A 72089-nucleotide genomic window follows, 5' to 3' on the forward strand; every position below is an offset into this window, starting at 1 on the left:
TCTTCAGTACTTCATTAGGGGTCACTCCCTCTGAAAACACTGTTGCCAGCAAACTTGTTCACTATAACACTGACAGGAAGAAAACACCGAAAAGGTGAAAACATAATTGAATCCAATTTCTTTAAAACTGGAATGAATGAATGAATATTACTGTAAGGTATTTGCAGTAACCTCCCAGATGTCTCTCTTAGACTTTGGATGAACTTGGCTCAGAAGTACCTTTTATTTAGATTTTGCTTTTTATTAAGTTTTTTAAAAACATTTTACAACCAATAATAAAAAGGAATATTAAATCTCATACAATGTTTCATAGCTAATAAAGAAAAAAGTGTGCTGTATCCTACTAATATATCATGCTCTCCAGGAAAGTGTTGGTACCTTAGAACTGGCAATGGGCCTGACCCCCCCAAATCCAGTACTTCCCTCCATTCTGTAGAGTAGGAGGTTTAGGTTTGTAGATGTGTATTCCTACAGCTTTAAGTGAGACAAACAGAATCCTCTGTGCTCTGTCATGTATTTATATGGGATAAATCATCAGGATGTGTCTTAGGAGATTTCCACCATTACAGACCTCAGAAACCTCATGAGAGAAGCTCATCTCCCAGAGTTCTTGTCTTGCTGAGGTCAAAATCTTGTAAGAACATGGCTATTCTAAAGGATTAAATGTGAACCCGATGTTAGCACTGATTTAATCTTGCTCATAAACTTCAAACTCGAGCCAAAACCTCTCTACATGCAGATAGCAGGAATGACAGCTTGATGGATCTGAAACTTTAAGCATTGTGTACAGTTGAGATTGCTAAGCAGGATGAGAGATATGTAGAACCTTGGATAGTCCTGTAAGGATATATAAGCCCTTCACAGGCTTGTCAGATGAAGAGCAAATGTGGATTTATGTGTTAGGATGAAGGAAACAGGAACCTTCCTACCAATGAAGGTTAGGAAAACTTTTACGTTTTCTCCAGTGAATTGCATGCCCACATAAGCCAAGGGGATTAAAAATCGATGTTCTGCATGCCAGGAGCCATAGCCTTCAGAGAACAAATGTGGTTCTGGGAGATCCCTGAAAAAGAATGAGACCTTTAGGTAATAAAGAGTATTTTTAGGGATTTTATTTTGGGGGGTTTTTTTGTTTGTTTTTACAGTTAAAGGAAATTAAACCAAAGCCCTAGCTTGATTTCTCCTTGTGGATTAGTGTGTGCTAATTATTGCTGTTAATAGAACTGTGAGCACTCAAGGTCCCAAACATGCAAAGACTTGTACAGCTATTCTGTGTGCCTATTGAATCCAGAACTGACAAACAACTGCCTGCAAAGTTAATGGTACATGTCTTTGCAGGATTTGGGCATGAGAAGGGGTTCGGAATCATGGTTGTTTTAAGAGCCCAAACAAAACAAGGACTGGTGGAAAACATAAAAGTGATTCTCTTCATTCAAACGCGATTCCTGATCAATTGGTATCTTTGAGGCTCTCTAGCTAAGCCTTGTACAGGAGAAAGTAGTAAGGAATCACAAGTGAATGACAAAATCAATCAAAGGCAGGAAAGAAAAACAACCTCCTTGTTTATGATAAGTATCAGTTCTGTTTCCTCTGCATTGGCTTCATCCAAAGCCCACTGTAATCAATAATATTTTTCTCTTGACTTCAAAGCACTTTGGGTGAAAGCCTGTTGTTGCACACGGTTGTTTTCAGCTGTGAGTCTCTGAGCACAGCTGTAGTATACACTGGGCTGTGGTACAGCAGTCCTGGATCTCGTGCTGTGCACAGTGTCCTGCAATAATCCTAGCCCAGGTCTGCAACCGGCATAGCTGCATGGTCACAGTGTGCTGCCAAAGCTGCGTCATTCTGCAGAAACACCTTCTCATGCCATTCCCCTCTGTACCGCTTCAGGTTCAAAGGGAAAACATAAAGTGAAGGGCATCTCAGGAAGCATCAATACCACCGGCCTCTTAATAAGCTACAACTTAAGGGGGAGTTACTGTAAAGACATGAGCGCACCTGCATTACGGTGTGGTTTTGGCTAAACAGCCTAGCCAAGCTGTTTGGGAAATTATTTGTTTTCTCTCTTTTCTTTTAAAAAGCTCCCCATCACCACCCCACCATGCACAAGCACACTCAATTTGGTCATGACAACGTTTTGACCCTACCATGGAAAAGGCAAGGAAAAATGTGTTTGGTTTTGGTAGATACTTATTTTTCAGTTTCATACGGAAATGCTGCAGTTTTAAATTACTGCAGAAAAAAGACTTTTAAAAAGGGACGGAAAGGTTAAAATGTGAATAAAAATAGAAGCATTTTGCAAAAGGAAATGTAAACCTTTTTGGGAAAAAATTTCAACTGCATTTCCTTGCTGTATTTTGCTGTATCTCTAACTATTGGAAGAGGAGGCAGGCAACTCTACACAGTGGTTCATCCGGCTGATTTTACATATGTACATGTGGAACAAATCTCTTTTAAGTCACTGGATAGGCTTGGAGAAAACACATGACTTTTAGGGAGCAAAAACTGGTGGGACAAACATTATACCTGTGCAGAGAATAAAGCATTTGTCAAGGCTTCTAACAATCAAAATTTTGGACTTGCTCCTAAACATTTAGGTGAAATACAAAACTGGGATGTTTAGGCTCTTACACTGTAGATAGTCATCTTGTGTCTTTAATAACAAATAACTAGGCCGGGATTTCCAGTGAAGTCCAGGTTTGCTAGGTGCCCAGCCTCAATGAAAATTCCCTTTGAAAACTATGGGGGAGGTGGCTGATAATGAGGGTCAAAGCAGGGCTGTATCTGTGGCCCTACTGACACTGCACAATTAAAGGTAGCTGTGGTACATTGAAGTATTACACAAAAGGAAAACTTCAGCAGCTAGTGCCTTTGACGGAAGGATACATTATGAGCTTTGCCCTAAAGCTTTGTGGGGAACCCCCAAAGCATGAAGAAGGTGTTTCATGCTTCAGGCTATTTTGGGGTCCAATATTTGAGAGATTGGCTTTAAGCACAGAGGCCCCAGTTGTAGTCCCATCCTGCTTGTCATCTGCTGGGACCAGGTAGAAAGCAAATAAGGGGATTTTCAAAAGAGGTAGAGGACCTAACTCAGAGATTTTTAATTCTTTCTCTAGAACTGAAAGCACTTCCTACAAAACTTTTAAAAATATTTTGTGATAAATTCAAATGCCTCTCAGGCATGGTTAGCCTTTAAATACAACCCTCATGCCATGTTGTTATTTATGTAAGACTGGGCCATCCTGATTAAGAGAGTGATAGTATGAAGAATAAGAACAGTGACTTGTAAAGAATATTGAGGCAGCATCATGGAGCTGTTCTCCTGGAACATAAATTTTCATTAAAAAAATACAGTGCTTTCTTTGCAAGGGATTGTAGAGCGCTTTAGAAGGCTAATGACGTTATTGGTAGGTGATACATTTTGCAAAAGGAAGACAAGGAAGAGAAAACATAATTTCCTCTAAATTCAGCATAAATTCTATTACCTCTGTTATTGTCCCATAGGCCAATGGCACAGATTTCCTAAAGCATCTGCTTCCTAGATGATATGGTATGGTTTGTTCTTTCAGAGCCCTGTATTGTTTCTATGGAGATCAGTGCAAATGTTTAGCTCTTCACGTCTATACAGGGATTATGACTTAAAAAAGGAATGTGAAGTTGGGCATCTATGTACATACTTAGCTACCGGTAAATTGGAATCTGCTGGTGGACCAGCAACTGTGAAAATGTGCTCTATGTTTAGATTCAAGGAGGTGAGTGCCAGGCTCCTGTGTTTAGAAAATCTTGGCCAGGGTCTGCAAGTTATTTACTGATTAGTTGTATTTTATCTTGACTCCTGCCTCATATTTCCTTCTAGTTAAGAGAACTCTTGCAGTTAATCACAGCAACATTCTTAGACATAGGTGATGGGGATTTAGTGGTGCTGGGCCCTTATTCTAAAAAACTTTTCCTGTGTTACTACACAGATACTGTAAAAAGCAAGTTAGCATTAGGAAGCGGTGATATTCTCACATTGCAGAGAGGAGGCAGAGGTACAAATAGGTTACGTGGTGTTTTGTCTGGAGCCTCTGACAGACCTGGAAAGTGAACGCAGACCCTATTTTCTTGTTTGAATGTCTGTAACCCCAGAACAGTTCTTCTACCTTAGTCTCCCTCACAGACTTTATTAGCGTACAGCTGGACCTTGGCATCCCAATCACTCATGGTAATTATTCATCAGTGTCTTGCAGGACTTGGGTGCTGGAAGTATTAGATCTATTGTACATAATTCATATAATTTATTCTTCAAAGTCAGAAGGGAAAAGGAACCCCTAAGTTTTGATTAGACACTAAATTCATTATTTCACATTAGAATTGCCTTCACCAGAGGACCAAGGAAACTTATTTGATTCAGTAACAAGAGCTCCAAAGGGTACTAATTTAGTAAGACTATTGACTGTTCATTACTCCAATGTTGCTCAAATAGCTGAGAGCATGTGTGGTGTTTAATGTGATCTTAAACATTACTATCTACGGTAAATCAGAAACAGGGCACAAGTGCTATAGCTGCTGTTTAATGATGTATGAAAAAGCTGCCTGGTAAAGTGTACCATTAAGAAAAGCTAAAACCAGTGCTGAACAAAGACCTGATGAAATATTGATACCTTTGCAGCCAGTACAATTTCTTGTTACTTGGAAAGTGACTGAAGTCTGGTTTTCTGAAAAATCATACTTAACTTGAGCAAAGCAATGCAATCAGATGGATGGGAGCAAATTATCTATTGGGGGGAAAAAAAACCCCAAGGAAAAATAATACAGTTTTCAATACATCAGTGTTTAGTTTATAATCAGTAAGACTTCCAGTTCTGCCATTATTCCCTTTCCATTGAAATACTGAACCTCCCCCACCCCATCCCTAACTCGTTCCTCTTTCTTGGAGAAAGAATCCGATTTAAAAAAAAAAAAATTACTAAGTCCTTTTTAAAAGACGAACTAAAGGATGTAAACTTCATCACACTTTTAAAAAGTGTAAGAAGACTGACGTTGGGGGAAGCCCTCCCAGGTCAGATGCCATCATTGCCAGACCTCCTCTTAGAGATTCTTGGGAAAAGCATCACTCCCTCTGCAGCTGACATGCATGTTCTTAGCAGGGAGGATGCTTCTCTTCTCTGCACATGTATATCCGAGAGAATGGCTTTGTTCAGCACTGTCATGAGCACTGTTACTTAACCCCAAACCAGTAATGTGCATCCCCATTTGCCAGTACTTTGACTTAAAGCTAGTGTTTGTGCTTGTGGACCTGACCCCAGGAAGGGTAGCTTCCATTTCTTCAAAGCTAGGGAAGCACCTCTTCAACTCTTTGTGAACCAGGGCTCAAATATCTGTGCAAATTAGGTTATTTTTGTTTTACTTCTCTGATTCATTCCCCACCCCCCCACCCCCCCTTCCACAAAACTTGTGGTTTGTGTAACTGGGGCTGTGGTAGGTCAGCACTGTTGCCCTCTTTATCTGCTGCGAGGGTCTTGTGCACAGGGATATGATGGAAGTTTTTACAAGTCAGGGTGCTGTTGTAATTGTGGAAGCTGGCAGGGATTGCAGTATCTGTGCTTAGTGGTTAGAACATCTCTCACACCAACACCTTCTGTAGTCTGTGTTGGGGAAGACCTGAGGTTTCTCCTTTCTGATTGCTGCTTGTGGGCTTTTGCTGACCCCATAGAGCCCCGTGGCACATTCAGCCTAGAAAGAAATAAATACAAGACCGAGAAGGCACCCAGAAATGGTCAAAGCAGGGAGTTTAAAAAAACAAGACCAAAAGGAAGTGCTTTTTCACACAGCACATAATGAAATTGTGCTACTCATAAACGCAGGATGCTGAGGAGACCCGAAGAATGAATTGATTCAAAATAAATAAAATAATGGGATTAGGCAACTTTATTAGAAGAGGTCCATTGGTGGTTATTAATGAAGTAGATGGAACCTCCAGGTCAGGAAATCCTGGAGCCATTGCTTTTAGGAAGCAGGACACTGTAACCAGGAAAGGATTGTGCTTCCCTGGCCCCATTTTTTCCCTGGGTTTCTATTACTGAGGCATGCCAGAGGCAGCAACTAGGCCGAGGGACCTCAGGCTGAAGCAGAGAGGCCCTTTGCTGGAAACAGCCTGAAACTATGAGCTTGATTCAGGCCAGCTGAAACCCACAGGTCTCTGCTCTGAGAGGGAGGTTGCCATCTGCACAGAGGACAAAACAGGAGGTCGTATTTCAGGATTTGGCATATGTCTGCAGAGGGCATTTGCTCTCAGCAAAGTCTCAGAGGTTGCTCCAAACTTCTTATACTGGGGGAATAGAGGCCAGACACATGGTTATTAATGCGCAGTGTGGGCTTCCTCCACTCTGTTGCTGCAAGAGGCCTTGTATAGGTCTGCCTACTCCAATATACAAATATATCCAATATATGTACCCCATAAATGTACATGGTATGTACACATGCACGTATATATGCTGACATGAGCAAAAATAAAGAGGAATCAAGAATCATGCACTCAATGTGAGCTCCAGCAGCATTTCAAGTTATTTGGGGCTGCGGCATAACTTTTTTACAATTGGGTATTTTAAAACCAAGTAATAAAAGGGATTTCGGAGATAATTGATGTAGATCTGTGGTATTGTGCAAGAAAGTGCCCTGAAGAAAGACCTGAGACAGGCAGCTCATTCAGATTGTAATTAACTCACAAAGAGCAGGTGAGGGGAGGGACAAGCCTCCAGCCTTTTCACTCTTCTCCTTAAACAAAGACGACCTTTACAAATACGTGTGTATTAGAGTCTTTGGTCTGCAAATTTCTCTCTGGCTCACACCGTCATAAAAGATTCAGAGGGCTGTATCTTTTGGATTACTAATTTATGCTGTTTACAGACTGGGAAAGGGGAAAAGAAGAAACGCTCTGAAAAGTCTAGGAGCTGTGCTTTGCTATTAGGAGAAACCAGCTTTTGTCAGACAATGTTGTTCAGCCTGATAGGGGATTTTGTTTAGCTGGAGAGGAATGACCAGCCCGAGAGCAGGATGTTTTCTGTTGAGGCCCAGTTCAGCAAAGTGGGTTCTCAGGAAACGAACAGGGGGCAGGAGCAGTAACAATGCCAGGTTTGGGGAATATGCACTGAACAAGACCCAATGTGAGGACGAGTCTATGGGCAGGGCTCCTGGAGATGCCGGTTTCACCCCAAATCGTGGGAAAGGCTCATGTTCTTAGCTTCGTCTGCCTTCTTCCCACCTCTTTCCTTGGACCAGCCTGAGGTTGGCAAGACACAAAATGCCCCCCTTTCTCCAAATACGCTAGAGCTGTGATGTCCTATTTGTATTTCCCAGAGGTCAGAAAATGGTTTGTCTATTTCAGCTGTTTGCCTGCCAGCACCTGGTAGCAGGGTAACATTTTGCTCTTACCCTGCTGTGAGGCTGCAGGTACAGTACCACTCTTATCATCTGCTCTGTGCTGCTGTAATCCCTGATTTTCATTTTTCAATACCAAGCCCTGATTTTTGTCAGTGGGAGTCAAGGTGTGCAAGGAATGTAGGTCCAAGCCCTTCATGAGACCTGTCTGAGACCTCTGCAACTTCATTTTTTTCCTTATTGCTTTTTCCTTTCCATTAGCCAAGCAGAAACCTGACTTTCCTCTCCACAGCAGTGCAATCAGCACATTGAAGATCTACACGTTATAATCCCTCTGCATCCTTTTCCTGAATTTCTTAAACTCATTTATTCATCTAAATGTATGAGCAAAGCTTTTCCTCCCTTGCCTTGAATGGCTTCAGACACCCTTAAATTAAAATAAAAAATGGCATTGGGGTGCTGTCACTACTTGAGAAAAGCCAGAGGAATCAAATTAAGACCATCACTGTCCCTAATTCACACATTTGTAGGAAGGAAAATTGAAAGTTCAGCACCATGACTGAAAGATGGAGTCCCGGTTTGTCATCTTCTCTTCTTAAAAAATACATCTTAGTGATTTGATAGATCACAAGGATCCCTGCCTCTGAAACAAAGAAATGGGAGATGGTCTTTCACTGGTGATGTAAAATAGGAGCCACAGCAAGGTAGTTGAGGATGCATCCTCCATTAGGCACGTAAGTAGTTGCACTGAGATCACTTGCGTAAGATTAAGCATGAATGCTGACTAAACTGGGGCTCAGACGAAGCATTACGGGGAAGGTGGTTCCATGAGAACATGAAAGGATGAATAAAATCAGGGTCATGCTTTAAAATATTGGTGCCCATGTGACAAACATAATTTAGGGTGCAGAACATAGGTTTCTGTTAGTACCTAAGTGGACTCAGCTACTCTTTGTGTCTGTGATTTTATTTACTAGTACACACGCAGTCTGCAGATGCTTTGCTTTTAAAATGTATCCCCAGTTCTTTTCTCTTTAACCTGCAACAAGTTTCATCTAATGACTACCGGACTTAACCAGCTTCATCAACAATTCACTTTTCTTTTTAAAAATCAAAAGAGCTTACAGAAACATTTTATTAAAAGGAAAGGCTGGCTTTAACATCTGTAGAAGGAAGGGAAAGTAGCTGTCATAAGTAGATCTTTTATTTGCCTTTCTAAAATTTTAATGGGACTCAATGGTCAGGCCTGAAAATTTGCAATGTGCCTCCAAAACATGCTAATGCCCAGACACCCGCATGTACACATGCATGCACAAAAATCCACCCATAACGCCAACACATGCTTCTCCAGTTCAGAATAACCTTCTCCCCTGAAGGGCCACGTGCATAAAGTGCCAGTACGTAACGGCTCATGTAACTGAATTTTAAACTCCTGAAAATAGCAGCTTAGATTGGAAGTGCTGACATAGGCTTAGCGACAGCAGTGCCAGTTTAACAGTTGTATGCACTATGGAGTGTTCTTGCAACGTTCCTCATTTGAAAGACAATCTGTGCGTGGTATAGACTAGTATGGTTAAAAAAAAAGAAAGGGGGGGGGGGGACCAACTGTGGTCTTGGCTGACAAACTCTGTCAACCAACGCAATCTGTGCTCCTGATGTTTACTGCTTGAAGCTAAGTAGGATATTTAGCCAAATTTCAGTTCCTGCTACAAATAAAGCTCAATTTATGTGTGTGAGTATGTGTGTGTGAGAAAGAGAGATGATTGCTCATTTAAATGACAACTTTATATATAATAATTACAGTCATTAATGAAGACACACTTACTTTACCATAGATTATGAGGATAAAAGAAGATCGCCCAAGAATCACGTTCTGGTATAGACTAGAGTCAATAAGAAAATTAGTCCAAATACTATCCGGAAAATTGTTCTTAAATAATGCCCTAAAGGTTAAAGGAACAATGGGTGTAAATTCAATGGAAGAAATTTTAAAAACACACTAGAGGTCACTGTTGCTACTTGAGCAAAAGATTCTTCTGCTTCCTTTTAATTTAAGACACTAAAGATCAAACATTTCAGCAGAAAAAAAGTAGTTCTCTTTCTATATATTTCAAAGCACGTACAGTTTGATATCCTGAAAAAATAAACAATATATTGATACGGAACAGATGGTTGTGCTATGATTGTGGAAATGGTATGTACTGTACGTATGAAGAACTTGGACTCATAGGACAATACAGTTCTATTTTGTGCAGCATCTTTCATACAAATGGCATCCCCAAACACTTTATAGCTTGTAGCATTAAATAATATAGCTTTAAATTACAGAGATAAATAATCAGTGGGAGAGAAATTAAATGTTATGGGCAAGGGACAAAAGAAATGTTAGATATCTGAAAGCTGTGCGAAGGCATAAATTACAAATCAGAGCCAAAGATAAATGAGGAAGCCAAACAATGAAGTCTTGTAATGCAGGAGAAAATACCTCAGTCTTCCCAAATTATTCATGAGCTGGGTATTAAAAGGGAAGCAATCATTTTATAGCATAAATACAGTCCTATGCCTAAATGTATTTATAACTACATATGTGTGTGTGTGTGTAAAGCCTGTGTCTGTGTATATATATATATTTATATCTGAAGAAGAAATCCCTCTGAATGCCCAAGGGTGTAGACACTCACTATAAATGCAGGACTCGACCATGGCATGTTGCATGTGTTACAGCCTTCAGCAATTAAAAAGGACTGGATTTAGAGCAACATTTTTACTCATTGATATGGAGAATAAAATCATAGACTTCATGTAATAGGAATATTACCATGGACTTCAAAAGCAGGTGGTGAAACCTTCCTGCAGAATGCAGTTATCTTTTCTGAGATCTTAGTTGCCTCTTGAATGCCATTAAATTTCAGCAGACAACCAGTCTCTCTAAGAGCTCAAGGAATTAAGCTCCCAGTGTAAATAACAGTAATGCAAGTGAGTGAGAAGGCAGGTACACTGATATTTTCGAAGAACATCGTTCTGTGTTCAGTCTTCAAGCTCTAATTATCATCTCACCTTTCAGAGCTGCCACTGAATTGGATATGGGTTTAGGGGACTGCCCAGTGATGGCTACTGTATCTGATAGGTCCCTTACCTGCTAGTGTCATTGGGATCAGAATTTCCAGGTCCATGGGAACACTATAAGAGCTTGAGATACTTTTCCAGCTTTCCCTCAGATAGTCTTTTTGAAACCATGTGGATTTTACCTCCGTAGATCTGTTGCCCCTGCAAGCAAGGAACTCAAGGATTATTATCTCATACCCGCAAATTCTATAATTTTTAGTGATAAAGCATATCTTTTCCAAGTTATCTGTCATCTCATTGTCCCTTTTGTCTGTATGCCTGGGCTTTTCAGGTATCTGGCAGCCCATACAGCTACTACACTGGCTGGCTGCAGGATGTCTGGACAGTTGACCACTGCCACAGGCACACAGATCGGCTCTGTATCTCTTGTCTGTTGGTGGCCTGGCATCGCTCGGTTCTTGGGATCTTCAAATGTCGGCAGCTCAGGATTGTACCCAAAATACAACACTGAATTACAGAACTGGGAAAGTAGCAGCAAGAATTTCTATACATGTATTCTGTATGTATACAATATCAATTTATAGATTTAATACAAGTCAGGGCCATGTTAAAGCCTCAGGCTGTTCTTTTTTTGCCAGAGTTGTAATATTATTTTTTTTTGCTGAGCCAGTTTCTAGTTTCTTCTTATAGCATTAGGCATGGCCCTATCTTTTCATGTGACTCCACCCAGACCTGCAATGTGTTATATTTAGACATCTAAAGCTTTCCCTGGTACCAAGGTAGCTTTATTTTTAAAAAGTGGAAGTTTCTTTGGGGAAGGATAGATTAGCAGCTGCTGAGGGACATTGGACCAAGACGGTCAGTTTTCTGCAATGGTATTTGTGTGGCTCTAATTTTCCCCTTGGCCATCTTTGGACTGAGAAATGCTCTTCATTCTAGAGAAAGAAATGCTAATGAGCGAAGCTGGGGTGGAAAACTGGGGAAGTCACCCAAAACAGTATGTATTAGCTGGGACATTCAATCTTGGATGCCCAGTCTGAGGCATTTTAGAGAGTTTTTAGTTTGAGAGCTGCCCAAGCATTTTGTGGAAATCCAGCTCCAGTAGCTTCCTGTGGCTGTGAGCTTAAACTGGATGTGGCCTGAGAGAAGGATGTGAGGGGAGGAGGGAATAAATAACTTAAAAAGGCTGGCAGAAAAGTTCAGTTGTCTGCCTCTGGTTTGCATGTTCACATTGTTTTTGCATTGGTCTTTGACTATGTAACACCTGGCCTTGAATCCTTTTATTTGGTCTTTACTTGAACAAAGCTCTTCTTGTCAAAGCCAGTAAAGAAGAGAGGATCACAAAGGCTGAAAAAACATGTTGCAAGAGGACTCCTTCCCAGTTTAGGGTAAGAGTGAGGGATTGTACAAGTAAGAAAGGCTCAGTGGAAGGTCCTGCCCTTTCTCTCTAAGAGAAAATACAGGCCAAATGATAAGATGTTTCACCATTATCTCTCATACCTAGTTTACCTTCTCCAAGTTTGTCAGCAAAGCCCTGTCCTTCCTTCCTTTCAAGCCCCCCATCAAATTCTATTCTTACCATGCAGCCTTCAGTGAATCTTATAACCAGAGATAGAAAATTTTGTATGCTCTTTCCCTTTGGTCATTCATCTTACATCTCTGTATATCGGCTGTGGACATTTGCTGTGCAGACACCTTTTCCTCTTATGTGTCAAAACCAAGACCAAGATACTGTGGTTGCCAGTGAATTACACTGTATGGCCCAGCAGCTTGGCTTGGGAATCAGCTCATAAGTGAGCTGGTGAATTCCCAGCCCTGCCACCAACCTGGGCAGGTAATTTCCTCTTTCTGTTTTCTCTCCCATCTGATTTTTGTACTATAAATTCTTTAGAACAGAGAATATCTGTTATTCTGTGAATACACAGCACCTAGTGTAATAGCTGCTAGACATTACTGCAATGCATATTGTAAATAACTGGAAGATGAGTTAGCATTTTTAAGGACTACAGTATTTATTTCCTTGCCAGCCTTTTTTCCATGGTTTTTTTCCCTTTGTCTATTCAGTGATCACTGCCTCTGAATAAGAGCAGAATCTTTCTTTCTTTATGAAGCACACAATGAATATGTGAAAACTCTAGGTACTGCCTCAATATTATTGAGAAACAATAAAAACATGTCCTAGTATCTAGCAATCACTGCATGTGAGAGAGAGAGGCAAGAAATAAAAGAATCAGGTTGCATGCCCTTACTGAACAAACATTAGCTCTTCAGGGTACTGTATTATCACAAAGCACTTAAGAAATCTGAATTATTATAACATTCTGAACCAAACTCGCTCAGTTCCTTCCCTGTCACACAGGCTCAGCTGCTAATGTTATTTTAATCAAAGATTTGACCAATATTAGGCAGATAGTTAGCAGTGAAAATTAACCCATACACTTCTCACTAGGGAGGAGATTATTATTTTTAAATCTGCATTTAAGTTTCCCACTAACCCAGAGTGATTTCTCTGGAGATAAGCACAGCAGCCAAAATGTAGTGTGCTGTACCTGAGTCCCAGTACCCAGAAACTTCCCTCAGAGTAGAGGTTTGAGGTTTTTGAAAGAAAACAATTCGTATCAGTTTCAGTGTAAGGAGGTGAAGGAGCTTTCCACTTCACAGCTTCCAGTCTTGCATGAATGCTGCTGGACGAAGGCTATTTCTCTTGCAGTTGGATTCATAGCGTAAATCATAGTATTAGTCTTTTAATTAAACCTAGCTAATGGAAAACTAGAACAGCCATTTTGGGGCTAAGAAACATTTGCTCCATTGGCCCTATTTTCCTCTCACAGTAGAGAAACTCAAGCAAATATTCCTGTTTCCTGGGAGTGTCAAGGAGACAAGAAGTCCAGGTGGGCCAAGGGTCTGCTGCACAGAAGCTAGCCCAGGTACTGGAGGCAGCCCTTTTCCTTTCCTGCCTGTTTTTCCTCCTTTCCCAGTTGACTCAGGCAGACAGCATAGCTGAACTGTGAAGAGCGGCTGCCTGTCCCTCTTGGGAAGAGTTTCCACCACTTTGTGCTACCGCCCCTTGGCCAAGTGAGCAAGATTTGGAGTGGGATATGGGATTTCAGTTCCTCTGAAAAGCCAGGGGAGAAGCCTTAAATCAGTGCAGTGCGTTCATATCCAAGTAGGTAGCGTAGTCCAGAATCCACATAACAGAGCTGAAACATGATGGCACAAGACATTTAACTGATGTCAAATTTAAATCCCTATTAAAAAGAAGTGTTCTCTAGTCTGCACCAGGCCATCCATTCTGGTAATCTCATTCCATATTTCTTTTATTGTTGAAAGAAGACGTAGATTAATGACAGAATGAATCCCAGTAGAAGGAACGCGCTCCTTATAAGGGAGGCGCTCCTTATAAGGGAGGCTTGGGGGAGAGATGGTGGAAATTGTAACATAGGATGACTTTGTTGGCAGAGAAAGTTGCATTTGACCGTTTATATTTGAAAATCCTTCACCCAGGTCAGCATCGTTCAGCCAAATTATCTCCATCTGGATAGATGGAGCTGAGGATTGCCTGTCAGAAAAAAGACCTAGAATGTCATATTGTAACTTAGTGCCATGTTTTAAAAGCCTCTTAGTGACTGTGGTGGATCTGTTCAGACAAGGGGGTTGGATGGGAGAGGTACAGCGAGGACTCCTCACACTGAAGCTCACCAGCAACGAGATGAAAAGGTCTGAAGACGCTTGTTTGTTCAGCCCTCTCTCCCAACTGGTCCACCCCGACTTGTTGTTGCCTTTTAGAGAAATATGGTCGTGGTTCTTGATGGTCTTGAATTAATATACAATTTTGCTAGGCAAGTGAATGTTCACTATTTGCACCGCTGTCAACACATGACGTTTAGTGAGATTCCTGTGATGATTTCTAAAGCCTCAGGCTCTGGAGTCACATGAACATAGACTCATCCCTAGCTTCTTGTGGAAAAAAAAAAAAAACAAACCAAAGAACCCCCAACCAACCATAAACAAAAGCTTTGATCTTCATGAGTGTAGAGGAAAAAGACAAAAGTGCAGTGCCAATTTGCCTGTTAAAAACAATGCATGGCAAATGAAAACAAACAATGTATTTATAACAACCCCACAATCTTAAAACTTGTGTCATGATGGAGAGAAGAGGCTGGTGTGGTCATCTGAGAGGTTCAAAGCACAGTAAAGCCACACCATGCTGTAGGGAGGCTTGTGGTATCTAGGTATGTACTGGTCCACTCACCTGTGGGTATTTAAGCTCCAGTTAACATGTAGGACTGAGGATGTCCACACAACCTGGCAGGTCTCACAAAACAGGTATTCTCCTTCCACTCCTTGGCAAAGCCTGGGCTTGTTCAATGCCACCCAAAACATCAGCAGAGAAAGGACGTAGCGCTTCCCCCTTCCTATTACCCCGCTGTTAGTGCAGTTACCTGGGAGGTGAGAGATCCCCCTCCCTCTAACTGGGGATATCTGTGCTCCCATTTCCTTTCTGTCCTATGACTGCTCTCACAGGCAGATAACCATGTATTCTTAGGTACAAGGCTGCGTTGTCAAAGCTGGTGGAGATGCAAGGTTCTGTGGGAGCAAACTCAAAAGTCCACATTTTAAGTAAAGACTTCTTTAGCTAATGGACTCCTACTGGCCATAAGAAAACTATGAGAGTGACTGTGAATGGACCACATCCTCCTAAGGTACCTGGTAGCCTCATATTAAAGGCATTCCCAAGTCAGTATGTATTTAAGGTTGGTAAAGGAAGAGGGTCTTAAACTGTGGGGTATATGTTCCCAGAGTGTGACATGTAAGGTGGACAGGAAGAGGAAGGACACGATCATGTTCTTGTCTTTTTTTGTACAGGGAGTGTAATGTAGCTTTTTTAAAATGTTGGTTTTTTTTTTTTCTCTTAGCCTTTTTTTTTTTTTTTTTGACCCGCAAATGGAGATGTTACATTATGTTTTGGGTCAGAAGGAACCTTCTATTACCCCTATAGGAAGATGTTTTGGATTTTTCATGGAGGAAGAGGAGGAAGGAAAAATGTTTTGTATCAACCCAAACAGATTTTATTTTTCTATTTCAGCGACTGAAGTAAAAAAAAAAAAAAAAAATCAGTGATTAGTACAGCCCTAATCTGGAGATGTATATTTTAGGGATCACATTATGCTGAATATGTGCATTACATAGGCAAAGTAAAAATCCATGCCATTATTGTGCCTGTTCAGTAGCCACTTTTCAAATTGAAATATCTCAGCCATTTTAAATGACGTTTTTATTTTTGCAAAGACGCTAAAAGCAATTAGAGGGCAATATTGACTGTTCACTTGCCAAATACCACTGTTCCAATGAAAGCTGCTTTTGAGTTACTGTACACAAGTGCAAAAAGCATCCCAAATCATTTTACATACATTACAAGCAAAACCAAAAAGAAATCACCATTTAAAAGAAAAGAAAAAGCCGTTTATAAAAGAAATGCTTGCTCCCAAGTTGAAACCATGTGTCAGCCTAGAGCAATGTGTTAAATTTGAGTTATGAACCCCTGGAAAAAAATAGTTGTTTGCAGTGCAGATGCTGAGACTCACAATTAAAGCAGAGGCATGGTGAGGAGAGGTCTCATGCTGATGTTCTGCACAGGGAAAGTTCTCTAAATGCCTTCGGTGGGAGAGGTGATAAATTTTGTGTCTCCTCTGTCAGTAACATTTGTTATTTACCTGTTTTAGCTGTCTTTTTCTTAATAAAAAAGTAAAAATATGAAACTCTTGCATATGACCATATACAAATGACCAGGATGGGTTGTCTGTAATTTTAAAAAGTCATGATCAACCCACCTTTCCAGAATTCAAGGCTACCTCCAGTTCACCTGAAGGGCTATTAATTTCTCCCCAGCATGAATTTATGCAGCAGGATCATTCTTAGAGAGTTGAGTAAAGGCATAGATAAGTCATCTCAAAACTTTTCTGAGGAGCTAAAACACAAGATGTTGTTCATACCCAGAGAAAACTATCAGGATCTTATTGCAAGGATGCTTTCAACTTCAGTGGTTGGTAGGTTATCGAGGCTGACCTGGCAGGAGATTGCAGCAGATACTGTCATCCCTTGGGGATTTGTTCTCCACCCACACTTTGTCTGTGCAGTGTAAAGGGCTCCTGCCTTTGGGATCCAACTTTCGGAGTATATGGGTGTCTTAAAATCAGTTGAGTTACGCTGTTGGGGTAAATCGTAGGCTTTACTCTGCTATCTGCCATTAATTTATCTGTGGGCTATGAGCCAACATCTGTCTTCTCTGCCTCAGGGCTTGATTCTCATTAATACTGAGGCCTCTTTACACCTTCTCAGCAGTGAAAAATGGCCTTGCAGCAGAATTTTATTTACACCCATTTGGTGGCCCCTTTTTTCACTTCTGACACACTTTTCCGCCTTTTCAATGTGTTGCCCTGAAGAACTCACGAGTGTTTTGCTCTTGGACCTGTGTTTTCATTACTGTGTTGTCTGCCCTCATGCATGGAAAACAGAGATTTTATCTGCCAGAAATGAATGAGGTTTTATCGTAACGATCCAAGCAAATGTCATGATTCAGAGCGTAAGAGGATCAACAGCATGGATGAGTTGCACAATAAGTCTGTGTAAACAGAAGCCAGGACGTGAGGAGGTGGAATGGCTTCCTTTCCTTTCAAGAAAAATGTTATTCTAGAAGCAAACTGGGGTTAAATTTTATGAATTGGGGAATATTCCCCTTATTTTACAAGACTGAGTAGTGTAAATACAATTTTTTCCGCTTTTGTCTCTCCCCCCACCCTTAGAGGAGCTGGGTTTTTTCCTGGGACATCCCAAACAGAGTTGATATATCTCTGATATTTTCTGGTGTCTGTGAAAACAATTTTCTCCTTCATTTCAAAATAACAATTGAGTGCCACACCATGTGCCTTTGAGGTATGAGACAGGGTAACCCTGTTAAGAATTCAACCACAGCCATGCAGAAAAGGAAAGAGGGTTATTTGAGTGGAGTGACACAAGGGTGATGGTTAGTAGGCTGCACTGAGCCATTGTTCATGGGAACATAGTCTTTATTTATAAATTATAAGTAAAGATCTGCTAACTGCCCAACTGAGGACACTTACTCGTCTGCGCACTTCAGTCCAAGTGCAATAAATACAGATCAAATGTTCACCATCCATATAATAACAAGGATCTGATCCAAAGCACATTTTTATTTCTGCAGGGTTACCTTGGATCGTGTCGTGTTTTGTTATATTATACATGGATGCATCGTTATTTAAAGGAAAATAAGGGACAGAGTTGAAAACAATTGTAATTGCCAGTTAGAACTCTTGAGGCAACTGGAGACATTGTCTGAAAAGTAGCACCTTAGCCAATATTGATGAATACTTTTTTTTCACAGCTTACAGTGCCATTTATTTTACATCGTTTTAGACTGTTTTCAGTTAGCTCTTAAAGATTTGAAATAATTAAAATGGAAAATTTTTAAAAAGCCTACTGTCGGGGATTCAAAGTAATACCCAAAGTTTCTATTGACTTCAGTGTAAACTATAGGTGCTCTTTGGCTCTGGAAACACAGCATTTATATTTTGCTAGGTAATCATAAAGAAACGTATTGCATAGAGTTTTGTGCCAGATTCCCCATTATGCTGCAGGAGTGTACTGATTGCAGAACGAAGAGCTCAGAAACCAAAAAGTGACAGTGAGTGTGGCAGGTCTCACCTTTACCCCTCTCCTTTCCATGTACGCATTTTGATTTGATCTTTTATTACCTATCCATATACCACTTTTACACAGAATCCCTGCCTAATGGAGAGCACCGGATGGATGATGTATAGCCAAAAAAGCAGTTTGTTTTGCATGCCTGTCATTGAGTACAGCTTTAATTTATTACATATCATTCATCTCGGTGTAAAATAAGTTTTGGCTTTTTTTTTTTTTTTTTTTTTCCTAATAGACTTCCCCATGGTGCCCATTTTTGCAGGATCTGAGTGTATCAAAATCATTGAAGGTTTTACCTTCAGAAGTAGCCCTGGGAGTATGTTTGTCCCAAATTCACATGCATGGATTTAGGCACTTGATTTTAAGCACAGAAATCTCCTCCGGCTAGCATATATTCAGTACAGGAAAGTTGATGGCTCTGCAGAGCAAGTCAAAGTAGGCAATAATTAAGGGTGTAAGTGGAGTCCTTGGCATTTGCTGGTGGAGGCATCTGTCTCTTCCCCTGTTATCCTAGGGTTGTAAGGGACATTTGGGGACAAGAATACACCAGAGTCACAAAGAACCAAAATACCTAAGAGTCCACTAAGATGTTTTCTCAGGGAACTAGCTAGGCTAGTAGCAAATATTACTATCCCAAGCTGTTCTTCATCACTCATGTCCTGGAGATTATTGTACTCAGGAGCTCCATCAGCAGCAGAGAGGCAGTGTGTGCTCCCTGCTCTGCCTCGGTGCCAAGCCAGCAGGTTAGCTCTAACTGCCTTCATTGCTGGTCTGCCTCAAAGCTTCGAACCACATTGAAGGCAGCCTGTGTCCTGTTGAATGGCAAAGCTCTGGGACAGTACTTCACTGTACCCAGAAGCTGAGCTTTTTCTTGCTGGACATACCTTGCTGTCTTTACAAGCCACACTGCAGCATCCCCAGGCTACACGTAACTACAAGACAGAAGCAGAGATCCTCCCAATACTATTTAATGTATTAACTCTCCTGTTTCATCTCTTTCCTGCCTGAAAACTGATGAAGGAGGATCATGCAAGAGTTAAAAAAGAAAAAAAAAGATCTGTAGACTTGTAACTTCTCCACTTTTGGGGCAAGAGTAAGGTTTCACTAGAGATTTTGTTTTATTATGGATGGGATGCGTCTCGTGTCATTTTAGACGGCAGTGAAGTAGATGCCTATGTCTAAGCCAGTCGTTTGAATGTTTCATCTAGTCAGTGGTAGGAAACGGGCACTTGGAGGTCATGACTGATTTGACCTGTTTTAGATGCCTACCATAGCAAGAGATGATTCACAGAGATGATTATTTCTGTCTACTTGCTAGAGAGCCCTGATGACTAGCTTAGAGCTGGATGCCTGCACTTGAACATCTAAAATTGGAGTGCACTCCTATTCTTCCTGGCTTTGGGGTGCATCTGTCATATTTCCAGGCCCCTGCTCAACAGAGCACCAGGGCACATGCTTTTCTTTAAAGTGCTGCTTCCAGGCTTTGCTGTGGGGAGGTGGCATTGACCACCCACCTGCGTGCCAGGCTGAAGTAGCTCCTTAGTGTGCTTTTTACGGGATATTTACAAACAATAGCAAAAAATATTCCACTATCTCCAGCTGTATGCTAGACAGCAAAAAATTCAGTGCAGATCCATTCAGCCAAATCAGAATTACAGAAGCAGGAATAAAAAAGGTGTGCCTAAAATTAGCTCTTTAAAGCCCTGTTTAAACTCGTGCATACGGGTCCTCATTTCCAAAGCAGAGCATAGCTGTTTCTGTTACAGTTGCTGCATTTTTCACATATCTTTGACAAGTTTTAAAAATCCTTTTTGCATCATTGAATTTAACCATATTACAGAAAGGTACTTTTTGCAACTTTAGGGGAATTTCTTGGAAAACCTCTGTACTGTCATCTATTACCATCAGTGATGGCACACATAAAAGAAGGTACACAGAGAAGAAGGGTGTTTTCTTCACAAAGGGCATCACCGTTTTTTTAAATGAGGTAGAAAGGAAGACTTTTCATGGTGTCTTTAGTTAAACTGGACAATATATTTTTTTTTTCTGGAATGAATCTTCCACGTTTCACCTAGAAAGGGGGAAAAGACTTAGCTTTAGCTTCTGTATAAATGTTTGCACAATGTTAATTCTAGAGTTTGTGTGTGATCCCCTTTAATTGTCTTAAATGATCATAATAAAGGGAAGAACCACTGAATTTTTTACAAGAAAGACTGCGTGCAATTATGTACAGAGATTGAAGTAGTGGCTTAAATGTACAAAGTTGGTTCAAATATGGAAGGAATGGATTTGGCTTGGCAAGTTTGAGATGGAACAGAGCTGTTTCTGGAAAGCCATTACAAGTGTCAGTCTGGAAACTGGCTGTCTCTGCACCTGCTTAAGAGCTGCATTAACACCAGTTTCCACTGCACGATCTTTTGGCTTGTGCTGAAATTTCGGCTCGTGCTGAAACTGCACAGATTTGGGTTTACAAAGACCCTTCTGATGGCAAAGTAGGAGAGGGTGAAGCTACGCTGACTTCAAGAAGGAAGAAAAGGGTAGAGCAGCTGACAAAGCATCTGCTGTATGTTCACAGGGTTTTGAAAGCTGGGCTGATGTAAAAATTAAGGTTGTGGGCTGATGCGAAAATTAAGACTGTCTCCTTGAAGATTTTGGCAACTGCCCTGAGACCCCTGGTTGTCCACCTGCTTTCAGACTTTGCTCCAGCACCTGCCCAAGAGAGGTGCATTCCTAGAGAGGGCTCTGTGAGAAGGCACTGAAAATTTACAAACTGAGCTACAAAAGCAAAAGCAAGATCTGATAATGGAAAAGAGCTGTTGCACATCATGCACTTCTTCAGCTGCTGAGCTGTACAGAACAGTTGCATCAACCCATTAAGTGACACTATTCCTTGCTTGGATGAGATGTTATACCTGGTTTCTATCCTGCTTATTTCTTACTCTCCTCCCTTAAGGCTAAGTTAAGACAGTTTATTTGCACAGAATAGGTGGTTATGAGTGTTTTCTAGGCTGTGACTGTTTACTTTTACATAATATAATTTTATTTCAGGGGTGGCCCTTCAGATTTCTTGGTACTCTTTAAAGAATCAAGAGCTGCTTAGGGTGAATATCACCACTTTCTGCTGCTCCTGTACTGATGTCCACACAAATACCAAAGGAAAGGTGTCCAAGCCTAAGCCGTCGATCTCAAGGGGGCTCTGAATTTTAGAAGTGTCCCTCACCCTAACAGCGAGCTGACTTGAAATCCTGTGTCTGAGTAGCTCCAGACTTTCTGGGGTTTGAAAACTAACATCAGATCTGATATTTGGCCCAGCTTCTTAATTAAAATGGAAAATTGCATTTTGAGCCTCAGCCTTCCTGAAGGACAGCCTGTGCCAAACCCAGTGAGCTCGAGATAGAAACAAGGATTTGCAGGACACTGTGTCCCATCTCAGGCAGAGGTCAGCAGGAGTTCTGAGCAAAGTGGGACTGGCCCTGCTGGCTGGAAACTTCTTTATTTGCCTCTGAGCTCCTCAGCCACTGGGGTTTGAGACCTATGCAGGTGTGCAGGGGGGAGAGAGTCATTTGTTACACTCAGAAGAGGATATTTGTGATGAGGGAAATCACGGGTTTTATATGCTCACATTTTTTTGTTCCTTTCTTAAGCAAAAAGGAACCTTTAGAATGCCAAAATCTTAATATTTCACAGCAGTAAGTATTTTATAAACACATGTTGCAAATGGCACTATAAATTCTCCACTATGGAAAATTGCTATCTGGTTTGAAACTAGGCAGGATAAATAGAACTATAAAAGGTTACCTGGAGTAAACAGATAGGGTTTCCAAAACATACCACATGAGATAGATTGGAGCTCATAGTAATCTGTTTTCCATGCTTAACACGCGCTCAGCATCAGCTGAACTCTGTAACTGAGCTGCCATCTGTATCAATCCCGTTCCTAGATGTCATGGCCCTGTTAATGAAATCTGGAAGTGAAATTGTAAATGGATTCAGTGAATGGTAGATGTCAGCCATTGCGTGATGGGCAATCATCAATCATCTACTGTCAGTTATTTCTGTCTCAGTGAGTAAGCCTTTATTTAAAGCATAAAGTAAGAATGTTGCCAGACCACAGGAACAAGCCCTGAGCTGTTTGCAGGTGCTGCTATTCACAGCTGCCAATTAAACCCCTGACATTTCCATAATGGCCAAGAGGCAAAGCATATGCACTTGATATAAACATTTTTGTAAAAATTAATCTCAGTTTATCAATACTTCACTTTTTTTTTTTTTTTCAGGGCAACATACAACATCCTACTTGGCCTATTGTTTGTTTGCTGTAGAAAGAGAGAAATATGAGTTGGAAGGCAGCCAGGGCGTTCATTTCCCCAGGATATACAGTAGATTCCGGTGGCTCATTTCAGCCCTTAATTGGGGAGGGAAAGCACAGTAGTGAGGAATCCCACCTTCAGAAAATGTTGTGTGTGCCCTTGCCCCCCAGCCATGTGCACGTGCTCAACTCCATTGCTTCACATCATGCACTGGCCCTTAGCTCAGTAAAAATGTAATGCTTGGTCTGGCAAATGCTGGTCCTGAAGTTACCCAACCCATTGTGGTTCTTTGCTGCTATACCAAAATTTTGCCTTACCTGGATTTTTATACAGATCTGTGGGCGCATTACTTCTGGCTGGTCCTTTTCATTACCCCTCCACTATCTGAAAAAGAATCCAAAATACCAAAAACTAAAAATGAGCACTTTTTAATATACACATTATTTTCTTTGGGGCAGGAGAAAAAAAAAATATTGTCAACTCAACTTAGTAAAGGCATTCATCTGTACTGCTGCAAATTTATATGTGTATTTCATGAAATTGCCAGTGACGAGCTAGCTTTTTTTTTTTCAGAGAAAATATTTTCATGGAAAAAAAAATTATATATTTCTACAGAAAAATAAACTGCCTAGTATTGCCACCTGACATTTATAGTTTGGAGGACATAAAACTTTTCAGAGGTCCCTTTACTTTTTGCTCTCAGCTGCTTATAGTTCTTCAGGGGTATACTGATCTATAAGTAAATACAGAAGAAGAAAGGGCTGCATTCACATTTTCAAGGAGATTTCATCACATGCTGATTGCTCTACCCCATTTTGCTGCAAAGTCTAGACAAGACAGAACACTGAGTGGGAAACTGGATAGCACTGGGGCATTTTAAAGTTGTCTTCTTCACTCTTCATGGTACCGAGGAAGATCACATAAGTCAGCCATCAATTTGAAGTGTGTTTTCATGTGTCGTACTATCTGGTTGTAAAATTATGCGCTATTGGATGAAATTAATTTCTGAAACTTATAGAATTCTGTTAACATGATATATTTGGAGTTGGTGTTAGAGGTCTTGCTGGCATGTGTGCATTAAATTAGATGTGATTTTTTGCCAGATAGCTGTGCCGGTGTAAGTGCTAATTGTCAGATGCAGATATACTAGTGCAGCTTTTATTGGCATAGCTTATGTTACTTCACCTAACTGAAGTAAGCCATCCTGCCTTAAGCACTTCCCTGGCAGTGGACGTGTATCTATACTGAGCCATTTCCTATCTATCAATGTATCTGAAAGTTTCAAGTATAGATTGATCTTTGCTCAATTTTCCGTTTCTTTTGTCCATGTAGGTGCCTCGCGAAGTTCCACGTTGCTTCAGATTTCAGGGCTAGATGTTGCTTCAGATACCCAGGGCCCATTTTGAATTCAGCTAATTCAGGTAATTTTCTAACATGTTTCTTAAGTTTTTTAAATGCATTTTTTGCATTGAAAACTATTCAAAGTGCTTGAGATCCATGAAAACGTAGCTTTTAGATATTAAAAAAGAATGTTAAAATCTAAGTAATGCTGCTGATTTGGTCTCTTTAGAACTTGAAGGACCATACTGGCTGAGTTACCCAGGGATTAGTCAACTAATCCCACATGTATCACCTGTTTATTTTAAACAAAAAGTGTTACAAAAGGCTGGCTTAACAAAGTTAAAAAGCAAAAATCTCACAAAAGTCTCAGCATCAAACGCTTCTCTGTAGCATATGTTTGTGGCAATAAAGTAATTTCTTGGGTTCTGGATGACTCGGTATTCATTATCACCCAAGATGACCATCTAATTTGTGTACCTTTATGTAAGCAGAAATAACTGCTGCATTCAGTGAGGTCATGCTGCAGTGCTATCACCTCTGACTTGGCCCCTCTGCACTGAGCTAAAAGGCAAAGGTAAAAGGTAACTAACCCCCATTAGGCTCAGTTCCTGTGCTCTTGTAGATGTTGCAGCAATAATAACAATATTGCTCTGAGTATGTCCACATGACAATGTAGAAATGCCCAAGCTAGCTGTAAATGAACTATTGTGGGTACTGGACGCAGTCAAGATGAGGCAGTAGAGAACACCAAGAGGACTAATTTACCCTGCTTTTTGGCAGTGTTAGCTCCATATGGGGTAATTTATCCTGCCAGAAAGCAGGCTCATTTATGGCTAGCTCATTTATAGCTAGTCTGAGTACCTCTTTGCTATACTAGAATTTGCAATGTAGACGTACTTTCTATTAAGGGGACAAGTATGTGATTTTATTAAGTAAAAATATGGAGGTTAGGATTTTGAAGGCACCTAAGGGCTTCTTTTGAAGGTGGTTTAAGAGGTTACCACCTCCAGAGATCTGCTTCGCAACTTCTGCTGAAGATAACTTTCCCCATGAATCAGCATGTGGGATCACATGCCCACCTAAGAGCCTCTTGAGTTTACAGAACAATATTCTAGCTTAAATCACTGAAGAGGATGTGCTTGCATTAAGACACTAAATGATGAACTGAATCAGAGCAGATATATCTATTGATATGGCAGAAACAGGCAGACAGCTTGGGTGATAATGCTCCATATTGCTCATTTTACAGAGCCCAAAGAGAACCAGGTGCCAGGTCCCATGGAAATGTCTTTCTGCTTTAGAATGCAATAGGGGTTAGGTACCTAATTCTCCTCAAATACTTTCAAAAAAAAGCTGTTAGCAATATTTGTCTTTTTAGGGTTGCGTAGATCCAAATGTTGCTTATCTAGTCACCTACTGTAGTCTGATCCAGCTAAAGAAGCTAAAGCACAAACCTAGCTTCCCAGCATGACACCAGTGAGATTTCTCAGGTGCTTAAAGCTAAAGATATTTTTAAATTGAGATTTGTTTGTTCAAGGTTTACCTCCATTAACTTCAGGGTAGTTAATGCATGTTAACACTTCTGGTGCAAAGGGAGACTAGCATGTAGAGAAGGATTTGGCATTCAAGAAAGCAAACAAGTACCGGTAGCTGTTCTTACTTCTACTGCTGCAGTCACATACAATGAGCTCCAGGCTTGACTCTTGCTTCCCTGCTTCAGGGGCTGCCCAGCTATGATCTAGTGTGTTGACCTTACTAGCCAAGTAATGACTTTCATGCTGCTGAATCCCATCAGGAACTTCATGTCTCTTGTGGTCGTCTTCATCCATTGGCTAACTTGTATTATCATTGGCACGCTTAAAATTGTGATGTTATGTTTCAAATGTTTTTAAAGCTGAAACACACAAGCTCTTTTATTTCTCTTCTGCCTAGTAGGATTATTTCAGCTCCACACATGCAAAACCTCATATTATGCAAGAAATTAATCATATCAGGGTAAAGTAGCTACTGAAAAATTGCCAAGCACCATAAACATTGGTCAAAATGCAGGCCAACCATTTGCACAGCAAGTAATTGAAGCTAGAGGTTCATTGGAGCGACATGTAACTTTTCATTATGAATTAGAAAGCTTTTTCAAACATAAAATGATATCTGAGAAGACTGCACTACCTAAAAGGTTTCAGTAAACACTGAAAAAAAGTGTTAAAATATGCTGGAGAGATCAATCATGCTTTATGGTTACTTGCTCCACGTAGTTTCACACAATTCTCTGATAAACAATGTCCCACACACTCTGCCCAGACCCATTATTTTCTTCAGCACCAAAGCGTCAAGGGCCAGATCCTCATTTGGTTTAAGTCAGCAGAGCTCTGCTGAGGTTGACTGCTTGCCATTGATTTATGCCAGCTGAAGATCTGGCCTGAAGAGTGACAAAAATGTAATTTTATGTTTTATTTATGGGTGTAAAACAATAGTCCTAAAGGGAGCAGATGTTCCATGTCGAGGGAGGAGGTTTATGAAATGCAATTCCAGACACAAAACCTAATCTCTGTGGTCAGGGAAGGCATGAGGCCTGTTTTACATGATGAACTTTAATTGAAATCTTGCTCTTTTGTGTTCATTAATTTCTTCTATTTGGGATCCGACAAGCATCATTTAAATTACTTACCAGCTGCCAGACACCTTAAAAAGCAATAGATACTTGTCTTAGACACCTGGAGAAGGTTGGACAATCTTCACTTGTCTTTCCAATACCTGCTGAAATGGTATTAATTTGGTATCACATATTTTTAATTAAGTGGTCACTTCACTAAAGAAATTTCCATCTGTTTCAGATGGAGCTGTGGGAAGAAAGATCATTCAGTTTTTATGGAGGGTTTTGCAATTGTAAAATGTGTGGGTTTTTCCAATTTGGAATGAAAACCAAAGCATTTTGAAATTCTCTCAGAAAGAGAATGGAGTGTCTGCCTCTAAGTCTCAGGCCCCAGACCTCTTATTGTCCCCAGTCCCAAAACTATTCCCTTTGTGGGACCATCTTCCCTCTGTAGATCCTAGAGTAGGAGTTCATTGGCTGCTCTAAAGCAGCTGCCAAAAATTGAAGTTAGGGAGCTGAAAGGAAATCATTGGTAATAGCCTGCTTGCAGGAATGCCACAGTTTTTGAAGCACTCTTCATCATGTTTTCCTTCAACAAGCTGACATTTTTGACTCCCATGCCACTGCACCCACCCTAAGAAGGAGAGAGCATTCAGTGATATGCCTTCTCCTTGGCTTTATAAGGCACAGGCACATACCATGGTGAGATCGGAGCTCTTCAGAGGCACAAAGCAATAGTCAGCTGAGCAGTGCTGATTCACATGAGATGAATTTTGGACCAAAAAGTGCAAGGATGAGATTTTCTCCCTGACCTCCTGTGTTTCTCCCGACACCCTCGCGGTCAAGTACAGTACATGGACAGCTGGAGAACAAGCTGTGCTTATCAGAGGCCAACAGTGACATCTAAATTGCAGCTTCAGAAAAAGAGGATAAGTGGAGCAAAATTGGAAGTGAGTATTCCCGTATTCTGTTAAGAGTAAAAGAGAGAAACAAAAATACAGATTGAGGAGGGCTGTGTATGAAGAACAGAATGGAGCAGGAGCTAACTCTCTTATCTTAATTTAGCTGGAAATCCCAAATTTAGAGTTAACTCTCTTATCTTAATTTAGCTGGGAATCCCAAATTTAAAGTGTGATTTTGTCCTGAAGCAGGCTGAGCATAAGAAGTTTGAAATTCTCCATCAACCAAAATCAGAAACAGAAACCTAAGGCTAAACTGCAAATGGGATGCAGGGAACACTGAAACCTTTCATTCATGTTTCAGCATAATTTTTTGTTAATTCATTTTAGAAATCTGGTGCATCTTCATTGTAATGCTTTTCAACACAGCTGCAACAAACACAACTTTCCATTCTAAAAACATCAAAGCGGGAGCTTCCAAGGTTATAAAAATGCTTAATTTTTGTTAGCCTCCCTGGGTAAGGAGTTAGTGGAATAAGTTTTTCAGAACAGCTTTATTTTGTTAGACATGACATTTGTTCCCTTTCAAAGCCACTCTGAACAACATTTCCAGTTGCGCATTTCCAAAGGCGTGACTCACATCATGTGATGGGAGATGTCTTCACAGCCACACCAGTCCTTCTAGACTCCCTTATAAGTCTCCCAGTAGAGAAACTGGCACTATAGGACACAGTCTGACCTGTTTTAAACCTCTGCTTTAGGATGACGTAAATTAGGCCCTGGAACTGTCTTTTTTTTCCCTATCAGCTGAAAGGTAGTCAATGGGGACTAATGCCAAGGATCATATGAATCCCACCCAAATATTCTTGTCTGTGGGGATAGATGCGGTATTATACTGTGGTAAAGCAGTTCACATCTCTAGACACCATATGTAGGCAAGTGAGAGAAAGGTTTATGTATTGGAATGAAGTCACAGAAGAGTAATAAAATGCTCAAAAAATTGGAAGGGCTTAGTTAGAAGGAAGTATGAAAGCACCTAAATATGTACAAACGCAAAGTGCAGGAGGAATATGTTACATGTTTATTTACCACTTGAAATGTGAAAACACAACTGAGGGAGAATAAAAATCAAGCTTTTCCAAGGGAACGACGTAAAGAAGGTGGGTTGTGATAAAGGGGGGAATAATTTTCTTATCAGATGATCTGTTTAGTCTGGGGAGTAGTTTTCAGAAGAAGCAGTAGCCTCAGAGTTTGAGTCACTTCATACCAGAGCTTGGAAATTCACAACAGAGATCACTCCTGTCTGGGCAGGGAATGAAGAAATAGGGTCTACTGATCTTATCCAGCCCTCACTTCATTCAGCAGGAATCTTTTCCACTGTCTCAAGCAGAATTTGGATCAGACCCTTTTTTACCTCCTATGTTGATGGCTGGCTGAAAAGACTTAGGAAAAGTCACAAGGTAGAGCCCAAGTATGACACCAAGAATGGCTTTTTTTGGGCTGCTACAAGGAAAAATGCAAGTCTCAGAAAATTACAAAGCAGGCGGCTGGCAAATCAGAGGGACTGTTTTACATCTGGGAGCTGAGTCAAGGTCTAAAATGTCTTCATGGAATTAAATGACATTGAGCTTGGATGTCGCCAATTCCCTTAAAACTGTAAGGAAACACTTCTCAAACAGCAGCTATAAGGACAGAGTCATCACTTGGCAAGTTTTGCTTTTGCCACAGCAGGGGAATAGCTCTCCATATCCAGATTATTTTATTTATATGCCCAATATTTGGGAGAGGTTTTGTTGTGGATAACAAAAGATAGCTACATTTTATATCTGATTCAAAAGAAAACAATAATAATAGAAGTGAGGTAACATTTTTGTATATGCCTGAGTGATTCCCTTTGCCTGTTTTCGACCTACCTAACAGCAAACCTCACTTCATTCTACACTGCTCTAATTAATTTGACAGGACTGGAAACTTGCTCTTCCTGTTCACACTTATTATTCATCTCTTCAGAATGCCCTGTAGGGAGTACGAAGCACAGTAAAGCAGTGTTTACCAAATCCCTCAATGCTAAATACACCTTTTAAGCTGACTCTGCACAATGCCAGCAGTGAGAAGATCTGACTAAAGGGCAGCCAAAGAAGAACAAGATTTTCCAGAGCATCGTCTCTTTACACATGGCTAGCAAGTCTTAGGCAAGGAAACTATGTCTTTTTGCCCCCCTTCAAGTTCTACAGTAGGCTCTGGGGATCCCAACTTAGCCCTCCTGTATCTAAAAGCTTTGCTGTAGCCAAAGCAAATGACAGAGTGATCATACTCAATAAGATATGATGTTAGTTCACAAGAGCCACTGGGTAATTTCATACAGGCGTATCTTTTAACCTTTCATCACCCAAATTAGAAACATCATAACACAGCATAAAACACATCTGAAAAATCCATCGGAGGCAGGAACTCAGAAACATGCAAGTAGACATAAGCGTTTTGAGAATTAGAAAGTGTTTTGAGAAAACACTGAAATTGAATGTTAGGTTTCCTTTTTTAAAATTCTCATTGCAGAAAGGGACCTTTTACAAACACAGGAGGTGATTAAGGAATTTTAAAAGTGAAACACGCTTATTTGCACACACTAGGGAAGTAACTCAGACGTTTCATATTTTAAAAGTGAAAGATCAATGAAAGAGATTTTCAGCAGCAAGTTACCAGTTGGGTCCTCGACTCTAATCACCAGCTCCCTTTGCACCTTTATGCCTCCGTAAATCTCACCTTACGTGAAGCTAAAGGTTAAGTTTTCAAAGTACCTGAGAAAATTTCTACACAGCATAGGGCAGCACTCTGCAAATATACCCACATCAACCCTAAAAGAACTAACTCAAACACTGAAAGGGAGAGAATCATAGTAGTAGGGCAGTTTTTCCAGCTTTTTGCTCTTAAACTCCAAATGTTGCTTTGTGTGGCATTCAGCCAGAGTTAGATGCCACAGTATGCAAGTCACTTTTGGGGACTTGAAGCCAGTTTTCAAAGACATGTAAAGAAACAGATAGGCATTCAGTGGGATTTTTCAAGCCGCCTGGGAAAATGGAAACTAAGTAACTGCACATAGGTGCTTTTGGAAATTAAATACTTTAAACTTTTCAAAAATCTGAGAATTAGATTCCTGCTTCTGAAAAATTTATGTTGAGTCATTTTTCCTAGATCCTGAACCTCCTTATTCATGTTGGAGAATAGCAAATCCCAACATGTTTCATGGACAAGCATGCACACGTACAAACACAGGCTTCCTTATTCCCTTTAGTCTTAGCTTTTCTCCATTTATCCACTTGTTGACCTATGGAAAATTTAATCCTGATTCCTTTCACAGTCACAGAGATCTTACACCGATGTTCCATTGTTCATCTCTGTAGGAGTATTTGGGTTTTACAGTAATGCACTTTTCTGGCCTTGATGCAAAGCCTAATGAAGACAAACACGAGACTCACGCCAGTTCAGCTTGGTTTTGGATCAGACCCTAATAAAGAGAGGAACTGGGCTCGTTGAATTGTAGATAGAATAACAGCTCAACTTCTTCAGGTGTAGCTTGTCTCTGAATTGCTGTAGAGAGAAACCCACTCTAAACAGATTGAATCTGGAATAAAACCTTGGATAATTGGGAGTAGAATGGGTCTACTGACTTCAAGGGGAACTACTGCATGAAAAAAAGGTGTGCTGGCATTGGCCTTTGCTGTGTTACATAAGAAAGATGGTTCTTGAAACTAATTAATCCTTGAAAAGATCAGCTGACCCATCTCATTGTTAGCAATACATTTTTAATTATTCATTTTAGTCAAGCATCATTTGAACACAAGTCAATTTGCAATTTCATTAGAGTACAGAAAAGGCCTGGGGTCTATTCCTGGTAAAAAGGAAAAAATCTCTGGCAAAATTTCATAAAGGATGTTAATCCTCTAATTAATTTTATGTATCAAGCAAGAATTAATGTGTCCTGCTATTTAAGCAGAAGTCATCTTGCCAAGAAGTGCATTTTGTCGTACCTTCCCCTCCAGGAAAACCTCTTTACAAGCTTTGTGGCAAAATACCCTGGCAACTAATGACTAGCTTTGAAGCAACATTCACAGACCATTTGCTTTGATGACATTTGGAGCTTTTTCTCCCCCCCCCCCCCCCCTTCCAAAGTCTATTGTAAGTGTAGTGCTCTCACTGCACCGCCTTTGAAAACGAATCAATAAAGTAAGATTTGTCAGGTTGCATCTGAGGAGTATCACATCTTTTAACTCCCTTCTTGGTTGAGTTGCTGTACACATTTTTAAACTAAACCTTATGAACAGATTTGAGTATGTTATACTTACCATATTCACAGGCACACAAGTGTGACGCCTTTCTTTTTCTCCCTTATATTAACCTCAAAAGCTCAAAACCTATGCCAGTTAACCTTCCATAAAACTGACATTATATGGTCATCATACATAATCAAATGATGGATTGCATGTCAGAAAATCACAAATAGCAAATGTTTTCCCTCGTTACAACTATAAGAATTACGGTATTGCAAAAATGGAAAAAAGTGACTTCACCCCACGCCAAAGAACTCCAAAGAAAACACATCTATGTTAGTAAATACTGAAACAAATTTTGAATAGCTCACTAGCATCAGTATAAATCTTAGAGTGAGGCAATCCATACTCATGGCGATGGATGGAGATCAGAATATGGGCCACAGAGTTTCATTTTTATTGTAACTCTTGACTTTCCTTAATCAATGCTAAAATCTTTAGGTCTGATTTCTCATTTCAATGGCTTTGTGTAATGTGTCTCAACCGTACCTCATCTAATTTAATAAAATGCAAGCTAAGGAAGTACTTAAGTTACTTATCAAGGGTTTCAGATGACACATTATTATTGTACTCAAAAGTCAATATTTGCTAATCATGTTAGTACAGGAACTGATCCAGGGCTACAATTCTTGAATTGCAAAGGCATTTAAGATTAATTAAACCTATGTCCTCCTCACTTGACACATACACACACAACACCCCTCCTCCACCCCTCTTCTGAAATGGACAAGTCAGTGTCTCCATAAGAAAAAACCTGTCTAGTCCACAGCTTATAAGTTTCTCAGCTTTCTGCCTCCACTGTTGGTCTGTCATTCAGAGCCTGACTTCAGGCATTGGGGTAGCTGATGTTCAGCATGTTGGGATTGTGCCCTTTGTCTTTGACACTGCTATGATATCAAACCAATCAATTGTATTGTACCTGTGATCTTTGCACAAGACTGTGGTTGAAATCAGGGGAGAGCTCACGCTGAGCAAAAGCAGAGCCAATCTGGGCAGTGTGATGCAAGTTGAGAAAGCCTGATTGCTCATTTTGTTTCAGTTGGGATTGCTCATCTAACAGGCTCATGCTTCAAAGGTACTGAGGTGTTGAGCAAGCCTTATTCCACACAGCGGCAGAAGAGCAGTGAGTTTACACTGTATTATTCATTCTAATTTTTCTTTTATCATACATAATGGGAACAGTTAAAAAACGATCTATGTCTGTCTTTCTCTCTTTTAAAGCTGTTGATGAATTTGGCATGTCTAACATGCAAAGATTTAGTGCATTTCCTAGGGCTAGGTACAATGTGAGCAGGTGATGTGCAAGCTTCCACATGCAGAGCTGCCAGTGCACTTTCAGGCTGGATTTGCAACCCTTCTGCTATGCCAGCCTCAGTCTCCTCTGAGCATACCGTCAGCTGCTCAGAGGCAATGTCTGCGTCTGTACATGCGCATATGATAAGCGATGTTGTGACTTCCTGATATGATCATATATTTATTCAGAACCTGGCTTAGAATGAGATACAGATTTGCCTTGAAGCAGGAATCTCTTAGGGGCTTAAATGTGGCTTACCTGCTACCCAGCATATATTATTGTAGTTTGTATATTATTGTGGTTTTCCCTTACTCCTTTAAGCCATTATTATACTGGTCTGAACAGTGTAGATTAAATGTTTATATGAAAATAATAGAGCAGAGTGAAGAATTGGAATCAGTCACATTAGCAGAGATTCTGATCTACATAAAACTCAGGCAGAACACAACAGCGACGCTATCTGCACTGGATTAGCCCAGATTTACACTCATAAATGGGACAGCAGTATTGGAAACCACAGGTCTGATTCACCGTAGAGTTACTTCTAAAATTGGTGTATTGCAGAGGCTTATAAAGTGGGAGGAGTTCACTGTTATCAGGAGATTGAATTGATATTGTGTATTAAATTGTACAGCGATTGCATGGGTTTTGATCTAGGCATGTGGAACATTAACATGCAAATTAAAAAAAAATAACTGTTTTGAGTACTGCGGTATCCAGTCTGCTTACATCTCAGATCAACCCAGTATTAAGTAAAATACTCAGATGCATATTTTACAAAATCAGAATGACATGTTCTGTTTGATATTCCAATTACTGTTGAACTATTAATCTGAATGTGCTAATAGTGGCTGTCGTATAAGTCTAGCATCTGAAAGCCTCTAAGCAGTAATCCACTATCCTCAGGTTCTTTTTTGGTATTCATTCAATTTGAAATATGAGACAATTTACCATTTAAAGTCAGCCCCCCCCCCCTTTTTTTAATTAAATGTTATTTTATGCATGTCTTAACATACTAATTCATTCATTTAGACCTGCCGCACACTGGCGGAGTTACTAATCCCTTTTATTTATTTATTTTTCTTTAAATCAATAATGATGCCATTTTTAGCATGCTTTGGAAGTATTCAAAATCTCAGCTATTTCTCTGTGTGTGTATCTATTTGCCTCAGTCGATTGTTAGGACAGGGAATGTCACACTTACCTTTACTGGTCTATGCAAACTCAATTTGATAATCTTAGCTCATCTCCCAGTGGAGCGCGTATCCGTGTCACAAATGTCACCTTTGAAACTGGCACTAATTGGCATTCATGTTGGAAGTCTCAGTGGAATGGCCATAGACACAAGGTGAAATTTTGGCTCTGTTGAAGGCAACAGGAGTTTTGTCATTGACTTTAATAGGGTCAGGACTTCTTCCAGAGACTGAATTGTCTCTCATACAGATGTTCATACTGGGCTGGGAGCTTCAAACCCTCTGTGTTTGCTTATGACTAATAAAATGTGTTTTTCTGCTAACCTTCATCCTTCCCCTGCCAGGATCTAGTCCTCTTTTTAAAGGACAGAGTGAATAAGCCCAGATAAGACCTCCAGCTTCCTCTTGTACTGTCCTCCCCAAACCCCAGCTCCCTTCCTTCTCTTTATACTTGATCATAATGTCTTTGCAGGCCCAGTGCAAGTTCTCTGTCTTCTGTCATCTTTTGATTCTTCTTCTGTTCTTGTGTATTTTTAACCACTCTGTTTTCTGGAGCCTCTACCTTCAAGCATGCTCTTGCTCTTGAAAAAATGAAATCCCTTTAATTCAGTCTGCCTTTTTAACAACCCACTGATTTCCTCATGTCTCTTGTCTCCACATTCTCTGAAGCTGCTGTTTGTTCCCACTTCTAACTAGCTTCTCTGTCTCTGATTTTTAATGGACAGGTTTCTCCAGCTTCTGTACTTGGCTTCATCTGAAGACAGTCTTTGCCCTTCTCTTTCCTGATATCTCCCTCCCAACACTTGGCTTCTGTAATCCTCTCTTCTTGTCATTCCCAATTTGCTCTGGAGATGCCTCCTCCCTGACAGCTCCTTTATTTTTTTGTGCCTCCCTTTGCCATTTGGTCTCCCCATTGCCTTGCAGAGGTATCCATGTGAGAATCCTCAGTGCGTGTGCCCTTCTCTGCCAGTCACTCTCCTTCTCTGCCAGTAATGCTCTTGTCTGGACTTTCATAACCATCTGCTTCTGCACATCCAGCTGCCATTTCAGTATTGGCTTGACTTCTTAAGGTTAGTTATTTACCACTTCTTCCTGATTTTTAGATCCTCATCTCCTCTATCAGTTGTTACACTTGCTGTCTCCTAGACCACCTTTTCTCCCATCTTGCTGCCCCTTCTCCTGCCATTGATTGTCTTCCCTATCATGGTGGCAATCATGATTTTTTTCATCAACACAAGCTAAAATGTTATGATCATCTCTGTTCTTGATGGATGATGTTGGCAAGATCTCCCTGCTTCCTCCCTTCCATTTAAAATGCGGCTTGCCAATGCCACCTTGTCTCCACCAGCCAGCAGCTTCCTTGATTTTCTACTGCCTGCTATAAGAAATTCAAGCCATTAAAAAAACCCATAAAATCTATTGCTTGAAGTTCTGCTGCCATTTATCTTCCACTCTATTTAGCCGACTACTTCTTCCATTCTTCTCTTTTACAGGTTTCCTCTGTCCTTTTTCCTCTTTGCACTTTCTGCTGTGCTGCTCCATAGATAAGGAAGCATTTTTTTGTTGTCATCCATGAGCAATTTTTTCTTTTGCTTCCTGAAATCTTCCATTAAAACTCACCTCTAAACTTTCAGCTCTCCCTTTCTCTCAGTCAAGCAGAGGCTTTAATGCACTAGAAGACAAAAACTGTGATACTGGCCATAGCGCCATTAATACAGCCTCTTCTCTCACGCCCAGGCACAGCCCTAGTTAAGTCAGTTAATGTCCACCATGTTACCTGGAGCCTGTGGAGATGGTAGACAGCAGTGATTGGTACTTGTGTTTGTAATGCATGAAAGGTGCTCAGTGTGCTACAGTACATTGTTGTTAAGAATGTAGAATAATCGCTATACTGAGAAATGAAATAATTGCATTTAGGGAAAAAAAATGAAGAAAATGGTGAATACCTTGAAGCCTGGAGCAAAGCTGAAAGCAAGAGTTGCAAATTGTACAACTCCTATTATCTTGCATTGAAACACACTGGCTACTGTTTTGAAAGATTTCCACTACAAGTTAGGTAGGGAGTTCTTGGTACACACAATCACTTGTTACTCAGAAAGCACTGCTACACAGAACTTCAAGTTTTATTGGGTGAGTTTTTATGGCTAAGGCTATGTAGGAGTTAGAATGAGGTTATCTCAGTGAGTTTTACAGAGCAGGGTGAATTGTTTGCATAGGTTTTTATTTCATTCTGCAAAGTTCCCCCAGCCAACCTAAAAGGAGTGCTGGAGGAATGTGACAACTAAACTCCCTAGGACAGAAATAAAATACTTCTCTGTGTGGACCATTAAGTGAGATTATTAGAAATATTCCCTCTGATAAAGGGAGAGTATATAATGCCACACAGTGCTACGAAATGTTTCATTCTTTAGTATCATGATCTAGAGTCCGTGTAGGCCTTGACTCAAGAGTCTGGATGTGCTGCAGACAAGTGAGTCATTTTCCAGTTCATACAGGGCTGCCCTTGATTTTATGAACTTCAGGTCAGACCAATATATCCTCTGTTCTGCAAATGACTCTCTTTTTGTGTCAGGACCATGATATGGTTTGGACAAGATCTAGAGATGAAGGCTTTCAGTGGTGAGAGTTACAGAAAAATGAATGGAAGGATCCAGATCTAGATCTCATGTATCCACATGCCACAACCTTTATGGTGACCAAAACTCCCCCACTAGAGGAAACCAGATTATATTAAATGCTTGGGGTCACTGCATGATCTCCCTGTCTCACTTTTTTTGTCCTGTAACCCATGTATTGTGCTGATCCATTTTTCTTAGAGTGTGATAGAAAATGTTCTTCTTTGGAAACTCTACAGTTCTGAGCCAGCTTTGACCTCTGACTCAGTTCAAGGCTTCTCTGCAGTCTAGAAAATCTGAAGGTGACCACCATCCCCCACTGTGGCTCTGTGGCACAAAGTCTTGTCTTCTCCTTTCCCACAGCTGCCTGTGTGTCAGCAACAGGCCCAGTTCATTGTCACTTGGCAGCCAGGGCCTAGTCCTGCCTTCTTCATCACAGAATTGATTTGGATACATTTGTATGATTCTGTTTAAGTGCAAGTTAATTACTGCAAATTCCTGGCCTCTGAGCCCATCAGGGCTAATCCAGCCTTAGGACCCCTTCAGCACAGCAGTGGATGGCCATGCAGTACTGTATTTATCTAAGAGCACTGAAAATCTGTGTGGCTTACCCAGTGCAATTCCAGCTGCAAGTAAATTTTTCCAGACACGTTCAGGATATACCTTAGAAAGGAACTTAAAAAGGCATCTCTCTCTTACCCAGTGGACCATTGCAAATACCCATCTTGACCAATAAAAGGTGAAGCACACCTGTGGGGCTGGAGTGAGAAATCACAAGTTTCCTACTGAGCTCAAAAGAAAGTTCGTGCGTTGCTGCTGTGCAAGGACATTTTATGTATTGGAGGTCGACCTTCTGCGCATTCAGAGGCACAAATCCTCAGGTTGTGTAAAGTGTCCCCAGCTCCACAGAGAAGCTGTGACAATTTACACCAGCTGAGGTGCTGCTCAGCGTTTTTGGTTATGGGCCTTATTTACTCATGGCTAGTTAGAGTTCCTGTGGAGCTGTTACGGCACTGTGTGGGTATAAATCTTTCTTTAGATGCCTTTGGAGCAGTTAGGAGTTAGCATGCCTGTCTATAAAGTAGAAACATCCTTGAGCATATGCCTGGCATAACCTTACAATAGAATGGTGCCATAGCGATCTGCAATATAGCTATTTTTACCTAAATGAAGATCTACAAATAATGTCCACTAAAAAGTTGCCACATAGGATAATTAGGTAGTGAAAAAATCCCGTCGTGTTTTGGCATAGCCCATTTCATTTGTGTCTGCGTCTTTAAGCAGTTACATCCTGGAATAAACCTAGCTCCTCATCTACCCAAGAGTGTTGTGCTGACTTACCTACTTTCTCTTCTAGAAATTGTTTAGTCAGGGAAAGGTGTCGGCCACTCTTTTATTGAACTAAGTTTGTCAAACAGTTCGACAGCAGCCTTATGTAGGCAAGGCCTAAGGTACTGTCACAGAGCAACAGTTCTTAACTCACTGCAGTAAAATAAGGTCAGTGTAAATAAGAATTTAGTTGTATGGCTAGACTGTTAAACACAGCTAGTTTCTGCATATTCACAGAGGGAATTCACATCTCCCTGTGGTGGGATGCAGCTGTGCTGCAAAGGTTGTGTGGCATTCTCATGGCCACGCCCTGAAATACAGACATTTCAGAACACCTCCCTCTCCCCACAACACTATGAGTGGTGCCAGCAAAAAATAGGGTAAGGGTGAACAAGGAAACCATTACTGGCCTTTGTAAACCTCCTTGAGATCAGCATGCACAAAGCCAGCAGTGAGCAGGAGGAAGAAAAAGCTCGGTCTCCTGAGTCCTCCTCTGTTGTCCACTCCTCAGGGGAGGCTGGTTCTGCAAAGCACAGCATGACATTTCAATGTATTTTCTGGATGTAGTATGTGAATTGCAAGGGATACAAAACTGTCCTACAGAAAGATGTATTTCTAGGTAACACTAAGGGGAAAAAGTAGGTCCCTGTGAAAAAATATTTCCCTAGCAGTTTTTAGCTTTAAAGATATTAAATTACAGTACAACTTCCCAAGAGTGTTCTTGCAAGTCATTTATACCATAACACATAAAATTACAGTAAGCCTCCATTAGTACTGTGGCTACTTCTGTAATCAGTTTTGAAGAATGTGCTCCATCAGTGGAAATATTTTGATTTAAGTTCATATTGAGGAGCTGTCTAAAAGTAACACTCTAAATTACACTTTAAAATAAGTCCCATGGTACGTCCCTACGATATATATGGTATGCTGACTCCGTGTAATTAAATTCTTGTCTAAAGTTGTCATTAAGTTGCAGTAAATATTTAAGGTAGCTTCATTTTAAAATAGATTTACTTCTTGATTTTAGCTGATAAATATTCTTGTATAGAAAATTAATTAAAATATTCCTACATATATATAACAGGGCAGGACTGGTGGTTGTAGCTGTTATGAGCAAGCAGACTAGCAGTGGCTTCTATCAGCAGCAATGTAGCTGACAGACAACAACATTGAGAAAATAACAGGGTCCCACACAAGGCTTGTCAAGGAATGGAAGTCCCAGGCCCCCTCCCATCTTCTCTGATTCCTCGGTCAGAAATAACATCAAATTACTTATTAACTAGTGAACCGCAAGATTTCCTGTGAGTAACAAAAATTAGGCAGGTTTGGATGGTGGAAATAATCTTTTCTCATATGTGCTCAAGCCATCATGGGTACAACACTACCATTAAATGAAAAGGATGGGGAAATTTCACTGAGTAGACTGGGGGAGAGAAGGGTCAGTGCTTCAGAGAGTCTAAAAAATAATGATATTTTTTAGAAGTTTGATGAAACAGGGTGGGATGATGGAGGAGAAAGTCTCAAAAAAATCCCTGCATCTGCAGAAGAGCTCAGGTGTGCATTCATTCTTATTAGTCCCTAAAGAATCCATGCTGGGTTCTCATGCTATGGGACTCAACCAAAAAAGCTTCAGTTGGAGCTTGCATCTTTTAGAAACTCCACTAATTAGTCTGTAGGAAATCAGGCTTGATTACTTTTGGTGCTCACAAAACTACTTGTGTTTTTTCTGGAACACAAACAGGCAAATTGCTGAGATGACAAATATATCCGCCATGTCTTCCAAGAATCTCTCATGCCCTTTCATGAGTGTTTGAATCTCTCCATTTCCCAAATGTATGCTTATTTGACATTTTTATAAGTAACAGGTGTTTTACGTAGTTTCATTGGTACCTCAAACTTTCTCAAGAAAATGAAAAAGGGTCTGTCTTTATCTGGTCTACACCGATTGACATTATCTTAAACCATCTTCAAATTTCTTTCCATTCACCTCCATAACTCTTTCTACAGGCTGTCCTCCAACTTTTCTTCATATCTTTATGGTTATCTATTAGAAAACTGTCACTTGGTCAGACTCTTTTTAATGTGTTACATTGTCAAGATTTGACACTCTAATGCAGTGTATTCAAACTTTTTTGATCTCTAGAAATTTCTCATTGGTGATGTGGAGCCTTTCAGAAATTTCACATAGATTGCTGTATAGCACAAATGAACTTGCTGTTCTCACTCACCCTGCATGCATCCTTTAGAAGCAGTCCAAGTATTCCCCCCTGTATCCACAGATTACAGATTGTACAGCTTTCACACATCAAACTTGGGATCCTGAAATGTCAGGAGTGGCTGATTTATGCCTTAGAAAAATATCTGAGTTAAAGATCTAACTAAAAATAAACATAAATTCGAAACTTAGTAGATAGCTCCAGTCTCCCATAAAGGAGCAGGAGTCTGGTTGTTGTGGAAGACTTAATAGGACATGATTCCTAGTTAGATCTACAGAGCACGCTTAATGACCACATCAGACATTGAGGGATTACAGTTACCAAGGGATGGAGAGGAAAAAAGCCCTGAGGAGTTTTAAAAAAGCCCGTATGAGATTTGGACAGCAGTCTTCTGTAAAGGGCCTAGGTCAGCCTTTATAACCTGGGAGAAAACTATAGAGAAAATGAGTCTGTGAGACTTTGCCCCCAGCATATAAACAAGCACAGCTTTCTTTTCCTTTCTTACTATTGGTTGGATATCTGGCATTAAAACCAAACAGAAAATCTTCTGGGATCTTCTGATGTTTTATGTTGGAAACTGAGGTCTTTGCTGGTTGGACTGCCACTTCTGATGAGTAGCTTACATTGAAGTCACACAAGCCAGCATTCTAAAAATTGAGTAAGTGACATGGAAAACGTAGTCATTCTATAAAATTCAGTTTCATTTATTCATCGCTAACACCTATTCAAGTTCAGTAACAAAATAGTTATTAAGGTTAATGTCATCTTCATTTACAGCACTAGATTTTACAAAAACATCTGGCCCTATCCAGGTATAGTGTAGCCTGTAAGAAGCAACCAGGAAGACAGGAATTCAAATTTGTGATATTTCTAAGCATATATTTCAGGTTTTTGCTGTAGAACATGAGAGCTAATTTAAAAAAAAAAAAAAAAAGTCCTTTGCAAGTCATTATTGGTGAAGGAACTGTTAACACTTCATCTACTAAAATGTTTCCAAACTGTTATGCAAGCCTTGGAGAACACATTTTTCTTTCTCTCATTATGTCCATTTTTTTTGTCATTGAAGTTCAGCTTTCTGCAGGTCTCTAACACCCAAAGGTGCAGCTTAGTATCCAATGGGATATTCAAAAACAACTATTCATCAAGCTCTTTTTCATACCACTGTGAATCACCAATGTGACTCCCCATGAGTGACTTCCCCAGGTGCTTAAATAGCCTTAGACATTTGGCCCTACAGCTACAATTCTGCAAAACATGCCCAACATATGCTCAGCTTTAGGCATGTAAGAAATCCCACCCTGCTCAGCCAAAAAAAAAAAACCAAACCAAAAAACCCCAAACCTAAATTGCTATGCTCAGTTAGAATATAATATTTGGACATCTCCTGTTCACAGAGAGTGTGGCAGCGCATGCAAAGCTTCATTCCCATGTCTACATGGGTCCTAATTTTCCAGGGTTAAAACTTGAATCAAGTTTTTCCTTTAGTGAGGACAAGCTGCAAAGAGCAGACAACCTCATTAAAAGGGAAATCTATAAATCCTGTAGTCCTCTCCTCACCTCTGTTAACTACATTGTTTGAGGTAAAAACTGTTAACTGCAGCTTTTAAAAGGTATGCATAAATGCAACCTTTTTCCACAAAAAACTTTGAAAATGTGTGTAAATAATAACAATTTCTGATAAATGCAATGCTGTTTTAATAGATTTATGTGCTGAAGACAAGAACTACTTACAGTAATAAAACGCATGGGCTTGATTCTTTATTCACCTGAGTCACTCCATTACCTCCAGTGCTTTAAGGAAATTGCTACAAGAGTAGAATCAGGCCCTTAATGGTTTGCCAGCTACCATACTGACATTACACCCAGACAATAGTCACAGAAATTTATATTTAGCTCCACAAGAACAGTACATTAGATATCCTTAAGTGTTTTATGAGGCAGGACTTCTCTGACTATTCTGACAAAACACCAGTATGTGTAGTAACTGAAGCTTTGAACAAATATTGCAGTTATGATTTACAGCAGAATTGCCAGAGTCTTCCTAGCTTCATCTCTGATGGCTACTTACTCAGGCTGTCATTTTTAGCTCCACAGATTATATCTGTGTTGGCCTCTTCCACAAATACTGGATTCACTGGAGTGTGTTGCAGACAATACAGCTCTCAAAACAATGAAGCATTTGTGTTCATTTTCTTCTATTTTATCTTTGGAATTCTACTATTTAGGTCACTATCTGTTGCTTCCAGCTATTCTTTCCTGACAAATTGTAACTCTTTTTAGGCTTAAAAAGATATAATCAATGAATTCATCTATGTTATTCCTCTGGGTATAAAGGTCTAGATGTAATAAGTGGTACACATAGTGTAAGATTACATTGCTATTCCTGAACTGCAGCCCCAAGATTAATTGTGCCTTATAGGCCAAAATTTGAAGATATGCTGGATGCTGGCCTCTCTGAAAATCTGATACAACTAACACAATAAAACCCCAATATTACTAAATTTCTCAAATGCTTTTAACATGATCCCTCACCAGCATGAACTGGAAGGGTGTGAATGCATGTATCTCCCACAACACATAATTTTAGATACAGAGAAGGAGAATAATGATGATCGGATCCTTTACCTGATCATGTCTGCCTTTCCTAAATGGAAAAAAAACCACCACAGGTTTACTTGAAAAAGATAATCCTTGGATTTTAGCGAGTAGCATCACTCATCATGAAATGCGTCAGTATCTGTGGAATAAAAATTATACTCAGGTATGGGGACATACAGAAATTCCATTTACATTTAAACTTAAGCTCACTGATTGCTCTGCTCATGTAAAAAATTACTGTGCTCTGAATGAAACAAAGATGAGTGCTTAAGCAAACAGTCATAAATTAATTTATAATGAAACATGACAGTCATAATTTAATTTAGAATGTATTTAAGATTGTTGCTACTATTTGTATAGGTCTTTTTTGCCTGGAAGAAGATGTGGCTTCAGTGAAATGTCAGCTACTGAAATACCAGCTATTGAAATACCAAACTTATGCGTACATGTGTATTAATTAATTAAAATTATGTAGATACTTTCCTAATGAAGATCTGTTGTCTACTGCAAGCAGTCAGACAAAAGACTGCATGATTGAGGCACATGCAGTATCAGTGGGGCACCAAGAACTTACCAGGAAGCATGAGGGATGCTGAGCATAACCTGTAAAATCTGTGGGGTCGTGAGGCTGCCGCTCAGCTTCCTTCCTCAGTGGTGAGGAAAGGGAACGTAGCATGACAGCATGGAGTAGGGCTGCAGCTTTTGCACTTACCTGCTCTCCAAAGCTGTTGGCTGCCCACGCACAGCAGAGCAGCTGTGTAGGCCCAGTACTGCATCCCTAAAATACATTAGGCAGACAGCTGCTTTTGTTGACATAGAGCTAAGCACATCTGAAATGTAGTTCAGGCACCTAATGTCTGAATTGCCCTCTCTGCATCACGGACTGCTGTAAGAGCACCTGAAATGACTGTATGCCTACCCTATGCCCCTCAGGTTAGGAGGCACCAAGCCATCTCTAGCTACACCCCTGCTGCGTTGCTGGCTTCAATATCCAGGTGTTCAAGAACTAGGCAAAGGTTAAACTCCTCATGTCTGCACCCCTGCCAATGTCAGTATGCTGCCCTGTCTGCTGGGCTGGGTCCGTGTCCAGCATCTGGCTGATGCCAGCATAGTAGGAAGAGGCAAAGAGCAAGACTGGTACTTAGAGCACAGGCACTCACAAGAAACAAGCTCTGTGGTGTGTACTCTTTTAAGATACACATATATATAGCTAGACAGTTTATTTTCTGCTAGATTTCTTCTAAATCTTTTGGATGTTTCTGAACAACCAATATGAATATATATATTTTAAAAGACAAAAATTCCTACCTTGTGGAATTTTATTTTTTATATTGTAGAGGTTGTTCTTTGTAAGCCCTAATGAATCTTCTGCCTGCATTGACTCCACCAACGAAACTATTTGGGGTTAAAGTATTTCTCTAAGCTTTTCACTTTTATCAAATTTGCCTAATAAAAATGGTATGAGTGGTTTAATTTTAACGCAAGAAATTATTTCTGTTTCTAATAGTGTCGAGTCACAAAAAGAAGTAACTATGCAATTTGTTAACTGAGAGATGGTATGGTAGGGCATTTGGGGATAGTCAATGATAGTCAGGGTGTGACCAAAAAAATCTTAGTAGTTTATCTCGGTATCAGTTAAGAAACCATGAGCCCAAGAACTTGTGATTTCTATTTGGAAAGTAATGTTTAAGAAAAACCAAATTACAGGCCTTGCAGTGTACTATCTATGCTAAAAATAGGTATTTATGAAAAGTAAAATAAAAACCAAAGCCCCTCTGTTATGATTAGTTTAATAGGGGAGGGCAATGGATGCATTTGCTGTAAACTGTCAAAATTAACGTGTGTCATACTGATGAGCAAACAGATTCTTTAAATATGGTTAAGCAGCATAGAGGAAGTACATGGGTAAGGAAGTATGTAAGTGACAGTAATTGGTCAAAAAGTAGTTTGTGTCTTCCTCCAATTGCAAAGTTTGCAAAGGGTCATTTCCACACCCCTTGTGGCAACAGAATTCCCCTTGTCATACATTGAGCTCCTATTTTACAGCTCAGGAGACCAGGGGGTTGGTTAGACGCACATGTTAAAGCATGAGCCAGTATATTCTTACCCTGCTCTGAGGGGGAGACCAGTGGTGGCATTTCAGGTGGGCAGCTCCAGGGCCCTTCTATCCTGGGTGTTGAGAAAATTAGCATCACCTGGAAGGGCAGTAAGCTGGTTTAAAACTTCGAGTATGCTCAAGGACACATAGTGGCAAGCATTCAGGATGTATCATTTCGCATGCTGAGCTTGGGTAGCCATAATGTGCTTAGCCTGTATTTCCTGTTATGTATCTACTATTTATCCCAATTTCAAAACTGATTAAAAATTAGTCTTTTTGCATCAGAGAATGAAACCTTCCTAATAAAATACCCTCCAGCAGCCACAACAGGTCCTTCCTTTCCAATTAGCTCACCTTCTCAAATCAGAAGTATAATTAACCATACTATCCTTGAAAACAAAACTGATCCTGGTTCCTTTACAGAATTATTTCTAGAGAAATATCCTGGGGAGGGAAGGGTTGATAAGCTGAACACTGTCCTAGCAAAAGCCTTTTATCTTTCTCAATAAGATTTGTCATTCTTGTGTATCAGTACCTTAAAAGCCAGTTTTATAACTCTCATATTTAATACTGATAGTAGAAGCCTTTCTTAATTTCCACTTTCTTCGCTACTAGTGCATCTGCCAAGTTACCCAATAGTTTAGATTTTCCTAGAACACCACAAACACATCCCTCAGATACACAGATCAAACTACATTCTCAGGATAAAATTTTAGCAACAGCCACTATTTGGGGTTTACGTTTACTTGTCATATGGACATGCAAATCTTCTGTCTTATAAACTGTTTGAACATTGCCAGCAGAGGCTTGACAACACAACAAAGAGTCTTGCTATTTCAAGTTATATTGTCTGTTAAAGGTATTATTATGATGAAGTTCTTTGAAAGGCTAAAAACATTTTTTCTGGGTTAATTTTCAGTCAGATCAGTAAGATGATCCAACTTGTCATATACTGCACAATGGCTGAAGGACAGGGAGCTGCAGCCACAGACCGTAAGTAACACTTATTGAGCGCCAGCACGGTCTTTGGTGGACTTGGGGATTTGATTTCATAATCAACTAACTAGCACCAAGAATGCTGGTTAATACAAAAGCAAATTCACTAGTTTGAAAACCAGTATAGTTACGTATTTCAGGACTCCACTGCAGATCGTTGTGTGTACAACCAGTTCCTTCACCTAGGATTTCTATTTTAAATGGATCAAAGGAAGCACTTTGTCACCACTCTAAGTAGAAAAGTGAGGCATGGAATAATTGGGTAAATTACCAAGAGAGAACATTCAGGCAAAGTCCGTATCGAATTCCCACTTCGCTCCCTTTTACCAGTTTCTGTAGTATAGTATTTTCCCCAACAGACTAGAAAAATGTAAAAAAGTTTAATGATGATTTACAAATATACAATACTTACATTTTTAGGAGTTACAAAAATGGCACATACTACAGAACCCAAAAGCTTCCTCTAACCTTTGGTACATTTCAAAGCTATTTATTTACACAGAAAAATTACAGTCACTTTTCATAGTGCCACATGTTTACATATAAGCATTTCTCAGTTGAAAAATATCTTGCAGCTTACCCACAGGCAGTTTTTGCAGTTTAAGCTCTGCAACCATCTATCACATCAAAAATTCTATCAGCCCCTGTTAAGCTGACATGACATTGCATTTTTATGTTTTAACAGCCTTCAGTTTGAAAAATATGTACAACCCATAAGGCTAAACTGATTCATAGTTGTTGAGATTTCACCTGGTTTGTTTTATATTGCTCATGGTTTAGTAAAATGACATAGGCTACCTCTTTTAATTAGCTCGGTAACACACGTTTAGAAAAAAGTGGTCCAATTTTGTTAGCTAGGGTTATTTCCAACTCTTCATGAAGGGAATTAAAAAAGTCCTTTCCAGGATGCTTTTTCACCTTATGAAACTTTTATATTAAATTCTTCCTTCACTATGTACAATTCTTACCTAAGGTAACGGAGACAAACTGAACACGCTTTCCAAATCCTGTTCATTTCCATTAGTTTTCCCATGTTAGATGTTTTCTAGATTGTACTTTCTTTAAACCAAAACTTTCTTCTACCTGAGACCAAACATTAGTATTTCTTAGTCTGTGTGTACTTGAGAGTCTTCTTATAGATTAAAATATTTGCAATAATACAGCCAAAACACATACAGTCTGTTTTTGACATCTTCTACTTTCGTGTATATACAAACGCATTCATGCTCTGATGATTTTCAGACTATACAATTTCAACACATAACAGTATGTGAACTCAATACAATCTTCATTGGGCTGAAGGTAGTTTGGGACTACACATTTACAACTGGTAGTTTTTAATTAAGACTAAATACCACCAGAGTATTAGTTATGGTTCAGGTCAAGATCTTTTTAAATTGAGAAATAGAAAAAGTTTGCCGTCAGTAGCTGTGAACAGAGTTTAAAAACTGTCTTCCAGTATTACAATATTTCCCTCCCAAAAACTTACTCCATAGACAAAATAAACTCCAAATTCAAGCATCTTTAAAGAACGCCTGCATTCTGGATTTTCTTCGTGCAAGAGCTGCTTGTTTTTTTCTTTCAATCTCTTCTTGAGAACATTTTCTATTTTTTTGTTCCGCCACAGACACTGTAAATAAAAAAACATGTATTAGGAGCCTTCAAGTTTGTTCAGTATGTATACAACTTATCTGTTTTCAGTGTTTGAAGATCTATGGCAAGAGCGCACTATTCTGACATACCAGGCACCCAAGTTAAAAATGGCTCATCTATTCTGTCCCCAAGGCAGGAAGGGGGATAAGATGCATGACCTTTGTAGGGCTACTGATTACTACCTCCCAATGAAAATACTGGGATGCAGACATTTGCTTCAAGGAAATTTTACTTGGCTGCCCTTCAGGTGAACCTTGTGACATCAGGAGTCAACATATGAGATGGTGGTGGGTTAAGAAAATAAAAGCTATCAGAGTGAAAAGGGCTCTACAATTTAGTGACTTAGGCAGAGATATGGGCATGGAGATGGTATAGACACAGGGGTCAGATACAGTACAGGTGTCACACAAATAAAACCAGAAAGGTTGAAAAAAGGTCAAAAGTAGCAATAAAAATTGGCAAAGGAGACAAGAACATGATAGCTAAGTGTAATATTTTATATGTTGTGTTACAGAACTATAAATTCCCATACAATAAAATCCTGACCTCACTGGAACCAGCAGGAACACTCCCTGCACATGTTAAGAATTTTACCGGTTTTATACACCAATTTCCAATTAATGTAATTTTTAACAAGTAGTCTTTCAAACTTTGTCTCTTTGCTTCTTAAAAAAAGAAAGCATCCATGAAAAATTATGTATGTTTTTGAAAGGATCACTTAACGTCCATCTTTTTGTTACACCAATGTCCTTCCACCAAAAATTTAAGATGAGGACAGTTGTCATTTATCTGTAAAGAAAATCTATGCTATTCTTTTTCATTCTTCTACTCTCTAGAACATTTCACAGAATGACTAATTATCTCTCCCCTCCCTTCTCCCTTAACATCCAAAATTGCTACTTTCCATTTATCTGCTGCTTTGCTGGGGAAGAAACACAGGTAAAATACTGATTCTTCAAATAATGCTGGCTGATAGTTTGCAGGAATTAATTTTTTTGTTGCTTTTGTAACAGTGCTTCCTGAAAACTGAGGTTGGTGCAGTACACTCTAAAGGCACGTTTCATCAAAATTAATATTGGTTAAAACTTCACTAAGCCATGAGATCAAGTAAAAACAAGACTGACTGGCACTTGACTCGTTCTACTTTTCCCTAGCAAGTAACACCAGTGCATGGAATGTTACAGACTGTTGCTTGATGATGGAAAAGTGACTGACCTCCTCTCTAGATGAAAGGAAATGTTAGTGAGTGTTTAGACTGGTAACACAAGAATATTTCACTGGCAATTTTAGCCACAGAGCAAACAATAATACAGGCCGAGGTTTCAGAAGCATCGAATGATTCGAGGTTCCGGTTTCCAGGTGTACAATAGTAAAAAGAAATTGGCATTCTGTATCACCTGCTGCCTTCTTTCCCTGCCCCACCGTTAACTGGGTTTTTACAAATCATGGCCGAGATAAGTAATTTTCAATGTTTTTCAAAATGAACTGTAAATTAAAGCACAGATTCACACTACAACATTTACTATGTATCAAAATAGGAGTATTTTTAAGTAACAATTTAAGAATATGGTATGCTGAGTGCTGCCATCAGCCTATACTTGATTCTAGTGATTCTGAGCGTCTATGGAAAGAGTGTGAAGTATTCAGAGAAGTGGAATGAAAATGGGAAACAAAAGTCCTTAACTACAGGAATTCAAGAGATGCATCAGGACAATTTCATTTTGGAGCAAATAACCTCCAAATTCTTGTTAGAACATTTACTAACACCTACGCTGAATGGATGAATATCGAAGCCTATTGTAAGTTGCAATACAGTACAAATTTCTCTGACATTCTGATTACAGTAAGAAAACAAACAAAACCAGTCTAATAGTGATACAATAAACACAAATACCTGATGTAGGCAGTGCAAAAGACTCTGAAAGGTGCCTCTTGAAAGGTGGTTTCTTATTGTCAAGCTTGCTGTGCAAAGTCACATTCACCTGATTCTTGCTTCCTTCCAAACTCTGCAGAGTAATTCCAATGCTAGAATGACTCCCTGGCTTTTCAGACCCTACATGAAGAGCACCCTGAGAATTGTTAGTCTTTTGGAACTTAAACTTTGAAGGTATAAGTGATATTCTGTTAGCAGAACTGTTATTTGGCATCTTTCCTGTATTATACAAAAGATCTGGGCTGTCTAGTGTTTTGCTACTGAAAACGTTTACTGCATTAACAGGACTTGCTTCAGAACCAGGCTCTCCTGCTGGCACAGACTTTGACCTATACCATTTTCCTGAAACAGTCTTTGTAGTATCTTCAGAAGCGGCTTGATGACAGTTTTTAGACAGTGTATATTTACACTCCATAGAAGTACCCGAGATCACAGTTAAAGGACTTGAGACGTTTTTACAGTTCACTACGTGACCTGTTCTGGCCAGCCCATGTGTAACCTTTGATGAATTCCTATAGGAATTGTTTAGTGAGAAAGCGTCCTGTTTTGCATTTGGTTTTTGTGCCAAGAGGAGATCAGGTAGTCCTTGTTTAGATGCTGGGAAGCTGTTACCAGCATTTGATCTGGAATTAATACTGGCTCCTTGTATAGTTTTAGCTCTTTCATTTCCTTGTTTAACATCCTGGCTCTGAGTCTGCTTTTCTATATCATCACACACCTGATACAACAATTCATCATCCTCACGGTTTGCATCCCAAAGACTATCGGACTCACAAAACATATCTAATACTTCATCAGAAAATTTCGGTTCATTCCAGTCATCACATGACACAGGACATTTCTTTGGTACTTCAACTTGATTTAAGTTATCTGTATTAGCTTGGTTAACCATTTTAGGTAGATCATTAGGTTTCGTATTGGTAGAAACACTGGATGATTGACAGAAAATACTGTATGTGTTATTCCCAGGTTTTTCAGTCCATTGTCTATGAGGATTAGATCTTGAAGGAAACAGAGGAAGAGGGTCGCTTTTAGGCTGAATAGTTTCATTTCCATTCTTCACTTCAGACTGCACTGAAACAGGAATATAGTTCAAATCACTGGTTTGGGCACTTTTCCCAACAGAATTTATTTTATCTGGCTTAACGTCACATTTGCCGTGAAAGGCTATGGTCTCTGTCTTTGAGTTTTGTGTCTTATATGGCTTTTGTAAAGAAAGAGATTTTACAATTTGTGTGTTTTTACTACAGTGTTTCAAAGGTGAAAACTGAAAACTGTTAGATTTGCGTACACTCCCCAAACAAGTTACTGAATTGGAACTTCTTTCCTTTGTTCTGCTAGCATCACTGAAACCACGCACAGATGGATTTGTAGGAATTGGTAGTGCTTCTTCAGTACTTAACAATTCAGGATTTTGGGTTATTTGCATCACAAAAGAGTCATCTGCCAAAAAATCTGTATCCCAGTCATCAAAGTCGTCATTAACTACTCCAGCAAGCTTACTGGAGACCACCAATTGTGTCTTCAAAGAAGAAGGATTTTTTTTTGTCAACACATGCGTATCAGTTTTTGGAAAAGTCTGGTTCACGCTTCCTAGTGCACACAGACTATCTTTTCGATATGCCTCCGAATTACCATGTTGCATGTCTTTAATTTGCTCAGGAAGCTGTTCATCATCCAAGGTGCTTTTATTTTCATGGAAACTATTATTTAAAGAAATACCTGATAGTCCTTGGCTCAACTGTCCACTACACTTCTGGGTAGAGCAGTCAAAAAGAGCATGAAGGGCTATTTCAGCCTCAAGATCTATGGACTTTTGACTGCTAGATTGACAGGGCTCTGCAGCAGGGACGCCAGTGCTCTGTCCAACTGGTTTCAGGGACAGAGCAGTATCTGTTTCAGAAAATTCACCAAGGAGTGATTTCAGGTTCTTCATATTTACTCCATCTTTAGAATTATTTAAAGACTCTGAGGCGGTCTGGATGAAGTGATGACCAAGCTTCTCTTGTTCCTGAACAGCATCTAGCTCTACTAGATTTTTATCAAATTCCTTAGCCAATTTCATGAGTTCCTCTTCAGGATTTTTTATTTTAAGATCTCTAGATTTAAAAAAAAAAAAAAAATTCAGAAAAGAAAGTCACACCTACTGAGAAAGTTTAGCCAAGCTCAGTAACATGACCGTATGAGCTGTTCATTCTCTAGTTTAACAACTACAGAGAATATGACTGAATCCCACCACTTTCAATGCGCTGTCAGCATGCAATCTTTTTGAGAGTTCCCAAGAAATACCCCATTAAGAAGAGATAACAAGCCCAAAGTTAAAAGCATTCTATATGCTAATCTACAATTACATGGTTCACTATACATAAAGGAACACCACATACCCTTTTTCATGAAAGCCCAGCTGTGATGGGCAAAACAAAACTGTAATTTACCTTGTACAACTTAACTTCGTCCTAGTTCGTGCTTTTACTACTCCAGGTGTACAAGGAATAGCATCCTCACCAATCCATGTCCCTAAAAGGGAGCCTTCATTACAGGCTGCTTTTTCATCCTGAAGGATTAGATTTATAATGCTTAGCAATTTGATTTCAGATAAAGATTGGACTAGACACACACCTTGCATTAAAGTTGCTAAACCAATTAAACTGCATCAAATCTGTTGAAAGGCACAGATAGGAGCTAAACCAATATAAGCTAAGTGAGACTACTGCTACATTGTCTACTAATAGTGATATAATTTTAATTATATCAATTTAAAACAGGAACTCCAATTAAAATAACTTAATTTTACTTTGCTGCTCAAATCTAATGCTCTATTTACTTCAGGTTTACACATAATCTGCAATATTCACATTACAAGCTGTGATCTAGTTTACTTTAGTATGCAAGTAAGGAGCTAGTTGAGATGCACTGTCTTTATCTACTTAAAGTAGCATTAACAGATCAGAGAATTTGAAAGAAATCATATTCTGTATGCTTCCAGGAAAAAATTCTGACTTCTTCCATTATAACTCATTTATACAAGGAGCCTTTAAACAGAAATAAGTGAAGTTTAGAAACTAAATGAACTTGTTTCAGAGCTTCAAAGTTTAGGCTTGGATTTGAATTCTGAAATCTAAGACATACAATACTGCAATGGTAAAATGTGTAGAGCGTCAGAGCCAAATGCTGGACGTGAGAAATTCCTGCATGTAAGCCAGCAAAAATAATTTGAACTTCACTAACAGGGTAGTTCTGGGTATGGTTTTTTTTCAATTTTTTTTTTTTTAAGAAAAAAAGAACACGAGCAACAGATAGTTGCAAATCCAGTCTGATGTTATTTACATTTATGACAGGGCTGTAATCATTTAAAAGGTAGAAAGTGCCATCCCTTATCAATGATTTTCTAATTCTTAAGTATAATTTTTCCGAAATATGCCAAATAGTGAATACATTTTACATGGCCCTGTCAAATAAGCAGGCATATTTTGCAAGCTAAACGCTACAGAACTGTTTTAGGAATAACAGGTTCTCTTCTTGCACTTAATAAAAGGCAAACAATAAGCCAACACTATCACATTTTAACTTTCCAGGCTGTGGACATCAGGTTTACAACAAGAGAGACACAGCAAGACATGGATCTTGGGGTAAAAAGGCAAATTATTCAGAATAAGGAAGCAACGTTACTAAGTTTATATCATTGTGGAGTCTCTCTCTCATCTGAGTCTTGTTCTTGTACTTCAGCAGTCATTCAAGATCATTCAAAATGCTTAAAAACAACTGCCAAGTAAATCCAGCATGTGAAGAAACTCTTTACCTTTTCACAGATGAATGATTAAGGATAAACAAACGCAGCAGTATTCCTAAAACCAGGGGCAATAACTTATATTCCAAAAGTAAAACTTTCTAAAATGGAACTGCTAAGAGCTCATAAGAACTCGTAAGAGCAACCAGTCAAATGCTACGCTTATGATTTTAATTCAGTCCAGTTTTATGAACATGCGCACCCAATTGTTACCATGTTAAAGAGACTACTGTAACTAAAATTAAGCCTTTGCTAAAACTGAATACTGTAGCACTATTCTGTTTGATTACTGCATACACAGAGCATAGAAAGTAACAATTACCTGAGGAGCAATACGATTAACAATTTCTGAAATTTCTACTGCGCATCTACTGGTAGACTGTTTGGTTTTTCCATTGCCTATGAAAACAAACAAAAAACCTTAAAAACTGCAAAACAATTTGATTTATAAAGTGCAGTATATCTCAAATAATTAAAATACATGTGCTAAAATCAGAACTTGATTCAGCACTATATTGAAAAATTTATGGGTTTTTAATAAAAATAAAACCAAACAACCTAACCATGACAACAGAAAGGGACCTTTTTTCAAGAAATTTGATAACATTTAGTACAGTCCCACTGCATGCCTATAATAGGTGCCCTGAAGTCTGGATTTCATTAGTATTACCTAGTCTGTGTGCAATTGGTGAATGAGGATCCCAAAAGATTTCTTGCTGGATATCGGTGTCATTAACAGGAGAGCTGAAAGTAGATATTCGGGATTTCCTACTCAACGATCTCTTTGGTGTTTTATGTAAACATGACTCTGTGTGAACAGAAAGATGATCCTTATTAAAAAACAACAAATAAAAGGCCAAAATAACTTAGAACGTACAACAGGACAAGGCACAAAGAAGATGCTTTAGGACCTTTAAGAATAAAAATCAAGTTTACGCTCATCAACATTCCTTTACTTACAACAGGAATATTGTTCACAACTACGCATTTAACGCAGAGTATGACTCTTTGTCAGTTAGATCACCACAGAGCATTACATGATACCGGCAGCTGTATGCTCAGGATCTGATGGTAAGGATGGTAACTGTCAATCCTCCTACTTGAGGAAATATTGACTTCAGCTTACATTAAGAGAAAAACTTTGTATAGCTATATGGGAGAGTATTTTGTATTCTGGCTTGCTCTGTGTCTTTCACCCGGAGTCTGATTTTGGTCACAACTTTAATGGGCCGCCAACCTGTTCTGGGTCACAAGCTACCTTTGTCTATACTTCCTCCACAGGGCCTTTTCAGCTAGGACTGTTTAAGGCAGGTTCAAAACCAGCTTGCAACCATCTCAGATCAGTAAGTGAACTGAGCACGCTATGTGAAGCTCAACTAGTCACCCCTGCCCTTTAGAAATGACGTTGCAGATGTGGAATCCTACAGAAGTAATTTTAAAAGATGCAATTACTACGTGAGAAGCATCTTAGGAGATGCTCTGCACTTAAGCGCTTAGCACAGCCAGGCTCTATCCTCTCCGCGAGTGGATCAGTGTCCTCAGCCAGTTCGAAGTATCTGCCGCGGGAAGATGCTCTTCATCACTCCTTGACAAGAAGAGCCCCTTCCCCAGGCACACGGATGGGGGAGAGCGGGGGGGGGGGGTTACACCGCACCGGCCCCCCCCTCACAGGCAGGCCGCGCCTCCCCCGCGGCTCCAGGGCTGGCGGGCAGGGCAAGGCAGGGCAAGGCAGGGCAAGGCAGGGCAGGGCAAGGCAGGGCAGGGCAAGGCCCCCGCCGGCGCGGGGCCCCCAGGGGCCGCTCCCGCCCTACCTGCAGCGCCGCGCACCGCCGCCTCCCGCGACTGCGACGGCCGGGGCGCGCGCGGCGCCTCCCCCGCGGGCAGGCCCTGGCCCGCGCCGCGCACCGCCGCCTCCTCCTCCTCCTCCTGCTTCTCCTTCTCCTCCGGGGGGAGCTCGGCCGGCCGCCGCCGGGTGAGCTGCTCCTCGCCGCCGCCGCTCCGCCTCCTCAGGGCGGCGGGCCTGAGGCAGGGTCCCTTCCGCCGGCTACCGGGCATGGCGCGCGCTGCGGCGGCGCCGCATCCACCCCGCCAGCGCCGGCGCCACCATTTTGCCGGGGAGCCCGCCGCGCCACCGCCGATTGGCCGCCGCCGCGCCGCCTCGAGCGGCCATTGGCCCCGCGCGGTGGGGGTGGGGCTGCGGACGCGGCAGGGAACTGCAGCTAGCTGGGAGCGCGCGCCGCGCGCCCTCGGCCCGCCCCCTCTGCGGCGGGGCGCCGTCCCTCTCTCGCCCGCCCAGCCGCTCTGACGCTGCGGCGGCCGGTTCTCGCTCCACGGGCTGCTCTCGGAGTTACGCGTTCAAAACCTGTAGTCCAGTAGTTGAGTGAAAGAAAAGCTAAGTCCGCCGCCGCCAGAGGTGGGCCCCGCCATCGGCCTGCCTTGAGGTGGCCTCGTGTCCCTGAGGCGCCTCGTGTGCCTCTGAGGCGGCCTCGCGCCCTCGATTCGCCCGTGGCTCCAACCCTGCTGCCTGTGGCTCCTACCCAGCTACCCACGCTGGCTGCCGCTGTCCGGCCAGGCCTGTGGCCGTCCAGGTCTCTGCTGAGGTCCTCGGGGCCCAGAAGAGGGAGGGGTGTATGGTGAGTGTCCTTAAAGAGAAAACAAACCCAGGCAGGCGTAAACCATTTCAGCCCAGCATGGGAATTGGGGCTGGCACAGAGAGACTTACAGAAGCCAAGTTTGGTAGGTAAGAAGTTAACATGAGGTTCCTGAGGGACTGTGATATTACATCATTATTTAAAACAATATAAATGCAAACACATGTATGTATTACATCATAAGGTGGATATTTCCTCCCTGAGCCACTAAATGTAAATGTGTAAACGTATCTACTACGCATATAAGGTCAAGGAGTGAACTACTTGTATATTGGTTGCCTGCCTGGTTTTCATTTAATTGATTTGGAGTACTTCAGGATCACACTTCATTTATGAGATGTGAGCAGTGGATTTCAGTCTAGGATCGGGAGTATGAGAAGTTTTAAAGTCACCAAAGAGTGATTCCCTGAGCTGTGAAACCTTTTATTTCCACCCAAGGCCTCAGGCAAACAGTATGTTTTTTCACTTTTCCATTCTCATGAGTGTAATTAAAGCCAATGGAAGACATTTTAATGAGGAAAAAATTAAGTACTATGTATTAAACAGAGAAACTGTGTTATATACATGGTTAGAGTATCACAGTTAATCACAGAAAGTTGCAACATTTGAATAATCAACTTGTTTATGTCATACTTACCAAATATAAATCGGAGACAAGACTGAAAAAATGGGTCAAGAATTAGGATCCAAAACCCATCATAGACATCTGAATATGGCTACTGCCTTGTAATAATACTAACATGGGTAGATCTGTGCCTCACTACAAAGTGTGGTGAAGGTATGCATGACATTTTTGACTGCTGGTTTGCAATATAGTAATTAAAAGCTGTAATGCATCACGCAGGTACAGAAATGGCTTACCTGGGTTCTTTATGCCATAGGCGCAATGTAGATTACTTGCTCGTTGTTTCCTTTTAAAAATGGATACCGAGAAGAAACTCTGTCTTTTTCCAGTAGTAGTAGACACAACTTGAGGGATAACAAAACATTGAAATCAACACACTTACTAGAAAGTGCTACTAAAATCTTGATGTCTCCTACCACTTCCTAGTGACCTCTTAGCAGATGGGTACTAAAGTTGTCTGCTTTCATACTACTCTATGTTAACAAGCATAGTCTGAAATACTGTCATCAATAATTAAAATTAAGTGACATCTGTCATGTTCACTGAGTGCTTTGAATTTTGCAGTGCCGCCTTTGATTTCTTCCTTTCTCTGAGCTTATTGTTCACTAACCTCATTCATAAAATGTGCGTATTTGCCACAGGTCTTTCACACATTAGTGAGGTTTTACTCACACAGTAAAAGCATTTTGAAAAAAAAAAAAGCATATTTAACATGTATCTAGTTCTGCATGAGAGTTCTTATTACATCAGTTTAAGTGTATGCAAAGTTGCGTTACCAAAAGTTGGCAAAAAAAAAAAAAAAATCTGCATGTACAGAAAAGCTGAACAGGTTCATGATGGAACACCCCCCCCCCCCCCCGCCCCTTTCCTAATATGTAAAAGTATGTGTATCTCATTGCTGCTTAAGAACTTAGCTCTGAGTTGATGCTGTTTATTAACTTAAGAAATGTAGTGGTAGAAGTCTGTGATGTTGAAGGGTTTCTCTGTGGAGCTGTAGCCTCAAGGAGGAGGGAGTTTGCATTCCCTTGTCATGGTACAAGCAGCTGGATCAATGGCTAATTGTGGTGAGGCTGCGTTCCAGGGACTTGCAGCAAACTCCTAGTGCTGCAGTTTTGAGTCCTACTTTCAAATCAAGAGGGATAAATAATGGAGGAGATTGAATGAATAATAAAGTTAGTTTAGCTTTTAATAGTACTATAAACTGCCCGAGAACTTTTCACTGTATTTTATGAGACAAGGATCTAAAATGAAATGAAATAAACATGGAAGATCTGAGAAGTTTCCTAAGAATTTCCCATCGATGTAATGAGACATTGAAAATAAGAGTGAAAAAATGCTCCTTTTTGAAGTCTTTTGAGCACAGAGCTTTAAAGTGAGCATTTTTATCTTGGAAAGAGTATGTATCATTAGTGAGGTTTTTCAAAATATCTAGCGTTTTGTATCATTGTAACTAACAGAGAAGTGACTTTATGTTGTAGTTCATCTTTCATTCTTGTTAGGGCTGGAAAAAAGGGAAAATCAATAATCATGATTTCAATGAAAATATCAAGATTTGTGAGAGGACCGAAGTTGTTATAAATAATGAAATCAATTTGACAAATACTGCCTTCTTCCAGAGCGTCTTTAAATGCTCTGTGGTATTTTCAAAGTGAGCTATCTTGGGCTTTTTTGTTCCCAAACTACATTTTCATTTCAAAATTGATTTCTTTTTAAGCACTGAAAAAGAAGTAGACAAAACACACACATGCGCTCATAATTTGTCTCCAATGAAAACATGTGTGTGTGCATTTTGATCACCTGAGATCAGGTGAAAAGACAAATTCTCCAAGCCATTTGTTCTTTGGATAATTTGTTTTTGAAAATGGTGTGGGTGCAAACTCTACGACTCAGTACAATTATATGGTACTTTAAACATAAACATGTTTTCTCCTAGGGAAGGAACAGTTAAAGAGTGTATGTAGCTGGGTAGCTACCTGTAGTATGTACCTAAGGAAATATGATAAACAGGTCACAGTCTCTCTGCTTCTGCAGTTAGATGTCTGGCAAGGCAAGTATCAAGAAAAGCCATAGGCTTTCTAAACCTGTGAGAACCTGTCTGTTTGTTTGTTTGTGTACAAAAGCAAAACACAAAAGCAAATGTTAACAAAAGCAAAACATATCTAAGGTTATAGCACTACTGCATTCAGTCTACAGTTCTGCAGAAGTCCTCAGGAAATTTCAGTGGTCCCGAGAACAACAGTCTCTGGCCATGCTTCCTTGCATGATGCAGGCTGCCCCTCAGCCTTGTGTATTTCTGCAGAGTGTGGCTCAGCAATGCTCAGGGATGTGCAGAGGGGCACTGAGTGAGGTAACTTAGGTGCCTGATATCTTCTAGCCAGCTTTGCCCATTCAGAGCCGGCTTGGATGTTTCACTGCAGCGCTGCCTTGTGCTGGTATGTCTGGCTTCACATCTGTCAAAAAGAGATAATAGTACTTACTGCAGCATGCATTGTCCTGGGGGTAACCATGGAGCTGTTGGATATGGCAGTGAGGGGAACACAGAAGTGAATTTAGATGCTTAATGTAAGATGCATTTATAAATACAACCCTGTGGGCCCAAACAAAAATAAACGAAGACACCAGTATCAAACTTAGCTATGAAAGTAGAATATTCTAGCCACAGTTTTCCACCTTTTTTACCCCCCGAAATCCTACTCATCCATATATTCTCTTAAGAAGCCTTGGAGTGTTTACTAAAATAGAGCACTACATGATAGCAGATAGTTTATACAAGTTAACAGCAAGAGATACGTGTTTTGTTGCCTTCTTTGGGACCTTAGGAAAAACTGAGAGGGTGCCTGAAATGTTAACTTATTGGACAATAATTTTTTCTATCCATAGGGGAACACAGGCATTGTGCATGTTTTTTTGCTTTTATTAATAGCATTTTGATAGCACGGTTATAAAGCTTGTCCTTGGCTTGCCTTGAAATATCATACTGACTTCGCTTATTGTAGAATGTTACTTTAATTTTCCAAGGTGAAATGTTCGCAGAGCAGAACAGGTGAGGAAAATATGGCCAAAACAGTTACATATACCTTTATTTTTAAAGTGCTGTCCAGAAGGGTTTGCAGCATTTTTTGCTGATGCATAAACTGACCTAGACAGTAAATGATACATGACCTTAAAAATATCTGAAGTAGCCTTGCTTGAAAATTTTTAGTAGAGAGTTATTAAATGTCAGAGTAATTTACACAAGCGTAGCCTAGTTTATGCTTTTGCATTCTCTTTCCCTCTTTCTCTCCACCATGCCATCCGAGAACCATAGAAGCTTTAAAAATAATTTACATATATATCTTTTTTTTCTTATAAAGGTTCATCTTACTTTATTTATCACACTCAGAAAATCTCATCAAATGTGAGACTATAATGTAGCTCATAAAGGCCTGATCCAGCAGAGCACTTAAGTACCTGCATAACTTCATCATGATGACATTTTCCATTGCTCATTAACTGGCATTTAAAGGAAATTTTCCATTGCTTGGTGTCTGGGCATTTAGAGGAAATTGTCAGCCAAAATGGGTGAGCCATTTAGAAGAATTAGGTCAGGCAACGAAGAGCCTACAAGGCGCAGAGGTCTGTAGGGAGCCCTGGAGGTTCGGGCCCCTTGCAGAAAGCTGGAGATAGGCACCAGGAGGGCCTTCTATTAAGTATTTATTATAATGTAGGCTTAATTCCACAGCTGTTCTCCAGTGCTCAGGTTGAACTGCATTGAGGAGATGAATCATGGCTGTGCAAGACTGTGGAGACCGCTGTTTGTAGAACTTAGGCCTTAAATCTTAACTGGGCCAGTTAGCTTCAGTGCACTGCTGCCTGGAGGTGACTCAACAGCTTCTTCTGGAAGAGGTACAATAATCTGGGCATCTCTGTGTTGTGCTGGCTCACACTGGGTAGGCTTGCACCTAGGAATGACCAGGAGGAGTCTTGAGGCACTCATCCCCCATCCACTCACTTATTTGCTGCATCTGGCCTTGCTGCCAAGGAGCTTTCAGAGCTTTTCACTATTTTGCACTCATGTCCATACTATCATTGTTTGCTGTACCAAGGAGGACATGTGTCTTGGGTGATCCTCTCAGCTGAGATGCACCTTCTGCTATCTTATTGTTTATACATGAAGAGAAGATAGAAGTAAGGGCAGGATCAAAAACGGTTCATAGAAATTACAGCAGCAAGGCTCCCCTCTCTCCCCTCTCTCCTCTCTCTTTGCTTTTTTCTGCTGTATTACAGCCCCAGGCTATCAAGGACTGGGAAATAGGTTTTCTGTTCTGCTCTCTTAGTTTCTGGAATTTTTTTTATCCCTTATAGGAAAACAAGTTAGAGGGTTCTTTAAAGAACAGGAAAGAATAGGTTTCCATCTTGTTTGGAAAGCCTGACAAATATTAATCTACTATATATCCTGTAAATGATTTCTTTCATCAGTGACAAAAACTGACCTGTATTTGAGACCTCAACTTGCTAAAACTCTCACATGCTACGGTGTAAATCAGGGAAGTATTTTGTCAGCTACCAAACACAAAGCATTGGATGGCCAGAGAAGACAACTTTTTGATCAAGCATTCTGGAGAAGAAAATAGGCACTGCTTATTTATTTAAAGTAGGCTTAGCTTTTGATTGATACATCTGTTCCAGGAGAATGTTTAGCCTGCGGTCCTAAATAGCTTACTGAAGAATCAGTGATCAAACTAGTATGAAATTCTCCAAGTGCAGTCATTCTCTGTTTTTCTCCAACATACTCAGTGATTTCTGGATAGACTATTTTTATGTCAAGTGTTCATAGCTTGCAGTTGAAAAAACAATGTCTGTTACTGAAGTGCTTTTTCTTGAGGCTTTTGTTTTATAAATTCTATACATTATCCTTTGAGCCTGTATCCCATTAACTATAAGCCACAGTTTACATGGAAGTGCATAACAATGAAGTCCCTCTGTTCCATGTGCGTGTGTGACTCATTATGCAGCATGTACTGCTGCTGGTTTTGATGTTGGGGTGATTGGAAGTTACTCTCTCCTAACAGCAGTTTTGTCATCTCTGCAAAATGATTTGAAGCCTCTGACCAGTACCTGATGACTGCATTACATTACCGTCGCCAGCTCACCTCCTCTGAGAGTCCAACAGTGGGCCCAATAGCCCCGCCCGCTAAAAAGACAAGTCAAGGTATAGCTCACGAAGTGGAAGAAATGGGCTACATTTTCTAGAATAGAAAATCACACGGAAAGGGACATGAAACAACCCCTGGAAGGCGGATTTAGCAGTAAAATGGGACAATAACGCCCTATTTAAGCTGGCTCTGGGGCACGTACATACCGCCCGTCACCCTCCTCGCAGGCTACAACTCACCCATAGTTAATAGCTCAATCAGCTGAAGATGAGGCAAGTCGTAACAAGGTAAGTGTACTGGAAGGTGCACTTAGCATATCAGGGCGTAGCTATAATACAAAGCATTCTAATGCTTAGATAGTGGGCACCCGCTCTTTACGCCGAAGACTGTTAATTTGGGTTTCTTGTATGACCGCGGTGGCTGGCACAAGATTTACCAACCCTGATAGTGTGCTATAACTAAGTCAAGTTTACACTTATTGCTTAGGACTTATTGCTTAGGACTGTGCGACCTAACTGCCATTATTGGTTGTTTCAGTGACAAGACCAAGCTCGGAGTAGATATGGAGGTTTGGCAGCAGGTTGTGGAGCCCTAGTTTCAGGAATGAAGTGAGAGAAAAATTATGTTTCCGATGCCTCACTTGTTTTCTGGTGGCACTGTTTCTTTCCCCAGAATGGTTGGTTCTGGCACCTTCCTCAAGCAGGACTGAGTTCTGGGCCCAGGGTCGCTTCCAGCTTTATACACCATGGCCTGATGGTCCTAATTTATCATAGAGTGAGCAAACAAGTGCCCGGATAAGAATTAGACACCCTTTTGATTATTAATTTTTTCATTTCTTTTCAGATGGCTTTTCCTTTTGTCGTATTGTTCACACATAATGCGTCTGACTCTTCCTATGTCACACTACATCTTCGCAGTAATTTTCTGCGCTGTTCTGTCCCTCTGGATTTTACAGCAGTGGATCAGAAAGGAAGTGCAAGGCCTAGCAGAAATAATAAATCCACTGCAGGTCTTGAAGGTACTAATTTCTGCAAAACAAAATACTGCCTCAATTCTGTTATGGGCTAGAAGGGGTGATCAAAGTGAAATACATTTATTGTGGAATTGGTTTGCAAAGCCTGCTTCTAAACCATTACACACTCTTTCTGGATTTCTTTTTTTCCCTGCAACAGTAAATAATGCAGTTGTGTCCAACCTGGCCTGTAGTACTGAGTTCCATGCAGCTCTCGGGAAGTTCAAGAATTGCTCCCAAGCCAGGCCTGTGTCACGAGATAGGCAGAGAGCTGTGTTGGCCTGTCAAAGGGGTCACTGGATAATATGAATCTGGATAACACATAGGAGATCTGCGAGGGGCTGCAAAATGCAGTACTTGTGGGTCATCCACATAGTTGCTGCACTGGAGTGCTTGGAGTCACGGTCATCTCCCAGCTGCTGAATCACTTGGAGCACTCGGAAGTCTGCGGCATATGTCCTGTGACTCCAACCGGAAGGTCGGGGTGGTTGGTGATCGCTGGAGTAATCTGACATTTGAAAAAATATTTTAGGAACTGTCCTACAATTACAGATATTTCTAATCTATGCAATCTATCTAATTAGGTTCAACCATGCCCAATTCCTTGTCTGATTGCCTGAGCCTTTCCGCTTAACCAGTCAGGTTTATTCAATAAGGTGTCCTATAATGTTATTTCCTTCCTTGAGAGTATATGTTATCATCCCTGACACAGACTTAAGAATCCCTCCATTTTTTTCTTATTTTAACATCCTCTGTCTCCACCGTAAAGCCCTGTGCTTTAGTTAGGAATCACCTAGCTGAGGAGAAACCTAGGTGACACTTTGGGTCTCATTAGTTTTATTTTTAAGTATCTAGAAGATTCTTAAGAGACACAGCAAGTATAGAGAAGGCACAATATAGGTAGAATCCCCATAAATTCAGTACAAGTTAATTTAAATTGTAGATTCAAATGGTTAACAAGATTAGAAATAATAAGAAATGAATACAGTTGCACAGGTGGTTGACTCACTATTACTGTCATTTCCTTTTGGCTTTGCTCATGGGGATAACAAGGTAAGAAATAATTTTGTTTGTTTCCTTCTATTGATTGGTTTGATACTTGAAATAAAGATTATCTTTTTTTTGTCTGAACAAGTCTTTTATAAGTTAATATTATGTTAATTAGAATGGATGTCTTCCTGAGCCTTATTTTCTTGTTCATTTGATCTAATTAGCTGATTAATTTTTAATTGCCTACTGAGAGATCTTTACCATATTGTAATTTGTGTTTTACCTTTACATTTGGAAAACAATGGTATGCCTAAAATGACTCTGAAGTATTGTATTGAGGTATTTCTGCGAGGGATAATTGCGAATTATGATTTCTTCCTGCTTCCTAATTTTAGTGCAATCTACTTTGAGTTAGTGCTCATTAATCAAAAAGGTTTGCATAGTGTGGAGTAGTAAGAAGGTGTTTCCGTTAGGCAAGCATCACAGTAGAGGGTCTGTGACTTGATCAAATGGAAATGAAGTCTCTTGGCTGTGTATGAATACTGCAATGAACACTTCCCAATTTACAATATTTATTCTTTTTATCCAGAATAATGTTCTGAGATGCTCAGAATGAATGTATTAATAAGCTTAGAAATAGAACTATAAAGTTCTAGCAAGGACAAGTGTTGATTAAAACTTATTTTTTGGTGGTGGAAAATAAATCACAGTTCTTGGCAAGTTATTTCAAGTTATTCCCTGAGTGTTTAAAATTTGCACCTTATTTTTAGACTCAATTAGTCTTGCTATAACTTCTAGCCCTTGGATCTTGTTCTGCCTTTGCCCGCTAGATTGAAGAGCCCTCTATTAGCAAATTTTTGTTCCCTATGGTACGCACTTGTAGACTGTGATCAAGTCATTCTTTAACTTTCTCTTTGATAAGTTAATTGATTGAGTGCCTAGAGTCTCTTACAGTAAGACATGTTTCCTAATACTGTAATTGTTCCCCTGGCTTCCTCATAATCCATGGAATTTTTCATAGTCTTTCTTAAAACAACACCATGAACCCACTGAAACTACTAGTTGTTTCACTGATGCCAAATAAGATAACATAACCTCCCTACTCCTATTTGTTATTGTTTGTACATCTGGCGAGCATAGTAGCTTTTTGTTACTGCACTACTCTAGAAATTCACAGTAATCTGGTTACTCGTCATGGCCTCAGTTCCCAAATCCTTGCCTGTTCTTTAGGATCTCTTTTTCCCAGAGTGGAGTCCTCCCTCATTAAGTCTGTCTCATTATACTGCTTAATCCATGGCCTTCCTGTTGACTATACTGAAGTACACAATGTCTACTTACACTCATGTAACCCAACTGTCGTCTTCATTATTTTCCATTTTCTAGTCATCTTCCAATATTGTGAAAATGGTATTTTTTTAACAAAAATGAAAGATAGTCTAGGAGGCAATAACCAATTCCAATACCAGTGCCTTGTTCCCCAGTCATGTAATGATGGCTTAGATGTATCTGCTGTGTAGTTTTTAAGTAGTTTAAGATGCCATTCTGATTCATCACATCTAATTCTAGCCATCCAAAAATTAGCTTCTAATGGTTGGTAGTTTTCTAAGCTCTTAATAGACAATGGAGAGAGATGGAGACCTTCACAGAAGGATGTAGTGGACTTATCTGAAAAGTCATAAATCACATTTTGACAGTACCTTTTTCTTTTCAGTGACTATAATGGGAACATAGAAAAGTTAAGACAAGATGCCAAACTTTTAGACAGCTATAATTACTGTGGATGAATCCCATCTCTTATCCTTTTTAGCTTTTCGATCAAACTATGGTGTGGTACAAAGCCAGTTCTCTTGCAGGCATCCATCAAGATGGTTGCCTTCAGCAGTCCCATTTGTAATCACATCAGAAAATGATATCAAGTTAGCTTGACAAGATCAGTTTTCCAGAAACCCATGTGGATCAGCTTTAATTAGATTATCTCTTTTAGTTCTTTATCAAGTTAGTTATCACTTAAATGCCTCTTTTGCTTTTCTATCAAATCTTTTTATCAAATTCCTACTTTTTCCACTTTAATATTGACACACATCCAAATTGTGAAAAATCTGAGGCTCTGATGTCTGAGATTTTTTTGTTTGTTTCTACCCCATCTATATTGGGTAGACTTTTCTCTGAGGTACCTTTGAACTCCTTGATCAGTCAGTGGTAGGTCTCAGGATGACTTAGAGCCATCTCTTATAAGAAGATCTTCAGAAGTCTTTACCATGCAGCTTGCCCTTGCATACGGTTGAGTCCTGCAATCTTCACAGTGGAGGGTGAGGTAGTGGGGTTGTTTTGGGTTTTTGGGGGTTTTTTTTTAGGTCTTTTCACTTTAAGTTTCATAAATGTATTAGATTGTGTGTTTCGCTTTCCAAACTTGCATGTTGTAAAAGATTTTTTTAATATCTGAGGAGAAGTTACCACATTTTTGGTTGTTGTTCTTCCTCATTCCTTTTCCTCTGTAAAAGAGAGATGTCCAGAAGTAACCAGAGAGACCATAGTGTCCCATTGCCCTCTGACTGCAGAAGCTTACAGGGCTGAAGGAAAGCTATGACCTTGTACTGCCTATGTGGTAAGAGATGAAAACCAACTTTTTTTTTTTTTTTTTTTTTGCATGTAATATTATTGCATGAGGAGAACGCTCTGGAATAAGGATTTCTGCCTCCAACTTACAAGGATGCTTGCAGAATAAAAGCAATAGAAGAAAATGTACACAATGGTGTTTTCCTGAACAAGGAGACTCCCCAAAAGCTTGAAACTCTACCTGACAGATGAGATATTCTTGCAAGAGAGTTCATTCAAGTCAACATTAAACTTGAAAACTACTGGTGGGATTTTAAGTATCAATACACTAAGCTACCTGGTACCAAAGTGGTGAACTGTAAAGGCAAGTCATTGCTGTCCCGTCCAGCTTGATCCTTCTGCTAGATTTTGACTAGCACCCCGAAGGACAGAAGGTCTCTTACCTCATTCCCTGTTCAACCCTGTATCTCAACCCCTGTTCATCTGTTGGAGGGATGCGTTGCCAATGTAGGTGTGGATCCTTTTACAAGATGCATAAGGATTTCTTGTACCACCAACCAGTGGTGGACTGCAATGTCACCAATTATAGGAATAATTTATTTTCTGTAAAGACAGATTAGAGAAGTAATTCAATGACAAGTCCTTCTTCCTGGGTAATCCAAGGACAGATTTTGCTGGGAAGGCAAGATGGTGTTACCTGACAATGATATTTTACACTGACTAATTCTGAGTGTCCTAATAAATATCGGGGCAGCAGCTAAGGTCTAGTATGACCACCCACTGTTGGAGGTTAGTTTGCCTCAGTTGGAGATGTCTGGAATTTTCTTTCTTCTCTTTTCTTAGTCTTATCACTTCATTTTTTGCTATACTTTGCTATTTCTGCCTCTGCATCAGAAGTAAAGGTAATAGTTTTGCAGTGGCCAGACCACCGGGTGGGCCAGTTGGGGAGTTTCAGTTCATTAAGGGACTGGGAATGTTGGGGTTTTTTAAGTTACTTTGCTAAACTAGTGTCATATGGGATATTTTGAGAGAGTATTTTCCAAAATGCAGTTTTATAGTCCAGAACTAGTGTCTTGTAACACAGCAAGTGCTTCACAGGCACAGTGCATAGTTACCACTCCAACATCTCCTACATCAGCTTAACAGAATATTTGCACCGAAGCCATTTCAGATCTTTGGGACAGATCACACTTACGCTCATTATAGGAGTTACCTAACCAGCAATGAGTTGCATCTCAATGTGAAGGTATTTATGTGATTACTTCTTGGGAGGTGTTCATCCAAGTGTAAATTACTCTGCCTCAGAACAGATTTTAGCTGGTGTCGACAGCTTGGATGACTGGCACATTGTCATTTTCATAACACACCTAAAAGGAAAGTGCCAAAAGAACCTAAGTGGCACTGGTGCAGCGAAAAATTTTCAGAAAAAAATTGTCTCAAGGTGTATCAGTAGAAACAGGTTGGCTTCAGTTAATATCTGGGATAAAGCAGGATTAAAAACTATTTTTTTCTTTCACATTGTTTCTGGGGGGGATCTCTGTTAATGTGAAAGCAGTGCATGGCGATACTGCCATGGTAACACAAAATTGTGTGGTTTAGGCTCCTTCTAGTGCATACTCGTCCTCTTTTCAGATGTCCCTGAACTACCCTTTCCCAGCTGTGCTGTGCTGGTGTCATGCTGGTGTCACAGCTTATTTTCTGTCCTAACCATTGTCAGAGGTTGCGTGGGGCAAAACTTCTGTGCTCTTGTGGATATTGTACCATGGTTTCCCAAAGAGTGCAAGGGATATACAGTCACTCTGTGTGCCAGCTAGTCAGTTGTGTTCCTCTCTTTCTGTTGTCCAGTTACAACAAAATTTGATGAAAAAAAGTATTTCTGAAATTAAATTCCTACTAGTATTATGAAAAGTGGTGGTTAAGAAGAGCAGACAGACCCAATTTATCACCCCCATTCCTCTGGACAAGAGAATCGCCGCACTAGAGTGATGCTACATATGCTCCAGAGTTCACACATTACCAAACACATCTCACATGCACTTTATTAGACAGAGTATAATCCAGCCATGGGATGCAAAATCAAAGCGAACCACACTTCGTAAGTTTACAGCTCAGGAAATGGAGAGAAGCTGCTTTCCTTCTGCTCACTAGAACAGAAATCCTTTTGAAAAGAAGGTTCATTCCAGCCTCTGTTTCGGAAGTGTGCTGCATGTGGTTTCATCCCATTAGCTGTGATGGTCACCATTCAGTCCTTTAAGTGATGACGTGATGTACTGGGGGAAAGGGTTGTTTCCAGTGTTATCAGGATAAATCTTTCTATGAACACTTGACCAAGAACACACATGTTTTGCAATTATGTCTGTTTAAAGAAACCAGTCATTTCCCCATAGTACTGTAGAATCTTTTTTTCTGGCAAGAGATGTGAAGAATTTGTGATTTCTATATATTATAATAGGTTTTAGTGCATGTCCTGGTTTCAGCTGGGATAGAGTTAACTGTCTTCCTAGTAGCTGGTACAGTGCTATGTTTTGAGTTCAGAGCGAAGAATGTTGATAACACTGATGTTTTCAGTTGTTCCTCAGTAGTGTTTAGACTAATGTCAAGGATTTTTCAGCTTCTCATGCCCAGCCAGTGAGAAAGCTGGAGGGGCACAAGAAGTTGGCACAGGACACAGCCAGGGCAGCTGACCCAAACTGGCCAATGGGGTATTCCATACCATGTGACGTCCCATCCAGTATAGGAACGGGGAAGTGGGGGCAGGGATTCGCCACTCGGGGACTGGCTGGGTGTCGGTCGGCGGGTGGTGAGCAATTGCACTGTGCATCATTTGTACATTCCAATCCTTTCATTATTGCTGTTGTCATTTTATTAGTGTTATCATTATCATTATTAGTTTCTTCTTTTCTGTTCTATTAAACCGTTCTTATCTCAACCCACGGGTTTTGCTTCTTTTCCCGATTTTCTCCCCCATCCCACTGGGTGGGGGGGAGTGAGTGAGCGGCTGCGTGGTGTTTAGTTGCTGGCTGGGGTTAAACCACAACAGTGCAGAAATTATTCACATCCAGGTTTGTAAAACAGAAGGCGTGTAGCCCACAGTTTTGTTTGTTTCATTTAGTTAGCATGGCATGGCTAGGTCCTGGAACTAGCTTATATGAGGTCATTACCCTATTGATTAAATAGTGTGATGAAAAGGGTATGATAATACACTGCTGGGAGATTATTGCCAGACACTTTGCAAACAAAGCTGCTGAAAGGAGAGCAGTTGTGAGACCTTCAGTGTGGTGGGTAATTAGCAAGCAAGTAGGAATTAAAATAAAGGATACATGGCGTGATATAGTGATTATGTGCAGATAAGTAATGTTTTGAATACTCCCTTTTGGTAACTCTAATGAGAATACATCTTGGTACAGGAAATGTCTGCTGGGACTACACTATCCAGAATCCTTAAACAAGCTGTGCAGTATGTTGCGTATGTTGTCCCTGACAGTGAAAAGAAAGCATGGAAGTAGTGCTGCAGATCTGCCTCTTTTTCTTCAAACCTTTCTCTCTGGGTCTTTCTTTCCTGCCAAAAATCTCGTACTGGTGTAATGAGTCTTGGAGAAAAACAGTAAATCGGTGCTATTTCTTTGGGATGGAGCACCATTTCTTTAAAAAAACCCCAAACAATCTTTTTGGGGCCAACAACTGGATCTGAACAAACCACCTTTTGAGTGGGGAGCATCAGCTCCTACAACAAGAAAGAGAGGTCTAAACCTGGGATGTACAGGCAGTAGCAAACATGTGATTCTTGCATTCAGACTAGCCTCCCCTCCACCCCCCTGAGGAGCACAAATACTTACATGTACCTGAAATAAATCAGGGCATCTGATTTATTCTGTAGCATATGTTTCACCTCAGCAACCCTTGCAGGCCTGCAAAAACCCAACAGGTTAGAGGCTTTCCAGGCAGCACCTCAGTTGCCTAAAGGGGAATTAAATGAAAATTTTCAGGATGTGGCACAGACCAACTGTAGAGAGATAGAAGGGTAGACATTGAAAGACATCTTGATGGCCATGCATTATTTCTTTGCCCAGTTTCAATCTCCTTTCACTCATGAGATCCATCACAAGACGCTGAAAATTTCAAAGATTTTATTGTTAGTACAATTCGTCAGGGCCCTTACCCACCATGTTATAGACCAGAGAGGGAGAGCTCCTGTCTTAGTGTCTTCTTTCAGAAATCGCAAGCTACATGTTGAATAGACAAAGTTAAACAGCCACAACAGCAGTAACAATGGGAGGGAAGAGGGCACCAGGGAAAGAAAAATAGGAGGGAAGGGAGAAGAGAGGAAAAGAGAGAAACAGTGCTGTTGTGAGGGAAAGCATCTACTGAAGGCAGAAGGGGGAAGCAGCGGCAAGGTAAATGGGGAATACTCTGTCCGGCTCTATTAACCTTCATTTTAGTTCCTCTTTTCCATTTTTCAGCTTAAGTAAGCAAGCATATAGCCATGTTTATATAATAGCTGGAGTAATGAAGATGGAATATACCAATTTGGGGCTAATTCTTGCCCTCAGGAGAGCACAGGGACTGCAGCTGTGGCCAGCCCCTACCAAAAAGGAGTGGTGAGGAGAACAGCTCCTTGTATCCAACTTCCCATTACATCCTCACCAGGGACCACCATAGTCTAGCCCTTAAAATAAATAGATGAGGTTAATTTTTCCAGCAGTAGAGTTGGTTTAGCAGCTCTCAGCACTGGTTCAGTTGTGCTCCCACTGAAGCTAATGAAGTGGTTTCCTTGAGAACAGTTGGGCCCACGGCAAACTTTTCAAAAAACCTATTTATAGCCATTTTCAGTCATTGGGCTTTGAGTCTTGGGACTATCTTTTGTTCTCTTCCTATTTGATATCTTCACCTTCCAGATCATAACAGGCAGGGTTTTCCTCAACCTTTATCATAATGCTGTTATGTATTTATGGCCATAATGTCCTTTGATTAGAGAGCGTGGGAGAAGCATGCACCATGGCACATTTGACCACATCCTCTGAAACTGAGGTTGTGGCTGAGCTAATTATTTTCACGGCTGAAAGAGAACAGGCAGTGCTGCCTAAAGAGTAGGAAGATATGTGTATGTGTGAACATGTGTTTGTGTGGTTATACCATCTGGGAAGAGCAGAGCCAGATATACTTCCCCTTGGCATTTTTTACGTGCAGATCCTTGGTAAAGACGTAACCAGAGAAGTCTCATTTCTCTGCCTGAAGTCCTGCGTTTGCCTGAGGTTTGGCATGCTGGGGACTGCATCTCGCTGCAGAAACTCTGCCCTCTTGAATTCCTGTACTGCCATTCCCCAACTGATGGCCTTTGCTTCTGTGGGCAGGAGGGAAGTTGCCCTTCCTCTGCATTGCTTGTTTTTGTTACACTAGCAGTATGAGGTACCCTTTATTTATAATCTGAACGTTAGGGATGTTAGGCCAATCTGGTGCTTCCAGCTGGCTGAACACTTCCTAGCGCTTTGGATGCCAGATATAACATAATTTATTGTGGAACACAGTAGGGATAATACACTTCTCGCTATCAAAGGTTAATGTAGAATACCAGCAGCTCTTCGGCAAGGATACACGTATTTTTGGATGGTCTGTGATTATGTGTCTCTTATTAAAATAGAAAAACAAACTGCTTTCCTTTTTAATGCTGCTGTTCACCCCCTTCTGTTTTCCCTATTTCCCCTCAATTATTTTAACCCCTTCATTGCATTATGCAGTTTTCACACATTTCCTCAGGGAGAAAATAACAATTGTACTTTGTTTCTTTGGCAT

The 72089-nt window shown here is 40.3% G+C and overlaps 1 protein-coding gene and 1 long non-coding RNA gene across 8 annotated transcripts; one reads left to right on the top strand and one right to left on the bottom strand.

Annotated features, from left to right (window-relative positions):
* Positions 1-10441: 10441 nt before the first annotated feature.
* On the bottom strand, positions 10442-55450 carry ETAA1 (ETAA1 activator of ATR kinase). 7 transcript variants are annotated; one of them, XR_008234741.1, is made up of 12 exons: positions 55142-55450; positions 54001-54138; positions 53653-53729; positions 51979-52097; positions 49505-51642; positions 47447-47587; positions 46926-47040; positions 44971-45058; positions 42891-43002; positions 22775-22841; positions 21946-22112; positions 10442-10626 (listed from the first exon to the last, which is right to left on the bottom strand). XR_008234741.1 is itself a non-coding variant. In XM_052784162.1 (7 exons), the coding sequence occupies exons 1-6, from the start codon at positions 55383-55385 to the stop codon at positions 47472-47474; spliced, it is 2832 nt and encodes a 943-aa protein (XP_052640122.1). In that variant the 5' UTR covers positions 55386-55450; the 3' UTR covers positions 46322-47040; positions 47447-47471. The 7 variants fall into 7 exon arrangements, 2 of the variants coding, with proteins under 2 accessions (XP_052640122.1, XP_052640121.1); XR_008234737.1 differs by having other exon boundaries at positions 10443-10626; positions 46926-47587; XR_008234738.1 differs by lacking the exon at positions 44971-45058 and having other exon boundaries at positions 10444-10626; positions 46926-47587.
* LOC128140449 (uncharacterized) lies at positions 23799-53519 on the top strand. The gene is made up of 3 exons (XR_008234742.1): positions 23799-23878; positions 45881-45954; positions 53119-53519. It is a non-coding gene; the product is annotated as an uncharacterized LOC128140449 (long non-coding RNA).
* Positions 55451-72089: the final 16639 nt, after the last annotated feature.

Source organism: Harpia harpyja, chromosome 4 (genome assembly GCF_026419915.1).
Source record: "Harpia harpyja isolate bHarHar1 chromosome 4, bHarHar1 primary haplotype, whole genome shotgun sequence".
NCBI classification, from domain to species: Eukaryota; Metazoa; Chordata; class Aves; order Accipitriformes; family Accipitridae; genus Harpia; species Harpia harpyja.

Bases quoted from the DNA above. Each gene is read 5' to 3' on its own strand.
- ETAA1 (XM_052784162.1), bottom strand. From the start codon at position 55,385: ATGCCCGGTAGCCGGCGGAAGGGACCCTGCCTCAGGCCCGCCGCCCTG. The intron at 54,139-55,141 runs GTAGGGCGGGAG...CTGTTCACACAG, and splicing joins GGCGGTGCGCGGCGCTGCAG to AGTCATGTTTACATAAAACA. The intron at 52,098-53,652 runs GTAATTGTTACT...CTAATCCTTCAG, and splicing joins TTAATCGTATTGCTCCTCAG to GATGAAAAAGCAGCCTGTAA.